At 29.3% G+C, this 67906-nt stretch overlaps 10 protein-coding genes, 22 non-coding genes and 1 pseudogene across 37 annotated transcripts in view; 5 read left to right on the top strand and 28 right to left on the bottom strand.

Annotated features, from left to right (window-relative positions):
- Positions 1-16932: 16932 nt before the first annotated feature.
- On the bottom strand, positions 16933-17005 carry TRNAR-ACG. Its single transcript has one exon. It is a non-coding gene; the product is annotated as a tRNA-Arg (tRNA).
- A 748-nt stretch (positions 17006-17753) lies between these two features.
- LOC124932568 (transcription factor bHLH144) lies at positions 17754-19922 on the top strand. Of its 2 annotated transcripts, none has more exons than XM_047473218.1 (5): positions 17754-17911; positions 18029-18179; positions 18357-18505; positions 18626-19618; positions 19737-19922. In XM_047473218.1, the coding sequence occupies exon 4, from the start codon at positions 18908-18910 to the stop codon at positions 19601-19603; it is 696 nt and encodes a 231-aa protein (XP_047329174.1). In that variant the 5' UTR covers positions 17754-17911; positions 18029-18179; positions 18357-18505; positions 18626-18907; the 3' UTR covers positions 19604-19618; positions 19737-19922. The 2 variants fall into 2 exon arrangements, with proteins under 2 accessions (XP_047329174.1, XP_047329175.1); XM_047473219.1 differs by having other exon boundaries at positions 18626-19631.
- Positions 19923-21975: 2053 nt separating this feature from the next.
- LOC124930646 (LRR receptor-like serine/threonine-protein kinase FLS2) lies at positions 21976-25566 on the top strand. The gene is made up of 2 exons (XM_047470977.1): positions 21976-25096; positions 25173-25566. The coding sequence occupies exons 1-2, from the start codon at positions 21976-21978 to the stop codon at positions 25532-25534; spliced, it is 3483 nt and encodes a 1160-aa protein (XP_047326933.1). The 3' UTR covers positions 25535-25566.
- A 69-nt stretch (positions 25567-25635) lies between these two features.
- LOC124929894 (early nodulin-like protein 1) lies at positions 25636-26429 on the bottom strand. Its single transcript, XM_047470276.1, has 2 exons — positions 26375-26429; positions 25636-25937 (listed from the first exon to the last, which is right to left on the bottom strand). The coding sequence occupies exons 1-2, from the start codon at positions 26427-26429 to the stop codon at positions 25636-25638; spliced, it is 357 nt and encodes a 118-aa protein (XP_047326232.1).
- A 451-nt stretch (positions 26430-26880) lies between these two features.
- On the bottom strand, positions 26881-26953 carry TRNAR-ACG. Its single transcript has one exon. It is a non-coding gene; the product is annotated as a tRNA-Arg (tRNA).
- Positions 26954-29054: 2101 nt separating this feature from the next.
- On the top strand, positions 29055-30820 carry LOC124931301 (UDP-N-acetylglucosamine transferase subunit ALG14). 2 transcript variants are annotated; one of them, XM_047471735.1, is made up of 6 exons: positions 29055-29173; positions 29536-29724; positions 29801-29940; positions 30038-30172; positions 30259-30318; positions 30385-30820. In XM_047471735.1, exons 2-6 carry the CDS (start codon positions 29562-29564, stop codon positions 30559-30561), a joined length of 675 nt encoding a protein of 224 aa, XP_047327691.1. In that variant the 5' UTR covers positions 29055-29173; positions 29536-29561; the 3' UTR covers positions 30562-30820. The 2 variants fall into 2 exon arrangements, with proteins under 2 accessions (XP_047327691.1, XP_047327693.1); XM_047471737.1 differs by having other exon boundaries at positions 29089-29173; positions 29540-29724.
- A 308-nt stretch (positions 30821-31128) lies between these two features.
- On the bottom strand, positions 31129-32842 carry LOC124932740 (WRKY transcription factor 71-like). The gene is made up of 3 exons (XM_047473418.1): positions 32422-32842; positions 31590-31748; positions 31129-31484 (listed from the first exon to the last, which is right to left on the bottom strand). The coding sequence occupies exons 1-3, from the start codon at positions 32814-32816 to the stop codon at positions 31154-31156; spliced, it is 885 nt and encodes a 294-aa protein (XP_047329374.1). The 5' UTR covers positions 32817-32842; the 3' UTR covers positions 31129-31153.
- Positions 32843-36064: 3222 nt separating this feature from the next.
- On the bottom strand, positions 36065-36140 carry LOC124933145. Its single transcript, XR_007098856.1, has one exon. It is a non-coding gene; the product is annotated as a small nucleolar RNA Z195/SNORD33/SNORD32 family (small nucleolar RNA).
- Positions 36141-36229: 89 nt separating this feature from the next.
- On the bottom strand, positions 36230-36312 carry LOC124933155. The gene has a single exon (XR_007098866.1). It is a non-coding gene; the product is annotated as a small nucleolar RNA Z196/R39/R59 family (small nucleolar RNA).
- A 154-nt stretch (positions 36313-36466) lies between these two features.
- LOC124933224 lies at positions 36467-36553 on the bottom strand. Its single transcript, XR_007098927.1, has one exon. It is a non-coding gene; the product is annotated as a small nucleolar RNA U31b (small nucleolar RNA).
- A 1072-nt stretch (positions 36554-37625) lies between these two features.
- LOC124933215 lies at positions 37626-37712 on the bottom strand. The gene has a single exon (XR_007098921.1). It is a non-coding gene; the product is annotated as a small nucleolar RNA U31b (small nucleolar RNA).
- A 221-nt stretch (positions 37713-37933) lies between these two features.
- On the bottom strand, positions 37934-38009 carry LOC124933149. Its single transcript, XR_007098860.1, has one exon. It is a non-coding gene; the product is annotated as a small nucleolar RNA Z195/SNORD33/SNORD32 family (small nucleolar RNA).
- A 95-nt stretch (positions 38010-38104) lies between these two features.
- On the bottom strand, positions 38105-38188 carry LOC124933152. Its single transcript, XR_007098863.1, has one exon. It is a non-coding gene; the product is annotated as a small nucleolar RNA Z196/R39/R59 family (small nucleolar RNA).
- A 135-nt stretch (positions 38189-38323) lies between these two features.
- Positions 38324-38408, bottom strand: LOC124933219. Its single transcript, XR_007098924.1, has one exon. It is a non-coding gene; the product is annotated as a small nucleolar RNA U31b (small nucleolar RNA).
- A 202-nt stretch (positions 38409-38610) lies between these two features.
- Positions 38611-38693, bottom strand: LOC124933156. The gene has a single exon (XR_007098867.1). It is a non-coding gene; the product is annotated as a small nucleolar RNA Z196/R39/R59 family (small nucleolar RNA).
- A 284-nt stretch (positions 38694-38977) lies between these two features.
- On the bottom strand, positions 38978-39063 carry LOC124933220. The gene has a single exon (XR_007098925.1). It is a non-coding gene; the product is annotated as a small nucleolar RNA U31b (small nucleolar RNA).
- A 98-nt stretch (positions 39064-39161) lies between these two features.
- Positions 39162-39246, bottom strand: LOC124933225. The gene has a single exon (XR_007098928.1). It is a non-coding gene; the product is annotated as a small nucleolar RNA U31b (small nucleolar RNA).
- A 913-nt stretch (positions 39247-40159) lies between these two features.
- LOC124933222 lies at positions 40160-40240 on the bottom strand (annotated as a pseudogene).
- A 274-nt stretch (positions 40241-40514) lies between these two features.
- LOC124933141 lies at positions 40515-40590 on the bottom strand. Its single transcript, XR_007098853.1, has one exon. It is a non-coding gene; the product is annotated as a small nucleolar RNA Z195/SNORD33/SNORD32 family (small nucleolar RNA).
- An 80-nt stretch (positions 40591-40670) lies between these two features.
- LOC124933151 lies at positions 40671-40753 on the bottom strand. The gene has a single exon (XR_007098862.1). It is a non-coding gene; the product is annotated as a small nucleolar RNA Z196/R39/R59 family (small nucleolar RNA).
- Positions 40754-40974: 221 nt separating this feature from the next.
- Positions 40975-41050, bottom strand: LOC124933146. The gene has a single exon (XR_007098857.1). It is a non-coding gene; the product is annotated as a small nucleolar RNA Z195/SNORD33/SNORD32 family (small nucleolar RNA).
- A 93-nt stretch (positions 41051-41143) lies between these two features.
- Positions 41144-41230, bottom strand: LOC124933214. Its single transcript, XR_007098920.1, has one exon. It is a non-coding gene; the product is annotated as a small nucleolar RNA U31b (small nucleolar RNA).
- A 275-nt stretch (positions 41231-41505) lies between these two features.
- Positions 41506-41581, bottom strand: LOC124933148. The gene has a single exon (XR_007098859.1). It is a non-coding gene; the product is annotated as a small nucleolar RNA Z195/SNORD33/SNORD32 family (small nucleolar RNA).
- An 84-nt stretch (positions 41582-41665) lies between these two features.
- LOC124933153 lies at positions 41666-41748 on the bottom strand. Its single transcript, XR_007098864.1, has one exon. It is a non-coding gene; the product is annotated as a small nucleolar RNA Z196/R39/R59 family (small nucleolar RNA).
- A 134-nt stretch (positions 41749-41882) lies between these two features.
- Positions 41883-41967, bottom strand: LOC124933221. The gene has a single exon (XR_007098926.1). It is a non-coding gene; the product is annotated as a small nucleolar RNA U31b (small nucleolar RNA).
- Positions 41968-42297: 330 nt separating this feature from the next.
- Positions 42298-42380, bottom strand: LOC124933157. Its single transcript, XR_007098868.1, has one exon. It is a non-coding gene; the product is annotated as a small nucleolar RNA Z196/R39/R59 family (small nucleolar RNA).
- A 70-nt stretch (positions 42381-42450) lies between these two features.
- On the bottom strand, positions 42451-42525 carry LOC124933143. Its single transcript, XR_007098855.1, has one exon. It is a non-coding gene; the product is annotated as a small nucleolar RNA Z195/SNORD33/SNORD32 family (small nucleolar RNA).
- A 46-nt stretch (positions 42526-42571) lies between these two features.
- LOC124933213 lies at positions 42572-42658 on the bottom strand. The gene has a single exon (XR_007098919.1). It is a non-coding gene; the product is annotated as a small nucleolar RNA U31b (small nucleolar RNA).
- A 2465-nt stretch (positions 42659-45123) lies between these two features.
- Positions 45124-46126, top strand: LOC124932586 (transcription and mRNA export factor ENY2-like). The gene is made up of 5 exons (XM_047473240.1): positions 45124-45265; positions 45366-45453; positions 45520-45614; positions 45698-45774; positions 45915-46126. Coding segments are annotated over exons 1-5 (333 nt in total). The 5' UTR covers positions 45124-45263; the 3' UTR covers positions 45986-46126.
- A 6412-nt stretch (positions 46127-52538) lies between these two features.
- Positions 52539-53582, top strand: LOC124930673. Its single transcript, XM_047471008.1, has 2 exons — positions 52539-53104; positions 53179-53582. The coding sequence occupies exons 1-2, from the start codon at positions 52607-52609 to the stop codon at positions 53341-53343; spliced, it is 663 nt and encodes a 220-aa protein (XP_047326964.1). The 5' UTR covers positions 52539-52606; the 3' UTR covers positions 53344-53582.
- A 697-nt stretch (positions 53583-54279) lies between these two features.
- On the bottom strand, positions 54280-56801 carry LOC124930674 (floral homeotic protein AGAMOUS-like). Its single transcript, XM_047471009.1, is given in 4 exon segments — positions 54280-54547; positions 54795-54856; positions 54975-55056; positions 56538-56801. Coding segments are annotated over 4 exon segments (642 nt in total). The 5' UTR covers positions 56783-56801; the 3' UTR covers positions 54280-54294.
- A 5729-nt stretch (positions 56802-62530) lies between these two features.
- On the bottom strand, positions 62531-63574 carry LOC124929893 (oil body-associated protein 2B-like). The gene is made up of 4 exons (XM_047470274.1): positions 63292-63574; positions 63114-63196; positions 62922-63030; positions 62531-62772 (listed from the first exon to the last, which is right to left on the bottom strand). The coding sequence occupies exons 1-4, from the start codon at positions 63572-63574 to the stop codon at positions 62531-62533; spliced, it is 717 nt and encodes a 238-aa protein (XP_047326230.1).
- Positions 63575-63988: 414 nt separating this feature from the next.
- LOC124929341 (probable LRR receptor-like serine/threonine-protein kinase RFK1) overlaps positions 63989-67906 on the bottom strand; it is an 8487-nt gene continuing 4569 nt past the window's right edge. For 3 of the 4 annotated variants that reach the window (XM_047469676.1, XM_047469678.1, XM_047469679.1), the window contains 12 exons: positions 67677-67742; positions 67097-67159; positions 66967-67014; positions 66839-66882; positions 66354-66742; positions 66077-66272; positions 65682-65822; positions 65483-65601; positions 65184-65394; positions 64876-65104; positions 64464-64617; positions 63989-64375 (listed from right to left, as the gene is read on the bottom strand). In XM_047469676.1, coding sequence (XP_047325632.1) covers positions 64010-64375; positions 64464-64617; positions 64876-65104; positions 65184-65394; positions 65483-65601; positions 65682-65822; positions 66077-66272; positions 66354-66742; positions 66839-66882; positions 66967-67014; positions 67097-67159; positions 67677-67742 — 2026 coding nt within the window. In that variant the 3' untranslated portion in view covers positions 63989-64009. The remainder of the gene's footprint in view (positions 64376-64463; positions 64618-64875; positions 65105-65183; positions 65395-65482; positions 65602-65681; positions 65823-66076; positions 66273-66353; positions 66743-66838; positions 66883-66966; positions 67015-67096; positions 67160-67676; positions 67743-67906) is intronic. The other variant, XM_047469677.1, reaches the window with a different exon arrangement.

Raw genomic sequence — 67906 nt, 5'->3', positions numbered from 1 at the left:
ACACTCGACAAACCACCCACTATCCGACTTCCATCTCGTGACACCACACTTTCAGATGTCTCGTATCATTTGTTTAAAAATTGTGTCACTATATATTATAGTCAATAAAGCATTTATGAAAATCTAAATTTACATGTTTTGTGATTCAAACAATGGTCTTAAGCATAAAATGTGAACAATTTAACCGCTAGACCACTTGAAATTGTTGAAATAATTTTATTATTTTTTGTATTTATTGTATTTAATATTTATTACCAATTAGTTAATTTTTAAATTAATCAAAAAATTATTTATGCTAATAAAAAAATAATTTTTTTTTTATGAGTGACATAATTAGCAACAATTATGCACGGGTGAAGAGACTTCTATTCATGATGTACAAAATCTGGTTTGAAAAAGAATCTAATAAGTTTTTTTTTTATCTAGAAAAAAATATTACATTTTTTCATTCAGAAAAATCTTCATATAATTTTAAAACTAGTATGAATTTTTAAGATTTTAGTGGTTATTTTCATGCATGTGAAGTTTAGAGTTAAATTATATATTTTAAGAATTATGAACAGTTACTCTTCAGTTTTTAATATTAAATCTCTTTCAACTTTAATAAAATAATATATTATATAACAAATTTAAATATATGTATTTATCTCATATATATATATATATATATATATATATATATATATATATATATATATATATATATATATAATTTAAAATAAAAAAATGATTAATTTACTCAACATATGTACAAGTTATCATCTAATTTATTCTATGCACAATGATAGAGTTTCACCACTCATATTATATATATATGAATTATAGGATTTTATTTTGAATGGTTATAAATCTTATTAATATGAATTTCATTAAACATATGTGAAATAATTTTATTTATACTTTGAAAATAGCTCTTAAATATTCATATAGAGTGAATTAAAAGTGTTTTTAGTATTTTTATAAATAAATTTTGTGGATTTAAATTGAAAATTTTAAATAGACACTTCAATATGTATATATTTTTTAAAGAAATGTGTATTTATATTAAAAATTATAAAAATTTCTTAAAAACAACAACAAAGTTTGATATGAGAAGAAAAAAAATTTATTCAATAAATTTATCGAGCTCGTAAGTTTTCAAAAAAATAATTAACTCCTTGGCGGATTTTATTGATTTTCGGAACGAATTTTAAAAAACGTTGTAATAATATCATTATGAATGATACCCGTCGGATGACTACAATCACTGAAAACTGAAAGTTCGATGATTTTTTTAAAACTAGATAACCCATAAAAAATTGGAACGTTAGTACACATATGTAGGTATATTATATCAGCCGCATTAATCCAAACTTTCTAACAACCAACCAAATATTCTAACAACCAACCAAATATTCTAATATTAATATTATTGTATATTTCATTATGTTATACTACAAACTAAGAATTTTTTAAATTTTTTATAACAAAATTGTTCATAACTTATGTTCATAACTATTAATTAGATAGTAAGATCAATATATATTTTTAAATATGTTTATATAGATAGGTTAATATATATATATATATTATAAAATAATTAAGAAATATAAAAATATTGATATCTAGTTTTTTAATTAATTTTGTTTAACTAAATAAAAATATATAATTTAATTGAGAATAAAATTAATAAATATAAAAAATAATTTTAGAATATTTTTATTTCAAATATATTAAAATGAACTTATTCATAATTAAGAAAAGTATAAAACATAAATACTTTTTAAAATAAATGATTTGACTGAAGTTTATATAATTAATATAAATGATAGAACGATTTGTGATTTGTGATTTGTAAAATTAAATTGAAAACAAAAAAAAAATATTTGAGAGCTTTTTCTTATTTTAGATTATTTAAAAAAAATAAAAATATCTATTATAAAATTGTTTGATGTAAAAGTTTTTATTTGAATAAAATGTTAAAATATTCATAATATTATTATTTTAATGTATTATAAAAATACAATGAAAATATTTTTCATGATTTGAATATAAATTAATAAAGTGAAATTTGATGGGGACATTAAATTATTTGAATGTAATATAAAATATTTCAAATAACACAAAAGACTAAATTGATAAAAAAAAAAAAAAAACATTTATATGATTATATCTTTATACATTATTGAAAAAAAAAACATTTCTTTATATTTTAATTTATTAACATATTACATTTTCATTAATATTATTTTAAAAGAAAAACATTTATATTATATTATATTATATTATATTATATTATCATAATCTTCTTTATTTAATTTTATATTTTTCAATTTATAATCTTCTTTATAATTTAATTCATAATTATCTATTTGATAATTTTTATTTTATATGATATATATATATATGACAGGTACATAGAAACTAAACTTTATTATATTTTAATCTTACTTGATTTCTTCTTAGATTGTAAAAAAATTATGGATAAGAATAGTCTTAACATTGTATTTCTTATGATTCTTCTAGGTAATATTTTTTTATCGAAATAATACTTATTTTTCTCTTATCTTGACCTTATTCATTTATAATTTTGTTATGTATATATTTACAGGTTTTTTATTCTCAGAAACATTAGGATGTGAGACACAAAAAGAGTGTCCTAGATGTCACATTGGTTTTCCAGTGTGCAGAAATGGAAGGTGTGAATGTGTATTTGAAGAAAAAATTATATGTAATATGGAGAAGTGTATATGTAACCATGGTATTCCCAGGTGTATTAAAGAAAAATGTGTATGTATTGATGATATGTAATTCCAAATATTATCTCCCATATGAAAAATGTAATCACATTAATTGAATAAAAGTAACTCAATACAATTGTTATACAATTGTTTTTATGAAGATGTTTCATTTTTTTTCTAAATGGGTAATCTTTCATGAATTCCAGTTAATTATCAAACAATAGACAAATTGCAAGCATTGAAACATCATTTGTTATAAAAAATCCTCTAATAAATCATTTGAAACGAAAGCCTACAAATCTGACGTCTTCTCACTTATGCAAGAGAGAAATAAAAAATTTCTGAACATTTTTATTTTTTCTCTCTCCTCTCTCCTGCACATGATTATGTTCAGGACAAAAATCTCCCAAACATATCCATTTTACCGGAAAAAAATTGTTTTTTTTTCTCACATAACAATGTTCGGGACAAAAATCTTCCAAACATGACCATTTTCCAAAAAAAAATTAATTCAAAAAATAATATATTTTTCTCTTTCTCCTGCACATGTCAATGTTTAGAAACAAAATGTTTCGAACATATTAATTTTCCCGAAATAAAAAAATTCCCTCCCTTACCAATGTGGTAAGACACGACTTTCATTATAACTTCGTTAACCAAATCATTTATATATAAATATATTGTTTATTAATATTTTTATAATTTTTTTTTGAATATTAAAGTTGGGGGTTATAAGATGAATTATTTGAGATAAGCTTAAGAAATTAAACAAAAAATTATGAATAAATTCAGTAAATGAATATGAGTTTTATCTATTTTTTAAAAATTAAATAAATGAATAGTGAATTAAATAAAGGTAAAATTTTAAAATTATAAATTACAATTTCATATAATTATATATATATATATATATAATAAAAATCAGAAAAGGGATAAGAAACAATTTTTGTATGAGTGACATAATTAACAACATCAATTATGCATTTTGAATAAACTTGTATTCATGAGGTACAAAATTTAATTTGAAACAAGAACACAATAAAGTTGAGGTTTTTTATCTAGAAAAAATATTACCTTTTTTCATTAAAAAAATCTTCATATTATTTGAAAATCAGTATGGGTATGGATTTGGAAGAACTTTAATGGTCATTTTCTTCGCAATATATATATATATATATATAATAATGTTTAAAATTGAATTTTATCGTGAGAGTAAATGGGTATGACCCGAATAAGTCAAATTGTGGATCGGATTGAATAAGAAAACGAATAAGACTTTTTATATCTCTTCTTTCATTATTCTCTCTAATTATTAAATGAAGTTTAATCAACATTAACAATTTAATAAACTTTAAAAATAATAATAATAATATATATATATATATATAATAATGCTTAAAATTGGATTGCCGGGTCAAGATACGTGGTTAATTTGAATCTTAGCGTGAGAGTAAATTGGTACCACCGGTATGGGTCAAACCGACCACGGTTTGAATAAGAAACGGAAAAGATTTTTATATTCCTTCTTTCATTCATCTCTAATTAATAAATAAAATTATAATCAACATTAATAATTTAATAAATTTTAAGAATAAAAATCTATATATATCATAATGTTTAAACGAGTCGAGACATGTGGTTAATTTGTAACGACCATATCGTGGATCGGTTTGAATAAGAAACGGATACAACTTTTTATATTTCTTCTTTCATTCACCTCTCTAATTAATAAATAAAATTATAATAAAAATTAATAATTCAATAATTTTTAAGAATAAAAATCTATATATATCATAATGTTTAAACGGGTCGAGACATGTGGTTAATTTGAAACGACCCATATAGGTCATACCGTGGATCGGTTTAAATAAGAAACGGTAAAACTTTTTATATTTCTTCTAAATATAATCAACATTAACAATTTAATAAATTCTAAAAATAAAAATTTAATTTAATTATATTAAAATAACTAGTATAAATTTATTTAAAATATTATTTATCTATAATATTTTAAATAAAACTTAGTTGGTAAAAATTAAGTTTAATCTTAAACTTAATGTTAACATATATTTTATCCCATCGGCACCCCACTTAACCCGGGAACTACTTACCAATCTTAGTCGATCGACCTCAATTAATGACACATTTCTTGTTTCTCCTCAAACTCAACCACCAACCTCCATTTTGTGTCCTCACACTTTCAAATGCTCACAAAACTAACCATTAATTCCGACCTTACACTCGACAAACCACCCACTATCCGACTTCCATCTCGTGACACCACACTTTCAGATGTCTCGTATCATTTGTTTAAAAATTGTGTCACTATATATTATAGTCAATAAAGCATTTATGAAAATCTAAATTTACATGTTTTGTGATTCAAACAATGGTCTTAAGCATAAAATGTGAACAATTTAACCGTTAGACCACTTGAAATTGTTGAAATAATTTTATTATTTTTTGTATTTATTGTATTTAATATTTATTACCAATTAGTTAATTTTTAAATTAATCAAAAAATTATTTATGTTAATAAAAAATAATTTTTTTTTTATGAGTGACATAATTAGCAAGAATTATGCACGGGTGAAGAGACTTCTATTCATGATGTACAAAATCTGGTTTGAAAAAGAATCTAATAAGTTTTTTTTTATCTAGAAAAAAATATTACATTTTTTCATTCAGAAAAATCTTCATATAATTTTAAAACTAGTATGAATTTTTAAGATTTTAGTGTTTATTTTCATGCATGTGAAGTTTAGAGTTAAATTATATATTTTAAGAACTATGAACAGTTACTCTTCAGTTTTTAATATTAAATCTCTTTCAACTTTAATAAAATAATATATTATATAACAAATTTAAATATATGTATTTATCTCATATATATATATATATATATAATTTAAAATAAAAAAATGATTAATTGACTCAACATATGTACAAGTTATCATCTAATTTATTCTATGCACAATGATAGAGTTTCACCACTCATATTATATATATATGAATTATAGGATTTTATTTTGAATGGTTATAAATCTTATTAATATATTAAACATATGTGAAATAATTTTATTTATACTTTGAAAATAGCTCTTAAATATTCATATAGAGTGAATTAAAAGTTTTTTTTAGTATTTTTATAAATAAATTTTGTGGATTTAAATTGAAAATTTTAAATAGACACTTCAATATGTATATATTTTTTAAAGAAATGTGTATTTATATTAAAAATTATAAAAATTTCTTAAAAACAACAACAAAGTTTGATATGAGAAGAAAAAAAAATTATTCAATAAATTTATCGAGCTCGTAAGTTTTCAAAAAAATAATTAACTCCCTGGCGGATTTTATTGATTTTCGGAACGAATTTTAAAAAACGTTGTAATAATATCATTATGAATGATACCCGTCGGATGACTACAATCACTGAAAACTGAAAGTTCGATGATTTTTTTAAAACTAGATAACCCATAAAAAATTGGAACGTTAGTACACATATGTAGGTATATTATATCAGCCGCATTAATCCAAACTTTCTAACAACCAACCAAATATTCTAATATTAATATTATTGTATATTTCATTATGTTATACTACAAACTAAGAATTTTTTAAATTTTTTATAACAAAATTGTTCATAACTTATGTTCATAACTATTAATTAGATAGTAAGATCAATATATATTTTTAAATATGTTTATATAGATAGGTTAATATATATATATATTATAAAATAATTAAGAAATATAAAAATATTGATATCTAGTTTTTTAATTAATTTTGTTTAACTAAATAAAAATATATAATTTAATTGAGAATAAAATTAATAAATATAAAAAATAATTTTAGAATATTTTTATTTCAAATATATTAAAATGAACTTATTCATAATTAAGAAAAGTATAAAACATAAATACTTTTTAAAATAAATGATTTGACTGAAGTTTATATAATTAATATAAATGATAGAACGATTTGTGATTTGTGATTTGTAAAATTAAATTGAAAACAAAAAAAAAATATTTGAGAGCTTTTTCTTATTTTAGATTATTTAAAAAAAATAAAATATCTATTATAAAATTGTTTGATGTAAAAGTTTTTATTTGAATAAAATGTTAAAATATTCATAATATTATTATTTTAATGTATTATAAAAATACAATGAAAATATTTTTCATGATTTGAATATAAATTAATAAAGTGAAATTTGATGGGGACATTAAATTATTTGAATGTAATATAAAATATTTCAAATAACACAAAAGACTAAATTGATAAAAAAAAAAAAATTATATGATTATATCTTTATACTTTATTGAAAAAAAAAAAACATTTCTTTATATTTTAATTTATTAACATATTACATTTTCATTAATATTATTTTAAAAGAAAAACATTTATATTATATTATATTATATTATATTATATTATATTTTATTATCATAATCTTCTTTATTTAATTTTATATTTTTCAATTTATAATCTTCTTTATAATTTAATTCATAATTATCTACTTGATAATTTTTATTTTATATGATATATATATATATGACAGGTACATAGAAACTAAACTTTATTATATTTTAATCTTACTTGATTTCTTCTTAGATTGTAAAAAAATTATGGATAAGAATAGTCTTAACATTGTATTTCTTATGATTCTTCTAGGTAATTTTTTTTTTATCGAAATAATACTTATTTTTCTCTTATCTTGACCTTATTCATTTATAATTTTGTTATGTATATATTTACAGGTTTTTTATTCTCAGAAACATTAGGATGTGAGACACAAAAAGAGTGTCCTAGATGTCACATTGGTTTTCCAGTGTGCAGAAATGGAAGGTGTGAATGTGTATTTGAAGAAAAAATTATATGTAATATGGAGAAGTGTATATGTAACCATGGTATTCCCATGTGTATTAAAGAAAAATGTGTATGTATTGATGATATGTAATTCCAAATATTATCTCCCATATGAAAAATGTAATCACATTAATTGAATAAAAGTAACTCAATACAATTGTTATACAATTGTTTTTATGAAGATGTTTCATTTTTTTTTCTAAATGGGTAATCTTTCATGAATTCCAGTTAATTATCAAACAATAGACAAATTGCAAGCATTGAAACATCATTTGTTATAAAAAATCCTCTAATAAATCATTTGAAACGAAAGCCTACAAATCTGACGTCTTCTCACTTATGCAAGAGAGAAATAAAAAATTTCTGAACATTTTTATTTTTTCTCTCTCCTGCACATGATTATGTTTAGGACAAAAATCTCCCAAACATATCCATTTTACCGGAAAAAATTGTTTTTTTTCTCACATAACCATGTTCGGGACAAAAATCTTCCAAACATGACCATTTTCCAAAAAAAAATAATTCAAAAAATAATATATTTTTCTCTTTCTCCTGCACATGTCAATGTTTAGAAACAAAATGTTCCGAACATATTAATTTTCCCGAAATAAAAAAATTCCCTCCCTTACCAATGTGGTAAGACACGACTTTCATTATAACTTCGTTAACCAAATCATTTATATATAAATATATTGTTTATTAATATTTTTATAATTTTTTTTGAATATTAAAGTTGGGGGGTTATAAGATGAATTATTTGAGATAAGCTTAAGAAATTAAACAAAAAATTATGAATAAATTCAGTAAATGAATATGAGTTTTATCTATTTTTTAAAAATTAAATAAATGAATAGTGAATTAAATAAAGGTAAAATTTTAAAATTATAAATTACAGTTTCATATAATTATATATATATATATATATAATAAAAATCAGAAAAGGGATAAGAAACAATTTCTGTATGAGTGACATAATTAACAACATCAATTATGCACTTTTGAATAAACTTGTATTCATGAGGTACAAAATTTAATTTGAAACAAGAACACAATAAAGTTGAGGTTTTTTATCTAGAAAAAATATTACCTTTTTTCATTGAAAAAATCTTCATATTATTTTAAAATCAGTATGGGTATGGATTTGGAAGAACTTTAATGGTCATTTTCTTCGCAAAATATATATATATATATATATAATAATGTTTAAAATTGAATTTTATTGTGAGAGTAAATGGGTATGACCCGAATAAGTCAAATTGTGGATCGGATTGAATAAGAAGAAAACGAATAAGACTTTTTATATCTCTTCTTTCATTATTCTCTCTAATTATTAAATGAAGTTTAATCAACATTAACAATTTAATAAACTTTAAAAATAATAATATATATATATATATAATAATGCTTAAAATTGGATTGCCGGGTCAGATACGTGGTTAATTTGAATCTTAGCGTGAGAGTAAATTGGTACCACCGGTATGGGTCAAACCGACCACGGTTTGAATAAGAAACGGAAAAAAATTTTATATTCCTTCTTTCATTCATCTCTAATTAATAAATAAAATTATAATCAACATTAATAATTTAATAAATTTTAAGAATAAAAATCTATATATATCATAATGTTTAAACGAGTCGAGACATGTGGTTAATTTGTAACGACCATATCGTGGATCGGTTTGAATAAGAAACGGATACAACTTTTTATATTTCTTCTTTCATTCACCTCTCTAATTAATAAATAAAATTATAATCAAAATTAATAATTCAATAATTTTTAAGAATAAAAATCTATATATATCATAATGTTTAAACGGGTCGAGACATGTGGTTAATTTGAAACGACCCATATAGGTCATACCGTGGATCGGTTTAAATAAGAAACGGTAAAACTTTTTATATTTCTTCTAAATATAATCAACATTAACAATTTAATAAATTCTAAAAATAAAAATTTAATTTAATTATATTAGAATAACTAGTATAAATTTATTTAAAATATTATTTATCTATAATATTTTAAATAAAACTTAGTTGGTAAAAATTAAGTTTAATCTTAAACTTAATGTTAACATATATTTTATCTCATCGGCACCCCACTTAACCCGGGAACTACTTACCAATCTTAGTCGATCGACCTCAATTAATGACACATTTCTTATTTCTCCTCAAACTCAACCACCAACCTCCATTTCGTGTCCTCACACTTTCAAATGCTCACAAAACCAACCATTAATTCCGACCTTACACTCGACAAACCACCCACTATCCGACTTCAATCTCGTGACACCACACTTTCAGATGTCTCGTATCATTTGTTTAAAAATTGTGTCACTATATATTATAGTCAATAATGCATTTATGAAAATCTAAATTTACATGTTTTGAGATTCAAACCATGTTCTTAAGTATAAAATGTGAACAATTTAACCGCTAGACCATTTGAAATTATTGAAATAATTTTATTATTTTGTGTATCTATTGTATTTAATATTTATTACCAATTAGTTAATTTTTAAATTAATCAAAAATTATTTATGCTAATAAAAAATATTATATATATATTATATTTTCATATAATTATATATATAATAAAAATCAGAAAAATAATAAGAAATAATCTTTTTTATGAGTGACATATAATTAGCAACAACAATTATGCACTTGTGAAGTCTCATGAGGTACAAAATCTGATTTGAAACAAGAATCCAATAATTTTTTTTTATCTAGAAAAAAATATTACATTTTTTCATTCAGAAAAATCTTCATATAATTTCAAAACTAGTATGAATTTTTAAGATTTTAGTGGTTATTTTCATGCGTGTGAAATTTAGAGTTAAATTATATATTTTAAGAAATATGAACAATTACTCTTCAGTTTTTAATATTAATCTCTTTCAACTCTAATAAAATAATATATTATATAATAAATTTAAATATATGTATTTATCTCATATATATATATATATATATATATATATATAATTTAAAATAAAAAAATGATTAATTAACTCCACATAGGTACAAGTTATCATTTAATTTATTCTATGCACAATGATAGAGTTTCACCACTCATATTATATATATATGAATTATAGGATTTTATTTTGAAGGGTTATAAATCTTATTAATATGAATTTCACAGAACATATGTGAAATAATTTTATTTATACTTTGAAAATAGCTCTTAAATATTCATATAGAGTGAATTAAAAGTTTTTTTAGTATTTTTATAAATAAATTTTGTGGATTTAAATTGAAAATTTTAAATAGACACTTCAATATGTATATATTTTTTAAAGAAATGTGTATTTATATTAAAAATTATAAAAATTTCTTGAAAACAACAACAAAGTTTGATATGAGAAGAAAAAAAATTATTCAATAGATTTATCGAGCTCGTAAGTTTTCAAAAAAACAATTAACTCCCTGACGGATTTTACTGATTTTCGGAACGAATTTTAAAAAACGTTGTAATAATATCATTATGAATGATACCCATCGGATGACTACAATCACTGAAAACTGAAAGTTTGATGATTTTTTTAAAACTAAATAACCCATAAAAAATTGGAATGTTATGTAGGTATATATTATATCAGCCGCATTAATCCAAACTTTCTAACAACGAACCAAATATTCTAATATTAATATTATTGTATATTTCATTATCTTATACTACAAAGTAAGAATTTTTTAAATTTTTTATAACAAAATTGTTCCTAACTTATGTTCATAACTATTAATTAGATAGTAAGATCAATATATTTTTTAAATATGTTTATATAGATAGGTTAATATATATATATATTATAAAATAATTAAGAAATATAAAAATATTGATATCTATTTTTTTAATTAATTTTGTTTAACTAAATAAAAATATATGATTTAATTTAGAATAAAATTAACAAATATAAAAAATAATTTTAGAATTTTTTATTTCAAATATATTAAAATGAACTTATTCATAATTAATAAAAGTATAAAATATAAATACTTTTTAAAATAAATGATTTGACTGAAGTTTATATAATTAATATAAATGATAGAACGATTTGTGATTTATAAAATTAAATTGAAAACAAAAAAAAAATATTTGAGAGCTTTTTCTTATTTTAGATTATTTAAAAAAATAAAAATATTTATCATAAAATTGTTTGATGTAAAAGTTTTTATTTGAATAAAATCTTAAAATATTCATAATATTAATATTTTAATGTATTATAAAAATACAATGAAAATATTTTTAATGATTTGAATATAAATTAATAAAGTGAAATTTGATGGGGGCATTAAATTATTTGAATGTAATATAAAATATTTCAAATAACACAAAAGACTAAATTGATAAAAAAAAAACTAAATTGATAAAAAAAAAATATTTATATGATTATATCTTTATACTTTATTGAAAAAAAAAAGAAAAAAACATTTCTTTATATTTTAATTTATTACTATATTACATTTTCATTAATATTATTTTAAAAGAAAAACATTTATATTATATTATATTATATTATATTATATTATCATAATCTTCTTTATTTAATTTTATATTTTTCAATTTATAATTTTCTTTATAATTTAATTCATAATTATCTACTTGATAATTTTTATTTTATATATATATATATGACAGGTACATAGAAACTAAACTTTATTATATTTTAATCTTACTTGATTTCTTCTTAGACCTCTTCTTAGACCGTAAAAAAATTATGGAAAAGAATAGTCTTAACATTGTATTTCTTATGATTTTTCTAGGTAATTTTTTTTTATTGAGATAATACTTATTTTTCTTTTATCTTGACCTAATTCATTTATAATTTTATTATGTATATATTTACAGGTTTTTTATTCTCAGAAACATTAGGATGTGAAACACACAAAGAGTGTCCTAGGTGTCACATTGGTTTTCCAGTGTGCAGAAATGGAAGGTGTGAATGTGTATTTGAAGAAAAAATTATATGTAATATGGAGAAGTGTATATGTAACCATGGTATTCCCGGGTGTGTTAAAGGAAAATGTGTATGCATTGATGATATGTAATTCCAAATATTATCTCCCATATGAAAAATGTAATCACATTAATAGAATAAAAGTAACTCAATACAATTGTTATACAATTGTTTTTATGAAGATGTTTCATTTTTTTCATAATGGGTAATCTTTCATGAATTCCAGTTAATTATCAAACAATAGACAAATTGTAAGCATTGAAACATCATTTGTTATAAAAAAATCCTCTAATAAATCATTTGAAACGAAAGCCTACAAATCTGACTTCTTCTGTCACTTATGCAAGAGAGAAATAAAAATTTTCTGAACATTTTTATTTTCTCTCTCCTGCACATGATTATGTTCGGGACAAAAATCATTTATATATAAATATATTGTTTATTAATATTTTTATAAAAAATTTTTGAATATTAAAGTTTGGAGTTTTAAGATGAATTATTTGAGATAGGCTTAAGAAATTAAATAAAAAATTATAAATAAATTGAGTAAATGAATATGAGTTTTATTTATTTTTTAAAAATTAAATAAATGAATAGTGAATTAAATAAAGGTAAAATTTTAAAATTATAAATTACAATTTCATATAATTATATATATATATAATAAAAATCAGAAAAGGGATAAGAAACAATTTTTGTATGAGTGACATAATTAACAACATCAATTATGCACTTTTGAATAAACTTGTATTCATGAGGTACAAAATTTAATTTGAAACAAGAACACAATAAAGTTGAGGTTTTTTATCTAGAAAAAATATTACCTTTTTCATTAAAAAAATCTTCATATTTATGGATTTGGAAGAACTTTAATGGTCATTTTCTTCGCAATATATATATATATAATAATGTTTAAAATTGAATTTTATTTTTATTGTAAGAGTAGATGAGTATGACTCGTATAAGTTTAAACTGTGGATTAGATTGAATAAGAAAACGAATAAGATTTTTTATATCTTTTCTTTCATTTCTATCTCTAATTATTAAATGAAGTATAATTAATATTAACAATTTAATAAATTTTAAAAATAATAAAATATATATATATATAATAATACTTAAAATTGGATTGTCGGGTCAAGATACGTGGTTAATTTGAATAAGAAAACGAATAAGACTTTTTATATCTCTTCTTTCATTATTCTCTCTAATTATTAAATGAAATTTAATCAACATTAACAATTTAATAAACTTTAAAAATAATAATATATATATATATAATAATGCTTAAAATTGGATTGCCGGGTCAAGATACGTGGTTAATTTGAATCTTAGCGTGAGAGTAAATTGGTACCACCGGTATGGGTCAAACCGTGGGTCGGTTTGAATAAGAAACGGATAAGATTTTTATATTCCTTCTTTCATTCATCTCTCTAATTAATAAATAACATTATAATCAACATTAATAAATGAATAAATTTTAAGAATAAAAATCTATATATCATAATGCTTAAACGAGTCGAGACTAAGGATGGCAATGGGGCGATTCGGGGCGGGGAATGCATTTACCATCCCCGCACCATTTTTATTTCGGGGATTTTTTTAATACCATCCCCGCCCCGTTCAGTTTTTTTCGGTTTCGGGGAATCCCCGCGGGGCACCGTTAATAAAATATATATTTTTTAAATAATAAAATTATTCAATAAAATTATATAAATAGATTTTTTAATATAATATATATTGTAATATATTGAAATTTTAAATTATTATAAAGAAGTAAACTTACTATTCTTATAAAATATAGTGAATAAATAAATATATTGATGATTTAACTATATTTATAGTGTTCGGGGCATAATTGGGGGTGAAATCTGGGCGGATCGGGGAAGATCGGGGCGGGGGACACAAATACCATCCCCGCCCCATTCTCGTTCGGTTTCGGGGAAAAACCATCCTAAATGGGGCAATTCGGTTCGGTTTTCACGGGGCGGTTTTAAATTGCCATCCTTAGTCGAGACATGTGGTTAATTTGTAACGACCATATCGTTGGTCGGTTTGAATAAGAAACGGATACAACTTTTTATATTTCTTCTTTCATTTACCTCTCTAATTAATAAATAAAATTATAATCAAAATTAATAATTCAATAATTTTTAAGAATAAAAATCTATATATATCATAATGTTTAAACGGGTCGAGACATATGGTTAATTTGAAACGACCCATATAGGTCATACCGTGGATCGATTTAAATAAGAAACGGTAAAACTTTTTACATTTCTTCTTTCATTGTTCTCTCTAATTAATAAATGAAATTATAATCAACATTAACAATTTAATAAATTCTAAAAATAAAAATTTAATTTAATTATATTAGAATAACTAGTATAAATTTATTTAAAATATTATTTATCTATAAATATTTTAAATAAAACTTAGTTGATAAAAAATAAGTTTAATCTTAAACTTAATGTTAACATATATTTTATCCCATCGGCACCCCACTTAACCCGGGAACTACCCACCGATCTTAGTCAATCGACCTCAATTAATGACACATCTCTTATTTCTCCTCAAACTCAACCAACAACCTCAATTTCGTGACCTCACACTTTCAAATGCTCACAAAACCAACCATTAATTACGACCTTACACTCGACAAACCACCCACTATCCGACTTCCATCTCGTGACACCACACTTTTAGATGTCTCTTATCATTTGTTTAAAAGTTGTGTCACTATATATTATAGTCAATAATGCATTTATGAAAATCTAAATTTGCATGTTTTGAGATTCAAACCATAGTCTTAAGCATAAAATGTGAACAATTTAACCGCTAGACCACTTGAAATTGTTGAAATAATTTTATTATTTTGTGTATCTATATATATATTGTATTTAATATTTATTACCAATTAGTTAATTTTTAAATTAATCAACAAATTATTTATACTAATAAAAAATATTATATATATATATATATATATACTAGTTTCTTTAATAACAAAATATTTTATTTCTCTACTCACTCTTTACTTTTTATCTTTAAGTTCAATATTGTTTTAATTTTCTTCAACGTTCTCTAGTTTTTGTTGAACTAAAAGTATGTAATAACAACAAAATTGTTATATTTTCTAATTTCTACCATAACTATGTAAGTAAATAATATTTTTATTTGTTTTTTAATATTTAGTATATTTAGAAAATAATAAATATAAATTCTTATTTTAATCGGGTAATGGAGTACTCATCGGAGATCGGGTACCCGTCGGGTTCAGTATCGGGGTCTGGGTAGTAAAATGAAAATTGGGTTCGGGGATTCATTACCCGACGGGTAGGGTATCCATTGTCATCCTTATTCACGACTGGACATCGACTTCCCAATTAGTGTAATTAATTAATTCATTAATAGTCCTACTCAAGTCTACATGGATGTCGTTTATAAATGTTGAGGTAATTGAAGGGAATTTTAGGGTAGCGATTAATGTTCCTGAAAAATGACAACCGGATAGTATCGGTCTACACAGATGCATATTGAATTGAAAATATCACAAAATAAACTATATACTTCAACATATTGCATATATGTGTAAATAAATTTTCTGAATAAGAAACAATTTGTTGTGTGAAGAAGCGGTGATGAAGCTGAATTGTGTGAAAAAACATGGGCCAAAAATCTAATACATCATTACAGAATTAATCACGTTAAGATAGATATTTCGTATCAGAAAAAGTAACAACGGGAGAGTTGTACTTTCTCACAATTTTCAGGACTTCAAATTAATTATATACTCGCTAAAATTAATAGAAACCACATTTGAAGACTTATCTAACAAGTTATGAATGCACAACTTGTACTCCCAATTTGAGGATATTATGATATTTTTTAGATAGATTAATATAAATGGTATAATAAGTGTTAGTGGAGACATTTATTGTACATTACTTTGTTTAATTCATTTCTTGTATATACATGTAGACTATAATAAAAAAAAATATAGACTTTTCTCTATATTGCAGTTTTTTTTGAAATTTTGGCTTATATATTTTATAGCAATGAGGAAAATGATTATCTGTCTAAGCTGAAAGGAAGTTTTGAAAACATAAGTTAGTAATGACTGCTGAGTTAGATTGTTTTGTTATTATTGTTATGAAATGTAAGAACCATCATTATAAATTGGTAAAGAAATCAAAGATTGAGTTTTGATTATATTACCAATAAGATCATTGACATAACAAGAACTTTGGTACAGATTGGTGAAGAATTCATATATAGATAATGCATGGGTTATAGGGTTTCTTTGTCTATGTTCTAACTTCTAAGGAAGGTTTCAAAACATGAGTTGTGGGTAAAAATGGAAAAAAAATATATATATACGACTCTGCTGGGGATCGAACCCAGAATCTCTGGTTTCGTAGACCAGCGCCTTATCCATTGGGCCACAGAGTCGATTTGTTTGTTATTTCATTATTAATCTATATATTAATTTACAAAAACTGCCTTCATCTTTTTATTTGTAATTATGTATTTTAAAATATTAAAAGTAATCCTCTTATATTTACAAATAACCAAATATTCAGAAATTAATCTTAAACTGTAAATCAAAATAAATATTATTTAATGAAGTTGTCAAAGTTTATTAACTGTTGTTCGTTCAAAATAAATTTATTTCCAAATATACCTCTTCTAATAAGTTTGTTTATCAAAATATTAGGTTGTTTTCAAGAGAGTATATGAAAATTTTGAAAAAATTTATAACTGTGGTTCAAAAATTATGTTTACAAATTAGTTGCATTTCTTTGTCATGTTTCAAATGTAAAGACTATTTTAATTAATTAATAATACAAGGATATTTAAACAAAAAATTATTCACTTAATTTAGAATTATTTAATATTAAAATATAATAGAATATAATATTTAATTTAAGTGTTTCTCCACTCTATATATTAGTATTATTAATTTATTATCCTCTTGGATTTGACGAGTTGGCCTTTAGTGATTTGTCAAACCTTTTGGGCCCCACTAAAGTCACGCGTGCAGGAACAAAATCCAACCGTCCAATTCCCATCCGCAATACACGGAAAACATAAGCATACCTCTCTTCATCCAACGGCTAAGACTTTCCCGGTTTGACTATCTGTTCCCATCGCATTCACACATTCCGATAACTCAAAAAGAAAGCAAACAAAGCCTAAACTACTCTATTAACTAACCACCAGCCACCATACACGATGGTCCACACTCAAACCTCGATTTCAATCTCTCTCTCTCTACTTCTCTCCGGCGACGTCTCCGTTTCATCCCGGCGATTCGGCCAAACATTCTCCGGCCGTCAGATCAGATCCTCATTTTTGGTACTAGCATGTTCTTTGTTTTTCCTTTACTAACAAGGATTTCTAGATCTTATAGCTGTGCAAGTTGATTATCATCGTTGAACTTGAATATATTAGCGATTTATCTTCTCGTTTCAGGCTTAGAGGATTGATTCTATTTTCTATGTAAAAATTTGCTGCTGGAAGAATATATCAACATGATGTGGATGTCTTCTCATGTCAATTATGGCATGAAGTGTGTTCTCTTGGTGGTATTCTATCGCGTTATACTCTAATCTCACTTTTCTCTGTAAGTTCTCTCTCTCTCGCTCGCTATTTGCATTTCTCTATCTATGTAAACAGATCCAGACATGTGACTGTGAATTTAGGTTCATGAATGGAATCTCATAGTGTATGTTCGCATTTACATTTTGTAAAATTAATATCTCGAAATGCTGATGAGTTTGTGTTTGCATTTGATATTCAGAAGTGTTTGCTCTGATCCTTTTCTACAATCTCTTCTCCAAATTGGCTAGTGGAGTGATAATGTATGTTGCAGTTACGCTAAAGAGATATTGCACAGTAGAAATGAGTGTTGGAAACATTGCTTATTATGAACTGATGCAACTTTGCCAGGTATAATATACTGATAGATAGATAGATATTATCATCAGTTTCTTTCATACATTGTTAATGGATTCATTCTGAAATTCAGAATCATGATGATAACTTGACTATTTCTCATTCGATTTTCAGGCTGAATATTTCCGCCAGTTACTTAAACCTGTGACGTAGTTTACTCCAATCTAAAACCAGGAATATTGCTAACTTGACCTCTGGCTGTGATCATAGTCACGAGGACATCATCCAACTGTGAGATTTCTTAACCTCCTAACAAAAACAAGCTCCTGCACTTTCATGAGTATTCATTCAGGAAGCATTTTTCCGTCTCTTTAGATAGATTGATTCCCTTTAGTTGAGAATAGGATTTTGAGCAAGAATCTGATTCTCCCTTTGAACAACAAGAGTATTTGATTCATGGCTATAGAACAACAGCAAACCGTTACTCCAAATCCTAAGCATCTTATGGACAATCAAATGGCTTGTAGCTTCATCCATAATAATAATGCTTCAAATGATGCCAACCTTATGCCCACATATATAAACCTCGCAATGCCCACTCACCCTGTTGAATTTCAAACCTCCGAGGCTTGTCCAAAGAATTTCATTATATTCGACCAGAATTTTAATGGAAGCCAGGTTACTTTCCACCCAACAATTGCACCTAAATTCTGCTATCCTGGTTTAGATGAGAAGTGTCAGATAAGAGAAGCAGTTTGTATTCAAAGTGAAAGTGAAAGTGAAAGAGAAAGAAAAAGAAAAAGAGAGGTTTCTTGTATAAAAGAAGACTCTGACGATATCGATGCGCTGTTGATGAGCTCAGAAGAGATAGTAGGATCTGACGAAGACGAGGTCAGCACAGGTAGAACAGTTGGGAATTACGGAGGTGAATCTCCTGATTCTGATTCTCGATCAACTTGCAGCAGCTCGAGACGAAGAAATGGCAACTCTTCCAGGCGTAAAAAGACTAGGAATATGGTGAAGATGCTTAAGAGAATTGTACCCGGTGGAGATCGAATGAGTACGGCTGATGTTCTTGATGGAGCTGTTAAGTATCTTAAATCTCTGAAGGGGGAAGCAATGAAGCTTGGAAATGGAAACAAGGCAGTATAATTATAATTACATGTGGTTAGAAAATGAAGTAAATTTTGTTATTTTTTTTTTGGTTCTTTCTACATTAACAAATTTACTTACCCTTGGTTTTGATTTTGTTTATGATATTTTTTCCATCTTCTGATAATGGCAGGTTTTGGTTGCAGCAGAGAGATGGTCTTGTGGATGTGGTAAATGGAAATGACATAGGTATTGAAATATTATGGCATTATTTTGGTTATTGTTGAATGTGTTTAATAGTATATGGCTTTTAATTATTGCCAAGCAATGGGTTGTTATTATGATGCTTTATTAAATAATAAGAATTTCTAGACCTCTATTTTTGCCTTGTTAGGCATATTGCAACCTAAATTAACAAGAAATAGTGTTACACAAATTTCTATATGATGATGGGTAGTGTGTTTATTATTAGCATTTCAAGAGGAAAAAAAAAGTTGTTGAAGACATTTTGTTACCTCCTTAAAATAATTTTTAATACAAATAGTTTAATAAAGAGTTAATGAATACTTTTTTTTAGTTTTTCTAGTATATGTTTTTTAATGTTTTATTTTTATTAATTGTTCTTTTTTCAGTTTTTATATTTAATATTAAATTCAATACATTTTTTAAAATAATATAAAATGCTTCTTATGTTGAACAATATAAATTTAAATAATAAATATTTATCATTTATTTTCAATATATTAAATTATTATGAATTAATTTTTATAATAAAAATACATAATTTTTTTTTTATTTTTTATTGATATTTTAAAATGATTAATTATTCTAACAAATATATGTATAAATAAATATATATATATATATATATATATATATATTTAATTTTATATTTTAAATATTTAATCAAAATATTATTAAATAAAAATAATTAACTCAGAAAAGTTTCCAAGTGTCAAGAATAATTGTAAAGTAAGATTATTATTATTTTAGCAAATTATACAATTTATATAAGAAACCTAAATATATATATATATATATAAATTAAAACTTTTCTCTCAACAAATATGTAATACACAAATTTATGAATAAGACGAAAGAATTCTACATTTAATTATTCTCGCACCAAATATGTTAGAAAACAAATATATTTATTGCATAAACAGTTTAAATTTTTTTTTTTTAAATTAAATGAATGTTTATCATATTAATAATTAAAATTATGATAGTCTGAATTTTATAAAAATAACTAAAATTCTAATCTTAAATAACAATTGGTTATAATTCATAATATATATTTTTAAATATAAATATAAAATATTATTATTACCCTCTACTATTACATATAAATATCAACATCATCTTTGCCTAATCAATAAAACTATGGTGCATTAATCTTGTACCAACCCAGGACATCCATAAACACATGAGTGGTAGAAAACATGTAATCTAAAAAAAAGAATGCGAGAGCGAATAGAGCATTCATATTAGCAAAAATAAGGCGCAATTTTATGTCAAATTTTGGTCCGCAATTAAGTTTGTGGCCTTGTAGTTATCTACTTCATGATGGACCCCTCAACTGTCGGGTGGGAATGCACAAAAAGTCTTCCTCAATGGTTCATTTAACCACTTCTCCTTGTCACGGATCTTCGTTTAATGTATTGCAACTAAAATTTATAACATAGTATATAATAAATAGTTACAAACAAGTTTCCTATATTTGCACGTTGCAAAATAAGTCACCTAAAATTTTAGTTTTTCATTAACCTCAAAATTTATGCAACACATTTAGTACCTCATTTTTCCTATGTATGTACATGATGAGATAGCTAACCCATTCTCTTTCACCTGCATACTCATACTCCATATGGGCGAGCATTTAACCCAAATTAATCGAATAATCCGTCAAAATACTACTAAACTGCCCCCAAGATTGGTTTAAAACAAAGTTAAATTGGTTATTTTAACTGTCAAACCAAGCCTTGATGGTTCAAAATCGGTCCTCACAGACTAGTCGATTACTTACTGCCTGTCCACAAACTAATTATCACTGCATTTATTTTATCATTATATATTAATACCTTTTATGTCTAATTAAAAAAAAAACTCAATTATAGTAAAATCTAAGTAGCCTGCACATGTGAAAGACATTCAGGAAGCAATTATCACTTCTTTCCAAATAACAATCAAATCTTGTTACGAATTTGGATGAATGTTTGTCCTTTTCTATCCAATAGTTAATCTAGATAGATACACAGGGAATGAATATGGACAATTTGGGTGTCCTTTCTTCTAGTAGTAGCCTCCACTCAAGTCATTCCAGTTGACTCCAAATTCCATTTCCACTTCAAGTCTTGATGATGAATTGATAATATATAACTCATCATTCAAACTCCCATTTGTTTCATATTAGAAACATAAACATCATCATCATGGTTCCTAACACCACCATTCTTCTTTTTCTTCTAGTGATCATCTCATTTTGGTCTGCAAAAGCAACCCATTACTATGAAATCGAACTAGAGGCATTAAAAGCCTTCAAGAACTCAATCACAAAAGACCCAACTGGAATCCTTCTTGATTGGAACGACTCCAACAGCCACTACTGCAACTGGACAGGAGTCGCCTGTGATTCATCCAACCGCGCTATCTCCCTTTCCTTCCTCGACAAAAACCTCCAAGGCCGAATCACTCCTTTCCTCGGAAACCTCTCAGCCCTCCAACTACTCGATCTCTCCATCAATGCTTTCAACGGCTACATTCCTCCACAACTATCCCATTGTTCCCAGCTTCAAGTCATGAATCTGTACTCGAATCTCCTATCGGGTTCAATCCCGCCTGAATTTGGGAAAATGAACAATCTCCAGGGGTTGGGTCTGGGAGGAAACTTCTTGAACGGAACCATCCCGGAGAGTTTTTGTAACTTGACGGAATTGGTGGAGCTCAGCCTCATCTCCAGTAATCTCAGTGGCCCGATTCCTGACTGCATTGGTAATTTAATCAATCTTGAGCTCTTTCTAGCTTATGAAAATAGTTTGGAAGGTCCTATTCCTTCTTCCTTTGGGATGTTCAAGGCTTTGAAGACAATTGACTTTACCATGAATCATCTATCTGGAGAATTACCTCCACAGATAGGGAACATGTCGAGCTTGGAAGTTCTTCAACTGTTTTTCAACTCGTTTTCGGGACAAATCCCACCCGAGTTAGGTAAGTGTACAAATCTCGTTTTGTTAAACTTATACTCAAATGAGTTTACTGGAGGAATTCCTCCTGAACTTGGAAACTTGACCAAATTGGAGACTCTCTTGTTGTATGACAACAAATTGAATTCCACAATTCCGGTTACTTTGTTCCGGGCTAAGTCGATTACCCACTTAGAACTCTCTAAGAATGAGCTAATTGGTGGAATACCATCAGAGGTTGGCTTTCTAACTTCGTTGCAAGTTTTGACACTCCAATTGAATAGACTCACTGGGGAAATACCTATTTCGATATCAAACTTGACCAATCTGACTTACTTTTCGATAGGAGACAATTCCATCACGGGTTCAATACCCTCCAATATAGGTTTACTTTATAACTTGAGGAACCTTTCCATTAACAATAACCTAATCGATGGACCTATTCCATCAAGCATCACGAATTGCACGTCTCTTTTTGAAATTGGAGTGGCGTACAATAAGCTGACTAGCAGGATCCCAAATGGGCTAGGAAAGATGTCAAATCTTATTTTCTTATCTTTAGGCGTAAACAACATGTTCGGGGAAATTCCAGATGATCTCTTCAACTGCTCTAATCTAAAGAGCCTAGATTTGAGCAATAACAATTTTAGTGGAACATTGAAACCTGGTATTGGCAATCTCTTCAACCTGAAAAGACTGCAACTTCATTTCAATTCATTTAGTGGGCCAATTCCATACTCGATTGGCAACTTGAGCCGATTGTTTTCTTTAGTTTTCCACCATAATAGATTATCGGGTACACTTCCTCCTCAACTATCAAAGCTTTCTGTTCTCCAGGGGATGCAATTGAATGATAACTTGTTTAATGGTGGAATACCAAAGGAGATTTTTCAGATGAAAAATCTGACTGAAATTAGAATTCAGAATAACAAGTTGACGGGTCCCATTCTACACGAAATCTCCGAGCTTGAATGGCTTGCCTACTTGGATCTCAGTGGCAACATGTTTAATGGGACGATACCAGAACCATTAGCACGGCTTAGTCGACTACTCGCTTTAGATCTTTCACACAACAATCTCGTTGGTTCTATTCCTGAATCAATTATATTGGGTATGACAAACATGCAGTTATGCTTGAATTTGTCGCACAATTTCTTGGTGGGGATCATTCCAGGCAATCTCGGGCAGCTAGAAATGGTCAATTCAATCGACTTCTCAAATAACAGACTTTCAGGAAGCATTCCCAGCACGCTTAAGAGCTGCAAAGGCTTGAATTCACTCGATCTATCTGGGAATAATCTGTCTGGCTCAATTCCTAGTGATGCCTTTGGCCAGATCTCATTGCTCACAAGCTTGAATCTTTCTAATAATCAACTTGACGGACCACTTCCTGAAGATCTGTCATATTTGAATCAACTCACATCTGTCGATCTTTCTAAAAACAAGCTAAATGGCGTGATCCCCCAGAGCTATGCCAATATTTCCACACTGAATCATCTCAACCTTTCATATAATCAACTTGGGGGACGAGTTCCAGAAGGTGGTATCTTCAGAAATATGACCACAACTGCTATAATCGGAAATTCAGCACTCTGTGGGACTGCATTTCTCAAACCATGCAGCATAAAGAACAACTCAAGTTCTTCCCACAACTTTTCAAAGAAAACAATAGTGATCGTCGCGACAGTTGGTTCTCTAATCACACTCCTCCTCGTTATAGTATTGTCAGTTCTCTATCGGAATAGTAATAAGAAAAAACGAGAAGAGGTAGAAAATGTAATGCCAGAATACACTTCTGGATTGAACCTTACAAGGTTCAAACCATATGAGCTAGAGAAAGCCACCAACTCTTTCAGTGAAGATAATATTATTGGAGCTAGTAGTTTGAGCACTGTCTACAAAGGCACATTGGATGATGGGAAAATTGTAGCTGTGAAGAAATTGAATCTACTTCGGTTCTCCAAAGAATCTGATAAGATCTTCTACAGAGAAACCAAAACACTAAGCCAGTTGAGGCATAGAAATTTGGTGAAGGTGCTAGGTTATGCTTGGGAAAGTGGGAAGCTAAAGGCCCTGGTTCTAGAATACATGGAAAATGGAAATCTAGACAGAATCATACATGATCCTCAAGTAAATGAATCAAAATTGACACTGGCTGAGAGAACTGACATCCTAGTTGCTATTGCTAATGGAGTGGTTTATCTTCATTCCAGTTACGATTATCCCATAGTTCACTGTGATCTAAAACCATCCAACATTCTATTAGATAAAAGTGGGGAAGCCCATGTAAGCGATTTTGGGACATCTCGAATATTAGGTGTTTCTTCTGCATCATCAGCATTTGAAGGCACTATTGGTTACATGGCTCCAGGTATAATCTATCTAATTTTTCAAACCTATATTCTTAATCATATTATTGACTTCCATTTATGATTACGTTTTACAAGAGTTGGCATATATGAAGAGTGTGACAACTAAAGTGGATGTGTTCAGCTTTGGGATAATAATGATGGAGTTGTTAACAAGAAAGAGACCGACAGAGATAGAAGAAGAGAATGGCTTACCGATCACATTGACTCAGCTGGTGGAGAGAGCGGTTGAGAGTGGAATTCAGAGTGTCATTGGAGTTGCTGATCCTCGGCTAGCTCTTAGCAATTCCATGGAGATCGAGATCATGGAGGAGATTCTGAAATTGGCATTGTATTGCACACGACAAGATCCGGAAGATCGACCTGATATGGATCAAGTGTTATTGTCCATTTTGAAGATGAGCAAGAAAATAAAATCATTTGTATCATCAATCAAATGAAGGTTAATTAGGGTTCGCAAAGTAGCTAGAAACAATTTGTTTATACCATAAATACGAAATAATTAAAAACATAAATTAACCTTAATCAAACCACTAAAAATTTAATTAAAGTAACAAAACAGAGCAAGATGAATCATAGCCATCATTCCTCCATAAGCACCGGACAACATAGAAGAAGAAGACCGGTTATTTCCATCTTCGTCCGGTGACATAACTTTCACTACCATCTTTTGTCCAAGTTGGCAATGACCAGAAGCGCCACTAATGAAATAAAACAACCCAGAACGTTCAAACTCAATTTTTGTATGACCATTGTTAGAAAACGAAATGGGTCTTGTTGAATTGCAGTTATTGAACTCTTTTTCAGTCACCTCCATTACAGAGTCCTTCTTGTACCGAAAACCTGAAAAACAGACCACCCATTAACTCAGCACAAGTATTTTAACTCATAGTAGTCATCCAACCCAAGACCTTCAATATCAACATACTACATAAAGGGTCATTCCCACTTGTGCTGAGTTATCTGATAAGTAAATCACAATGTCAGAAAGCAAACTAACATTGTTTGTACAAACAACCAAGTAAACAAAAGGTCGCAGGCGAAAAATGCATCTGGCGAAAAATGCATCTGTCGTCTGCGAATGCGCATCTGTCGCAGGCGACAGATGCGCATTCGTCTGCGACAGATGCGCATTCGTCTGCGACAGATGCGCATCTGTCGCAGGCGACAGATGCGCATTCGCAGGCGACAGATGCGCATTCGCAGGCGACAGATGCGCATCTGTCGCAGGCGACAGATGCGCATTCGCAGGCGACAGATGCACATTCGCCTTCGACAACCTGCAACAGCCAATAAATCTAAACCTAAACCTAAACCATTCTTCCATTTCAGCATGCATGGAATATAAGATAAAACCCTAAACTTACCTTCAATGGATAGTCGTTCTGCTTTTCGTCAAGGGCTCGTCGGAGGTCGGGGGAGAGGAAGGGTTACATGGATTTGGATCGCCGTTGATGTTTCGGGAGCTTTTCGTCGTCGGGGAGAGGGAGGCTGGATCGGTCGAAGACGGAGGAGGGGGAGAGTTGAAAAGAGAGAGAGTTGAAAAGAGTGAGAGGGAAGGAGAACGAAAGAAGGGAAGAAGAAAGGGGAAAACCAATTTTTTTTTTTTTTTTTTTAATAAAGGGTAAAACTGACCTTTTGCCTTGGCAAAAGGTCAAAAATGATAAAATTATTAATGACATGTTAAAAGTGGAAATAACCCTCTTATGAGGGTTATTCAATCAAATTTCCCAAGAAGAAGACGATGGAAGTTGGGATTTCAATACAAAAACAGTAAAACGAAGAACGACTCTGCTGGGGATCGAACACAGAATCTCTGGTTTCGTAGACCAGCGCCTTATCCATTGGGCCACAGAGTCAACTTTGATTTGAAAATATACCATTTATATAATTAATTAGTTCTTAACATATGTTCAATTTCAAATGTATGTTGTATATTAATTTTAAAATATTTTAAAGAACAATATAACTTTAATGAAATTTGAAAATATATTATGAATCAGTAGGAAGATTACAGAGAAAACATTTCACCCATATCTAATGTTGATTTTTATGCATATAAATTAGTTAGACAAAATGATAGATAAACAAAATAAAAAATATATATATTTACTAAATTGATGTACAACTTACTTAAATTCAATTATTGACAGTTTGGTAACATATGTGATATGTCAATGATTATTTGTAAATTGGACATGAAGTTTATGGTTAAATAGATTTTCAACTTGTATTTTATATCGCTATGACTTAATATAAATCGGAATATTAAAAACATAGTTAGTATTCTACTCTTTAACTTATTTACCTGTAACTCATCAAAACGCATCTAAATTATCAGCCCTAAGGGGTGTAGTTAACCTCTTCTAGGGTTCGCCAGCAATGTTGTATCCTTCAGCAACTCCCATTTAAAAAAACTTGGTTTGATCACAAAGACATTTTGGGCATGGATCAAAATCGAATAATCCAACTCACCCTTAATGAAGATCTAAGAGTCAACCTTAAAACGAAACAACTTCTCCAAATTTAACTCTATTGCTGGCTAAGATATCAGAGCACCCACATAGACATAGCCCATATGCTTTGAAGCTAATGTGCACTAATATGTTTGACGGTTAGTTAATAAAGACATCCATTATATATAACGTTAATGTATAAGCAAACATCTAAATAGTTTAGAATAACTATCTCTTTATTGACGTTAATTGCATCAACATTGTGCACTCATCTTCTGCACCATTGAGAAGTGTCGCATGATCTAAAAGAATTAAAAATATTGATTATTTAATGATAAAAACATGTATTTCTAACTATATTTTTAATCATTTTTAACATCCTCACTAAGGAGGACAATGGGTCTCATTCCTGTTTTTATTTTGAAATTTTTTTTAATATCATTCCCGTCTCGTTCGGTTTTGGAAAATTTCCGCGAGATATCGCTTATAAAATATTTTTAAAAATAATAAAAAAATTATACAATAAAATTATATAAACGGAATTTTTAATATATTAAAATTTTATATAATTATATAAGAAATAAAATATATCGGTGATTTTATATATTTAATTGTGTTTATAGTGTTCGGGTGAGATCGGGACGGAGCAAGTGACACAAATATCATCCATACCTCATCCCCGTTCAGTTTTAAAGAAAACCACCCAAACGAAACAATTTGGTTCAGTTACCGGGGCTAATTTCAAATTACGATTCTTAATAGTCACTTTTCATTATTAATGAGAGTATATAACAACTCATACAAAGATTCTCTTTGTTTGAATGTATTTTTTTCCCTAATTCGAATATTAAGATTCTAATGAAACTGTAATTTCTACTCATAAATTATCTAAGATAAATCGGAAAATTTGACGAAATGACCCTTAGGCCAATAATTGCGCTGGTCCGTAAATGATCACTTCAAAATATTCTGATAGAATCGTCTTGCGAAGGAAAACTTGTGAAAAATCCATAATGATTGTGCCTTTCGCATTACGCGGCGGAATAATTTTACAGAGTTTCCTTTTGCGTGACGATATTATCTTTCGCGTTACGCAACGAAAATAGTTTCGTCTTAATATTTTGAAGTGATCATTTCCACAATTGACAAACGCATTTAAAATGCTTTTTACGGTCATTTCGTCAAATTTTCCGATAAACCTCATATTTATTTTATGAGGAGTGATAGAGTAAGGGAATTTAATAAGGGAATTTGGTGAGGGAATGACGTGGCATCACCTTCATTGGTTGGAAAAGGTAAAAGTAAGAGGAAAGAGAGAAAAGAAAGAAATTATTTGATTTTTTCAGCGAATAAAATTATGCCACGTCATTCCCTCACCAAATTCCCTCACCAAATTCCCTCACCTAATCATTTCTCTTATTTTATATATATATTAATTGTTAGAATTGTTAACTTCTTATTCTTTTAATAAGTAAATTAATAATTTAATTAGTTTTACAGTAACTATCTCTTTAATTACTGCTCCAATCCCCTCCTTCTCCGACTAGATGGATTTGGAATTCTTCATCAAGCATTCCCTTCTCCCCCACTGAAGAACGAAGACCTCACGACCAGAGATCAAAGGTTTGTTCTTTTATCGATTTCTGATGCGATTTCGAGTTGGGTTCATTCGGGTTGTCAATTTATATGCATTTCTTGATCTTTAATAGACTTACGATGATCTTCGATTGAGTTGAGTGATGTTCCCGTCTCCAGTTGAAACCCTAATTACTGCAATTTTATAAGGATGTTCAGAAGATATTTAATTTATGCATTTCGCATCATCAGGAAGTTTGTCTAGATTCCATTTTCATTGTGAATTCTGATCATCAAGATGAGCAGACTGTAGTTTTGCAGACTAATTCATTAACTTGTTCCACTTTCTGTTAATGGAGTTTTAATTCTCAATTTACATCTTCAATGAAACTAATCGTTCTTGTTTGCAGTTAGGTCTTCCAGTGAAGCTCTGTCCATGATTGATTACTTCTCCACTATGTTGCTGCATCAATGGCTTTTACTGATCTCAAGTTTTCTAGCCTTAATCCTCGCTCGAATTTGCTATGTAATGTACAAGACTGGCAAACCGCTCTGTAAAACTCTTCAACCTCTTAGCACCCTCATTATTATGGGCTCAGGTTTGATTGCCTTGATTCAGTTGGGAAAACTATCAGCTATCTTTTGTTTACTCAAAGTCTTTAGTTTCTCATTTAGGAGGTCATACTGCTGAGATGCTGAATCTGTTGGCTGTTCTAAACATAGATAGATTTGAACCGAGATTCTATATTGCAGCAGCTACTGACAATATGAGTCTTCAAAAGGCTCGATCTTTTGAGGATTCTTTAACAAATAAGGTAAAAATAGGTCTACTGCGTGGTTGTTGGCTACCTTTAACTGTGACTTTGAATTGGGTTACTTCTTAAACATGATTTTAAAGTCTTCCTTCAATAGGAAGGTAGAAATTGCCAGTATGTGCAAATATACAGGAGCCGAGAAGTAGGTCAATCGTACATAACCTCAATAGGTACAACGTTGATTGCAACTGCTCACGCTTTGTGGCTAATGATAAAGTTCCGCCCCCAAGTGGTACTATTATTATTATTATACACGAAAACATATATGATGTTTTTCTTGTTCATTGCATATGTTTATAGGCTTAATTACATGTGCAGATTCTTTGTAATGGTCCTGGAACTTGCATACCATTGTGTGTGATTGCATTCTTCTTCAAGGTTAGAGGATAATCTTGACTAGTAATTTTCAGAAGTTTGCATCATTTTGATCAATGTTTTGGACAGGTTGCTGGAATTAGATGGTCGTCTATTTTTTATATGGAGAGTATAGCGAGAGTAAGGAGGCTTTCTTTAAGTGGTTTGCTTCTTTACAAGTTAAGGATGGCAGATCAGTTCTTTGTACAATGGCCTCAACTAAAGAAGGAATATCCGCGATCTCATTATGTGGGTTGTCTTATGTGATGATTACAACAAATACAGGAACTTTAAGGTTTCACTTTGCTTCTTTTTCATCAGTGTTTCAGAATTGAGAAAAGATACGTAATTTTGTATACGATGAGAATTGTTCGAGCCAGACTCCAGTCGAGTTGGCCTCATCATTAAATTGCCTTAGTTTCTGATGTTTTACAGTGAACTCTGAGAAAAAATATAGTTGTATTGTAAATTTGACAAATGAATTGTGGTTGAATTATTTATAATTTTCTGTTAGAATTTTTGGTTGGATCACAACCTGGGTGTAAAACTAGATTTTGTGTAAATAACTTATCATTAATTTGGTTGGTTTGGTTAATCAATTGTGATTGACATCTATAGATTTATTGTTACGTATTAGGGTTCTTTATTCGTTACTACAAATAAACTTTATGCTACAAAATGCACGAATCAAACTAATTCTAAATGTTGCATGTGTAAGGAAGAATGAGTGCACCATCTAATATAAAAAATGGAAGAAAACAAAGTAAAATTGAAAATGCTATAAACTTAAACTAATTAGAGCTTATTTCATATCATTTTAATAACAATAGTTAGATCTGTATACATGGTGAGACTGTCTTCATGGATATTGATGTTGCTCATGTTTCAAAAAAAACATGGAAGGAAGCATGTCTTGTAGAAGTCCATAATCAGGAAACTGTTGGTGAATCTCATAAGTGGGAGAGCATAATTTTGATGTTTCCATGTCTTTCGAGGAGAAGCTCATTGGATTAATATTGGATTGTGATAACAAGTGATTATTCGAAACCGGACCTGCCCCTCTCATTGTCGAGGGTATGGAATGGTTATGTTGACCCTCGTACGTGGTGACCACGGTTGATGGATCTTCGTAGCATCTCTCAACACGTTTCTTCACCGTGCATTTTTGTGTCGTGCATCTGTAATAGCTTCTGAAAAATAATATTTGAATTCAAGAATTAGTAACATTATCATGATGTATTTTTTTTCTTAATTAGATAAATTCTAAGGTAATTTATGGTAATTTATATATATACCTTGGGAAAGGGCTATTCTTGACAGCTTTTTGTCCATACTTTCTCCAACGGTAACCATCTTCTAGATGGTCAACTTCGCTCTTTGTCATGAAAGCAAACCGAGCCTGTCTTTCTTTCTTTTCTGCTTTCTTCTTTAATATTCCTTTCTCTTTAGGCATCCTGCATGAACCCATTCAATTCAATTCTTTGACTATTTCTTAATGAATCAAATTAGGTTAAAAGAATCTTACTTTAGAACAACAAGCTAGTAGTTGTACTCTATGTGCTGAAGAACTAGATACCCACAAGTTTTTAAGGATGTACTATTCATATGACATGTTTAATCGTTGAAAATGTTCTATACAAGTAAAATTTGTAGCGACGTGAACTATAATCGAAAGAGAGATGTCATAGTACTAAGTGAGGATGCTCAATCAAAAGAGTACAAAGATTTGTGTAGATCTCTATTCACTTGACTCGTGTATGTTTTGATGTAATTTTTTAATAAAGCGTTAGTACGTTAATATTAAGATTCGTGACAATTGATGTCATAACTAATTATAAGACATCAGAGAATGCAAAAATGAAAGATCAAAATGGGAATTAGTGAGACTAGGTTTATTATCTTATGAATAAGGCTACTATGACCAAATGTTTTAATGGCTAATTGAAGGGAGACATAATCTTTTAAATTTAAACTATTTTCACTTAAGCTAACTAAATATTGATACTCATGTTGTATTGAACATATTTTTGTTACGATTTTTATCACATTTATGCAATCTTCTATAGAATAATGAAATGGCTCATCAACTAAGAAAAAAAAAAGAAAAAAAAGGGTAATACTACTCACAGTTTCTTTGAGCTCTCTCCACCATCAATACCATCTGAGCCTCTTTGCAGACTATTCTTCTTATCTTCCTCGCCAACAGCTTCTGTAGACGAGGAAGATATCGAAGAATTTGTCACGCCGGGACAATATTCATGATGATTATGCTCGTTTTGTACCGAATTAGAAAACACTTGAGAAGATTCCGGGGCGGTTGAGAAACCAAAGTCTCTTTGCATGGCTTGGTATTGATCGTAGTTTGTGAAGCTCGTGTATTGAGGATCAAACCCTAATTGATGATCATGGCCATGACCATGGCCAAGTGAAGTGGTAATATTGTTGGAGAATGAGAAAGAATAATTATTGGTTGAGGAGATGAATGGGTCATGGTAAAAGAAGTTTCTTGTTTCATCAGACATGGTACAAGTAGAAGAATTAATTAAGATATTGGATCTTATGATAGAGGTTCCTTAATTTGTTCAAATATTTCACGAGACAATATTTGGTTTATTAATCTATGGTCATGTTTATATATATATATATAGATGGAGTAGGAGGGAGTTGTTCATATGTCAATTGTTAATTAGTCCCACCTCATCAAGTAATAAAGTGACAATTTTCTATTGTTTCATTATTTATAATAATGGCTAACATATATATATATATATATATTAAAATTAAAAAATTATTATTTTTCATTATTCATGCAAGAAAGGAAAAAGAAATAAATAAATAAAAAGTGTACAATTTTCGACCGGTTTAATATATATGTGATTTGAGTTTAAGTGATGAATCATAACTATGGAAGGTTAATTATGTTAGTTCTCTTTTATTAAAAAAAATACATATTTAATATAAAAAAAAAAGATTTAATTTTTACTTAAAAACGTTATAAAATAACATCCATGTAGAAGCTAGGTTAATTTTTTAATATAATATATATATATATATATATATATATATATAATATATATATAATATATATATATATATATAATAACATAATATTATAAGATGAGTTTTAATTGATTTCATAATATGTGAAGAAAAATTCTCTCTCTATATATAAGTATTGTTATTATTAGAGATATTATATAAATTTTTTATTTATTTTTATAGTTATAATAATTTTACTTATATATATAACTATGTTTTGAATTTATTCTATTGACCAATGTGAACAATCAGTCAAGTGTTCTACTCCACATGTGGAGAGAATAAAAACTCATTTAATTTCCAGTTGAAGAATAATGACAACAATGCCGGCAATAAACTTTATCTCTTCTTTACCTATTTTTGTACTTAAACTAAATATATATTTTACCGACAATTATAAATATATATATATATATATAAAATGAAGAATACAAAATCAAACATATATTGCATTAAGTTTAAATTGAGAGATTGATTTTCAGTTTGAATTATCTTTCAATCATTATAAAAGCTAATTAAGTATTTGTTTTAAAATAAGCTTTATTCTAAAAGCTAGTTTGATTATGGGGTTTTAAGATATTTCTTGTTTGGGTTTTATAAAAAAAAAAAATAGTTTGATTATGGGGTTTTAAGATATTTCATTTTTGGGTTTTATGATAAAAAATTAATACATAATATCAAACCACTTAATTCATAACTAAAATATAATTATTTTACTTTAATTAAATTTAAATTTAAAATATAAAATAACAATTAAGTATTTTATTTTTAAAGATTAATAAAGTCCCATCTAATAGTTCATAACAAACACAAAGAATAAAATTGCATGGGTTATAATGTGAAAAGAAACAAATGGTTTAAGTTAATAAATTTGACTCTTAATTTTAAAAATAATTAATTCAAATTGAATTTTAAAATTGATTTGTATTAAAAAAAATAATTAAAAAGAGGAAAAGAATGGTCGGCTACAAGTAGCACGTGACTCTGTTAGAGACGCCGGCTTTGACCATTATATAACACATATGCTTAATTATTTGGGCCTATTATGGGCCCACGCAACCAGTCTATTCAACCAAAAAATAATAATCTTCTGGTCACAAAATTTATAAGTTAATTATATCCAAACAATTTTTTCTTTTATTTTTCTTTGATACAAATATCATTCTACCGACGTTATAGGATTGACAATGAAACGAGAAATGCATTTATCAAGGAATTACGGGTGAAATCGAGAATCAAATATCATCCTTGTTTGAGAAAAAACGTTTTTAACAAGACAATTCAGATCGAAAACCGCGTGGATGAATTAATGTCATCTATAATATTTTGGTCTAATGTTAATTAAAAAAAACACTTAATAAGAGTTTTAGGATCGAAATGAATTGGTTTGAGTTCCCATTATCAAAATATATTTTTGGTCATTAATTTAAAAATAAATAATTATGGTCAAATTGTTGGTTGATTACCAGCAGCAAATTTAGGTGATTGGTTCCCAGTCAAAACTTAGCTGAAATTGCAAATTGATTTTTTATTCAATGTGACAGTCAGCCAGTACACTATAATAATTAAATCAATCTCACCTAAATAATTTTTTTGGGTTGTGTTTGGTAGCAAAAATTCTACAATTTGAGTGGTGAAATGACATTGAGTAAATCATTGTCTCACCCTTAATATATTTGGAATAGAATCATAGAAATCATGAATACATTAGGCCATTCATTTCATTTGAAAGCAACATCAGCTGACTCACACTGAAGTATATTAATTAATTTAGATATATATATATATATATATATATAAAAATCTAGAATAATCATTCATCAAAACAAGATGGGTTGAGAATCAATTATTTGTTTTGGATAAGGTGCAAATAAATCAATTAAATCGTTTAAATTGAACTAAAATTCTCAAACTAAACCGAATATTAAATTGAACTGATTACGACCAATAACTTAAAAGTTAATAAACTAACTATAGTATAACAATTTGGATGTGCATTTCAACGAAGCATTTACGCCCTTAGTTTTGGGCTAGTAAAATAGTTTATTTATTGTCTATTTAATTTTATATGTTAAAATTATTCACTTATGATTAAATAAAATTTTAATAACAATATATCTTAAAAACATCTCAGATAATATTTATGTATCCAAATAAACGAATAAAAATTATAAGCTAATCAAGCTAGAGGTTAGGTTTTTTGGGTTCAGTTTTATCTTTTATGGTAGAAAATTTTTCTTATTTATAATAATTAGATTTTAAATGAATCTCAACTTGATTACCAAAGTCAATTCAGAACAAAGTAAATTTTTGAGAAACAAATTTCCATGGTTAAATTGGATGGTATGGGTTAAATTTCATATAATTAAATTACAATCTTTTGTGTTTTGACTAAATCAATACCCTTAACAAACAACCAAACCAGAATTGAACTGCAATATCAAACAATCATGATAACTAAACATCTCTCTTAAATAAAGTAATGAATTTTAATGTTTTAGCAATCAAATTTGCCAGATTCAAGGCACAATTATGGAGTTGGAGGCTGATCTTCTCAAATATCTGATGAATAATCAAGAAAAGATCAAGAAGATATAATTAGCCTTAAGAAATCAAGTAAACAAATGTCTGGGCATCAGATACCATGGGAAAGAACAGTATTATTTATAGACAATGAACAGAGAGTCAAAAACATAGTTGTAAACTGAAATAATATATGGAAAATCAACAAAATGGGTCAGATGGTAGTGCATGTTTTGTTAATCATTCAACATCAGAAAATGTGGAATTGTATCCTCATACCCATTGAAGATCTCAAATAGCAAGGGATTATGAAAATACATGACCAGAAACAATAATATCAAAACAGAACATAAAAATGGGAAAATTGTGTATCTACAATCTCAGTCGAAAGATGGTGATAAATTGTATAACACTCACTTGATATCAGTATATGTAATTTCTTCATCATTGATTGCAGCATTTTAAGTACAAAATAAAGTCTCATAATGTAACCAATAAAATAAGATGGAATTGTATTCTAATACCCATTTTGAAAACAGTTTTTAAACAGATCAATTGACAAATGAAATCAGGTGAAAATTGAGATCAGTGATTGTATGTATTCTCAAGAAAATCAGTTATGAATGTCAACCACCACTTTGCATAAAAAAAAAGATGCATGTATGACTGCGGAGACAAAATAAAGATAATTATGTTGTCATTGTATACATTCTTATGGTTAAGGTTTAGGTTTTTTAGGTTCAAATTTATCTCTATTATTTTTTGTAGATAAATTTTATTAGTTCGGATAATTAAAATTTTAAAGAACGACAGCTTGATAACCAAAGCCCAATTCAGAACAACTTATGGGTTATGCCTTCTTGTGTTAAGTTTTGTCTCAGCTATCAAGAGAAGTTCTAACTAGATTAATGCTTTTGAAAGATGTTAGGCACAATTGTGTATGACATTCCCAATTATCTGACAAATAATCGAGAAAAAATAAAGATATAATGAACCTTAAGAAATCAAGTGAACAAATGTTTGCAGAGAACAAAGTAACAGTAAGCTTATAAAGAGAAAGCAAACTGTGTCGCAAAAACCTGAAAATTCAATTTGTTCCCAATAAACGGGATGACCAGACACATAATAAAGTCTGGGCATCAGATACCATGGGAAAGAGCTGTATTATCAATACCGAACAAAGAATCAAAAACAAAGCTGACAAATGAAATCATAGGAAAAATGAACAAATGGGTTGTAAGGTATTTCATCTGGAATTTTGATTTGGTTGTTTGTTAAAAGAATTGAAGAGAAATGTTTAGTAAATCAATTCTTTTAACAAACAACCAAATCAAAATTGAAAACAGTCATGATAACTAAACAATTCTCTTCAAATTTCCAACTAAAACTTTTGGCGTACTGTATTATTCAACATTTATAATATTTACATGTATCGAGTGAAGTTCTAAATAAATTAATGATTTTAATTGTCTTGGCAATCAAATTTGAAAGATACTAAGAACAATTATGTAGTTGAGGCTATGATCTTCAAAAATATCTGATAAATAATACAGAAAAAAATCCTTGATATAATGAACCTTAAGAAATCAAGTAAAAAAATGTTTGCAGTGAACAAAGTAACAGAGAGCTTATAAGGAGAAAGCAAGATGTATCCTCATACCCATTACAAATCTCAATTAGCAAACCATTTTAAAAACTGTTTTAAGAAAAGATGTAAACAGGTTAATAGATAGTTCAAGAAATATTTAATAAATAATAATTTTTAAAGGGAATCAGTTATGAATGTCAATCACCATCATGCATCTACTTATAGATGCTTGTAAGACTGGGGCGACAAAATTACTATCATCATATTCCAAATACTCATCCAGTGGGCTATTGAAAAAGTAACAGCAAGCTTATAAAGAAGAAGCTAACTGTGTCGCAAAAATCTGAAAAAATCAATTTGTTCCAAAAAAAGGGATAAACAAACACATTTATAAGTCTGGGCATCAGATACCATTGGAAGATTTAAGATGAATTAAACATAATATATAAATGATCAGTAAAAACAACTTTAATTAATTGGAGATCAACAATTGGGTCAGATGGTAGTGCATGTTTTGTTAATCATTCAACATCAGAAAATGTGGAATTGTATCCTCATTCCCATTGAAGATCTCAAATAACAAGGAATTATGAAAATACAGGACGAGAAACATTAATGTCAAATCTGAACATTGTAAAAAAAATTGAAAAATTGTGTTTGCGCAATCTCAGTCGAAAGATGGTGATAAATTGTACAACACTCACATGATATCAGTATAATGTAATTTCTTCATCATTGATTGCAGCATTTTAAGTACAAAATCCAGATATCAGAATGTAATCAATCTTAATACCCATTTTGAAAACTAGTTTTAAACAGATCAATTGAGAAAGGAAATCAGGTTACAACTGAGATCAGTAATTGTGTGTATTATCAAGGAAATCAGTTATGAATGTCAATCACCACCATGCATCTCGAAAGATGTATGTAAGACTGGGGCGACAAAATATATATCATCACATTCCTCATATACAATCAACAAACCACTGAATACAGCTAAAGGTGTCACAAAGCCATTACACAAATTTGAATTATTCGAAAGATCAAAATATTTCAAATCCCATACCCATTGAAGATCTCAAACAGACAGGAATTATGAAAATACTTGACCAGAAACATTAATATCAAATCTGGACATTGTAAAACAAATGGAAAATTTGTGTTCCTGCAATCTCAGTCGAAAGATGGTGATAAATTGTATAACACTCACATGGTATCAGTATATGTAATTTCTTCATCATTGAATGCAGCATTTGATGTAAAAAAATCAAGTAATCAATAAAATAAGATGGAATACCCATAATGAAAACTGTTTTTAAACAGAACAATTGAGAAAGGAAATCAGGTTAAATTTGAGAACAAATTCAGAGTTATCCTTCTTTTGTTAAGTCAAAATGCAATGTAGCAAAATGTAAACAATAAAATACAAAGGAGTTGTATCCTCTTAGCCATTAAGAAAACTGTTTATAAAGTGATCAATTGAGAAATGAAACCATGTTAAAATTGAGATTGGTGATTGTTGTATTATCAAGGAAATCAGTTATGAATGTCAATCACCACCTTGCATCTCGAAAGATGCATGTAAGACTGGGGCGACAAAAAAATCTATCATCACATTCCTCATATACAATAAACAAACCACTGAATAAAGAGACTAAGTTATTGTATCACAAATCAATTAAAATTTAGATCAGTTATTGTATGCATTCTCAAGAGACAAAGTTATGAATGTAAATCACCAACTTGCATCTGAAGAAAGATGCATGTAAGACTGGGGCGAAAAAATAAAGATAATTAGGTTGTGATTGTATTATTAAGGTTAAGGTATTCTGTATGCAGTTTTTTCTCTATTATTTTCGGTGTTAATTAATTTTTTAAAAGGACAGTTTAATAACCAAAGCCAGTTCAGAACAACGTAAATTTTATAGTGTAATCCAAATTTTATGGTAAACTCTGATATTATGGGTTATGCTTCTTTTGATCAGTTTTGTCTTAGAAGATAAATTAAGGTCTCAGCAGATGAAATACCTTACCTAAATTATCTGTAATAATTGAATTCCAAACTATTGTTTTTTTTACTAAATCAACCTTTTTAAATAACAATCAAACCAAAATTGAACTGCAATAACAATGAATCATGATAACTAACATTTCTCTTTAAAATTGAAGTTTTAAATTTTTAGTGTACTGTATTAATCAACAAAAATAAAATTTACATATATCAAGAATAGTTCTAAATAAATCAATGATTTTTAATGTCTTAGCACAAAAATTCGAAAGATGTTAGGCACAATTATGTAGTTGAGGCTATGAACTTCACAAATATTTGATAAATAATCCAGAAAATAATCAAGAAATCAATTGAACAAATGTTTGAAGAGAACAAAGTAACAGAAAAATAATAAGAGTAACCAAACTGTAACCTGAAAATTCAATTTGTTCCCAATAAACGGGAAGACAAGATAGATAATAAAGTCTAGGCAGCAGATACAATACATTGTAAATTGAAAAAAGAATACAATACATTGTAAATTGAAATCATATGGAAAATGAACAAATGGGTCAGATGGTAGTGCATGTTTAATTCTGCATTCAACATCAGACAATGTGGTATTGTAGACAAATATTTTGAAAACTGTTTTAAGATATGTAAACAGATTAAAAAATAGTTCATGAAATATTTTAAAAATAATTTATCACTGATTTTTTCAAAGAGAATCAGCCATGAATGTCAATCACCATCATGTATCTACTTGTTGTTACTTGTAAGACTGGGGCGACAAAATAACTATTTCCAAATATACACTAAGGAGGCTATTTGAGATGATTTTATAGTTGAACAGATTTATATATTTGGAAATGTTAGCAGGGAAAAAGTAACAGCAAGCTTATAAAGAAGAAGCTATCTGTGTCGCAAAAATCTGCAAAAATGGATTTGTTCCCAAAAAACGGGATAACCAGACACATTTATAAGTCTGGGCATCAGATACCATGGGAAGATTTAACATGAATTAAACATTGGTATTCAAATGATTAATAAAAAGACACTCAAAATAATTGGAGATCAACAAATGGGTCAGATGGTAGTGCATGTTTTGTTCATCATTCAACATCAGAAAATGTGGAATTGTATCCTCATTCCCATTACAAATCTCAAATAACAAGGACTTTTGAAAATATGAAACCAAAGCACTAATATTAAACCAGAATGGAAAAATTGCGTTTCTGCAATCTCAGTCGAAAGATGGTGATAAATTGTATAACACTCACATGAAATCAGTATATGTAATTTCTTCATCATTGATTGCAGCATTACAAGTCCAAAATCCATGTATCAGAATATAATCAATAAATTAAGAGGGAATTGTATACCCATACCCATTTTGAAAACAGTTTTTCAACATATCAATTGAGAAAGAAAATCTGGTCAAAATTGAGATCAGTGATTGTATGTATTCTCAAAAAAATCAGTTATGAATGACAATCACAACAAAGCATCAAGATAATGTGGAATCATATGAAAATCAACAAATGGGTCAGATGGTAGTGCATGTTTTGTTCATCATTCAACATCAGATGATGTGGAATTTTATCCTCATTCCCATTACAGATCTCAATTAGCAAAACCATTTTGAAAACTGATTTAAGAGAAGCTTGTAAACAGACTAATAGAGTTGAAAAAAAACTAAAAACATAAGGGAATCAGTTATGAATGTCAATCACCACCATACATCCAGAAATAGATGCATGTAAGACTGGGGCGACAAAATTACTATCATCATATTCCAAATGTAAACTAAATTGGATATTTGAAATAATTTTAGTGTTCAACAGATTTATATATTTGAAAATGTTAGCAGGGAAAAAGTAACAGCAAGCTTATAGAGAAGAAGCTAACTGTGTCGCAAAAATCTACAAAAATCGATTTGTTCCCAAAAAACGGGATAACCAGACACATTTATTAGTCTGGGCATCAGATACCATGGGAAGAATTAAGATGAATTAAACAGGGTACTCAAATGAGCAATAAAAATATAACTTCATTTAATTGGAGATCAACAATTGGGTCAGATGGTAGTGCATGTTTTGTTAATCATTCAACATCAGAAAATGTGGAATTGTATCCTCATTCCCATTGAAGATCTCAAATAGAAACGAATTATGAAAATACAATAATGTCAAATCTGAACATTGTAAAAAATAAAATAATAAATGTGTTTCTGCAATCTCAGTCGAAAGATGGTGATAAATTGTATAACACTCACATGATATCAGTATATGTAATTTCTTCATCATTGATTGCAGCATTTGAAGTCCAAAAATCAATTATCAGAATGTAATCAATTCTCATACCCATTTTGAAAAATATGTTTAACAGATCAACTGAGAAAGGAAATCAATTTAAAAATAAGACAAGTAATTGTGTGTATTCAAAAGGAAATCAGTTATGAATGTCAATCACCACCATGCATCTCGGAAGATGCATATAAGACTGGGGCGACAAAATATCTATCATCACATTCCTCATATACAATCAACTTAATATAGATAAAGATAACACAAAACAATTTCCCAAATTTGTATTGTTCTACAGATCAAATAGTTCAAATGAATTAGCCAAATTTGTGAGTTGATGGAACAGATAATGACATAGAATAATGTGAGCAGGCACAAAGTAACAGAAAACTTATAGAAGAAGCTAACTGTGTCGCAAAAAGCTGCATAAATCATTTTGTTCCCAATAAACGGGATGACCAAACACAATTAAATCAAGTCTGGGCATCAGATACCATGGGAAAAGTTAGGTTATCAACCAATGAATAAACATTAAAAAGAACAAATGAGAAAATTACTGAAATCTCAGTCGAAAGATGGTGATAAATTGTATAACACTCATATACTATCAGTATCGATAATTTCTTCATCAAAGATTTCATCTTTTATAATTTCAAAAACATAATATCAGAATGTAATAACAAAAATTCACAAATTAATAGAGATCTGCAAATGGGTCAGATGGTAGTGCATGTTTGTTCATCATTCAACATCAGAAAAAATGGAAATTTATCCTCATACCCAATACAGATCTCAAGTAACAAAAATGAACAATATATTGTATTTCAAAAGGAATCAGTTATGAATGTCAATCACCACCTTGCATCTAAAGAAAGATGCAAATAAGACTGGGGCGACAAAATATCTATCATCATATTCCTCATACATGTAACAATTGAAAACATATAAGAGAAAGAACCGGATATCTTACATTAAAGTTAGAAGCAGCATCGCAATTGATAATAACTAGTGGAAACAGAGATTAGGGTTCAAGTGACCGCCGCCAAAAGACGATGAATGATGGTGTTTGAACTTGGTAGTGTTTCAAGATCCTTCATGTATTTAAAGGAAAATTTAGGTTTTCTTCTGAAACCCTAAACATATTTTTTGCCGTGACGGCCCATAACGAATGTGGATAATCATCCTAGAAACACAATTCATTAAATCAATCCAAGGAAAATGATATTAAAAAGACTAATATATATATATATATATATATATATATATATATATATATATATATGACCATGAACAAATTGAATTTTCAAAAGAAGTACAATAAAAGAATATTAGACAATCATATCAAATTGAGATTTTGAAAGTTAAAATTAATAATAAATATTTTGTCCGTGGTATTTAAAATTTTATAAATGAAACTCTAAATCTTTATTGTACACTTAGGCCCGACCTGACCTGTGTAATAAGTGAGACAATTGCCTCAGGCCCAAATATTTTTAGGGCACTAAAATTTTCAAAAATAAATAAATTATAATGATATGTTCATGGGCTTATTTTTAAAAAGTCCATAAATAATAATTGATAACCTATCAATAATAAGCTCTAACTTAATTTGTATCTAAAAAAATAAAAATAAAAAATACTATCTTACTTGGAGAAAAGAATATGATTCTCATTTATCAACAAAATCAAGAAAAAAAAAACAAGCATTCTCGAAAAAGAAAATGAAACATTTCCCCCAAACCTCATCCCGTCGTCGATCCTCCAGGCTCCAGCTTGCCGGAATCGGAACAGAAAACTCGGTCGTCTCCCGAGCTCTTGGGCCTTTTTCGCTCGTTCCAGCCTTATTTCTCGGCACTACGCCACTGCCCACTAGAGTTCTTCCTCCGATTTCGGTGAGATTTTGGTTCGATTTACTTGATTATTTTGGGTTGTTGAGGACTTGTCTGGTGAAATGGTGGATTCACAGTATGTATCTTACATTATTGCATAGCAGATCAGATTTATTTTTAGAACTAAAGTTGTTAAGTTACCCGGAGAAGCAAAAAGAGCGATTGATGTGCTGAATTATTTGAAAATAATGGATGGTTGTTATCCAAATTCTTATATCGCATATCAAGTTTTGCTGACTATACCAGTTACGGTTGCATCCGCGGAAATGAGTTTTTCCAAAATAAAGTTGATTAAAACTTATCTTCGATCAACTATGTCGCAAAAAGACTAAATGTGTTAGCTATGTTATCTATCGAGAAAAAAAATTATTAAGAAAGTTGATTATGCAAACTTGATCAATACTTTCATTTCAAAAAATGCGAGACGAGTAATATTCAAGTGACTATGTACTAGTTCTTAACATTAATTTTATATTTTGTTTGGATCTTCTTTGTTTTTTTAGTATTTACTTATGACATATTGTTTTGATGATATTTTATTTATAGAATAATGTTACAAATACTATTATATTTAAATCGATAAAAAATATATGTATGAATATTAAGCTTTGAGGGCACCAAATTTTGTGTTTGTCTTAGTCCTCGAAGTCTTAGGTCGTGTATACTATTAATTGACTAACATGAAAAAAATTATATTAAAATAAGAAAATAACATAAAGCTAAAATGAAAGAAGTACAATAAAAAAATATTAGATAGATATCAATTTCTAACCAATTGAGTTTTAGATAGTTAAAATAAATAGTAAATAAATTTTTGCAACATTTAAAATTTTAAAATAATTTTGTGATAATTTAGATGTATGCATAATTTAAGCATTCTCTTCTTTCAAAATGAATATACTTAATTTTTTTTATCATTCATCTAAATCTAAATATTTAGATTGTCCACCTCTATTTTATTTGGTTTATTTACCAAATCAATCTATTCATTCATTAAATTCAATAATTAAAATATTATTTATTTTAATTATTATTTTTTATTTTATTTATATATATATATATCAATATATTTTAAGTCATTTAAAAAAAAAAAAAACTTTTCATTTCCTCAAAATTACCACCGATCATCATTTTTTCACTAAGTAATTTCAATAACATAAATAGAACAAGGCATATGTATAAAAGTTAGATTGATATTAATAGTATTGAAAAAGTTATAATATATTATTTTATTCAAATAAAATTTGTTGGGTTCTTTATTATATACTTATTGATAGTTATTTAAATTTATCTATTTATTTATTCTTAGAAAATGTTTATTACTCTCAAAAGAGTTGGGTATCCATTGCCATCAAGTTGGTATATAACATTGTTTGGATAATGTATATAATTCAAAAGTTGAGTACCCAGAATGTATATTTTCTACAGAACCCTTTCTACTTTAGTATAAAAGAGTCCCTAAACTATTTTATTCTATACAAATTGATAGACTAACAATTTTTGTGTTACAATCTGTATAAAATTGTTTTTCTTCTTCTTAAATGGTATACTCTGTATTTGGTTCACTGTGATCAGGAAGATCGGAGATAGTTCAAAGTCGGCCTCGTCGTCTGCAATTTCAAAACCCTAACTAAATGTGAGATTTCTCTCTGGATTGTTCCTTTTTTGTGTGTGTTTCTGTTCTACCTTGTTTGGATTTCTGTTCAATTCATGAAAGGAATTTGTTGAAACCCTAGGAGGCATTCTGTGAATCGTCCTCCGACGCCAGATGATAGGGATAATCGACGAAAAGACCTCACACTTGAAGAAATAATCAACATTAAGGTTCGTTTTTAACCTAAAATCAACAACTTTCTTGATGCAATCATTTGATATTTCGTTTGTCCATAGTTGATTGAGACTGGAGAAAAAGAGCGTCTAATGGAACTTCTGAGAGAAAGGCTCATAGATTGTGGATGGAAGTATGAGATGAGAACACTTTGCAGGTTTAGGGTTTATAGTTATCTGTATGTTCATTCATAAACTCAAAATGTTATTTGATTTCTTGAACTGTTTTATATGTTTTTAGGGGTTTGATTAAGAAGAAAGGTAGAAAAAATGTTACTGTTGATGATCTTATACATGTCATTACTCCTAAAGGAAGAGGTAAGTGTTGATGATCTTTCAAAAGGGTTTCATGTTCTTTATATCTGTTCTTGTTCCTCCAAAAGGAAAATTGGTCATAGATGTTTGAATTTAGTCATTTTTAAGACGAGCTAAACTAGGGTTCTTATTAATCTGTGCAGCTTCTATACCTGATTCATTGAAGGCAGAGCTTTTGCAAAGAATCAGAGCCTTTCTGGTTCCCAACAGCTAGTGGGGATGAAATAAAAAGTGCAAGATTATATATGCTAGATTGCAAGGTTCTTCCATTGTTGTTGTTTTCTTTGTTTTGATGATGATGATGATATGTAGACATTACATTTGATTCTCATGTGAAATTAATGCAAAATGATGATGAAGGAAGGAGCTTGATAATAAAAGATCATATTATTTTGGTTGATGTATTCAAATATTATTTGTATTTCATATTTAAAATAGTTTTAGAAATTGGCAAATTATTATTTGGGGCTCAAATTGTAGCGTTTTTACCTTTCGAACTAAACTTTTTAAATGTGCTCTATAAGGAACTAAATGAGTATTCGGTTTGGTCGGTTTATGTTATATAAGGAACTAAATAAGTATTGCGTTTGATCGGTTTATTGACTAAGATGCACATTCAAATCGTTGACATCGTTTTACTAAATTTAAAATTGCAAAGAGGGGGTTAATCGGTTTTTTACGCTCAAAGTAAGGAAGCAAATTAAAGGTCCTAAAAAAGATGGTCAATGATCTCCTCATTTCCCATGCAAAAAGGTAGTTGAGATCCGGGATATTCATATAATTCTTAATTCGATCGCGCATGTTAAGTCTTTCACGGAACACCAACCACAAAATGATTTGGTGTCTAGGAATAACTTTTGTGGACCACACTAAATGTGACCATGGAACCACCTCCTCTCTATCGCGAATAATATTCCATGCCAATCTCGAGTCAAATATGTCTTCATTTTCAACACTCTAAACTAAAAAATTCTCACAATTATTAAAGTGATAGGAAGATAAAGTATTAAAGATCCTCGTACCTTCTAGATTCCCCTTAGAAGGTTATTATATTCCCCATTTTGACTTGTTGGATAGTAGTCAATTGACATTTCCGTCTTATTCGAATAAGAGAGAAGACATTATTATGAATAATATGGAGATCATCGAACCAGGGGTCATGCCAAAATAGAGTTTCGATCTCATTCTCAATCTGATGTTTGATCATCTTACCAGCACTGTAAGCACTAACAACACTCCAATTTATAAAATTAAAATAATTATTTTGATTTATTTTTAAATAAATAAAATTAAAATAATTAACTCCATGGCTAAAAAACCATTTAAAACAATTGATTATGATTAATTATTGTATTAATTAATCAAATTAATTAAGGGTTAAGGCCAAAATAAAAAAATAAAATTATTTGGGATAAATGTGGTACCCATTTTAACTTAAAATAAAATTAAAGGGATAAAATAAATAATTTAGAATGAATTGTTGTATCATTTCTTTAAAAGAATTATTTATTTAAACCCTAAAAATATACAAAAATAAAATAAATTAGTAAAATATTTGTCATATTTATTTTAATATTTTGTGTATTTAAAAATATCAAAATTAAAGCCAAAAGGGTGAAAGAAAAATCAATTTCAAACAAACTCTTAAGAATTTAATAAATATATATTTGTAATCCAGTACAGTCGAAACCCGAAGGATTTGTTACAACATGATTTACAACCCTCAGATGAACGTTGAATTTTCATCCAACACCCAAGAAGCATCTGCGTAGCTGATTGTAACTGAGGAGAAGCGCGTGCGCATCACACCGGATCGACTAACATCCGTTAGCCAGATTGCTAACGGACTGCCCAAACTCCAACGACGTTGGACGGACCGCTAACGGAGCGCGTCCCAACATCAAAATGACACAGTTTTAGACTTCGGTCTTCTTCATCGCGGCGCCACGAGGATAAGGATGAAGATCCGTGATGATCTTGTCTTTTTGTAACTCAGTCGTTAGTCCACCAAAACGGCTGATTCAAAAGATGAAATGATCACCCTACCACGGTGATCATTTCCCCTATAAAAGTATGCCTCGTCACTACCTACTCCGACCACTTGAGCTAAGAACAACCAAAAATACCATTAATAACTTTTGGCTAATTTAACACACTTAGAACCTCCAACGACATAGGGTTAGTATAAATACACCCTCTAAGACATCTTGAATCGAAGGAACCAACTCATAACCTTCAAATCAAAGAAAATCAAAAATCCGCCATTAAAGCTTGAAACTTTCATATTTTTTGAATTTCCTGTTTGAGTCCTTAAAGGTTGGATCTGAGCATACAGAAAGTTTCCTTGAGGATCAAGGAGTGTTCTCCAATCCTTTGTAATATTCCAATCACCCTCTAATTCATATTTACAATTTGAATTTGAAATTTCCAATCACCCTCTAATCCTTGGTAAACTTGTATGCATTCTATTTATGGGATTTTATGGTTGAAAATTCATCTAGATGAATTAGAAACCATCTGAATAAGATAGAACCGATCAATCAATCTAAATAACAAAAACCCAAATTTAAAATTTCAAAATAAAAAAATGGGTTTGATGTTCTAGGGTTAATTCTGTTGAATCACAAACCATAAAGTTTCCCAACATGATTATAATGATGTTGACAACTATTTGGATCATGTTTGATCCATCCTGATGAATTAGAAACCATCTGAATAAGATAGAACCGATCAATCAATCTAAATAACAAAAACCCAAATTTAAAATTTCAAAATAAAAAAATGGGTTTGATGTTCTAGGGTTAATTCTGTTGAATCACAAACCATAAAGTTTCCCAACATGATTATAATGATGTTGACAACTATTTGGATCATGTTTGATCCATCCTGATCATGTTTGATCAAAATCAAAATTTTCAAAAGAATTGATTTTTTTTTGTGTTCTTGATTTGGTTCAAACAAGCATCTAGCTAGTGTTCTTGTTTTGGTATATGTAATATAAGAAAGTTATTGGATAGCTCCTTACACTTCAAAACAACTTTAAAAATTAAGACTTAATTATTTTTTTATCACAAATTGTTTTGAACAAATTAATCATCATTCAGGTCGATTAATACCTTGAGATGATGATCAACATATTACTGAGAGCTTTGTGAAGCTACCCAAACTCTTAGATAAAAAAAATCAGAGCTAAAAAATGAATTTTAAACATGCACTTTGTTCTTCTTGAGGACCGAGACTTGTTAGTATAGGACCGAGAGATTCGACTGAGTATCCTCGATTCGGACCGAGAAATTTGAACGTAAGACCTAGAATTCAACAAGACCGAGAGGTCCGACCGATATTCTTGAGCTAGGACCGAGAGATCCGACCGAGGATTCTCATTTAGGACCGAGAATTACTAGTTTGGGATCAAGAATCTCAAACATTGGGACCGAGAATCCCAAGATTAGGACTGAGAATCCCAAACTCTAGGATCAAGAATCTCAAACTTAAGACTGAGAGGTACGAGTCCAGGACCGAGAATCCCGAATCTCAGGACCAAGAGGTCTAACCTTGGGACCGAGAATCCCAAACCCGGGACTGAGATCTCTCGAACCTAGGGACTTAGCCCAGAGCTAGACCAGGACCAAGAGGTTTATACCCCTCGATCGAGAAACTTAGCCCAGGGCTAACCCAGGACCGATATGTTTATACACATAGACCGATAAATCCCAGCCAAGGACCAAGAGTTCTTAACACTTAGACCAATGGTCTCCAGACCCTAACTAATAAAAACAAATCTGAGGCTTAAGACTTCGGTCCTAAGGCCTGTTTGGTTCCACTTTTCAAAACTCGAAATTATTTTTGTAATTTTGGGACCTTAAACCATTTTTTAAAAATCCTGAAAAATTAGAAAATGATTTCAAAGCATTTTTATAATATATTCCACAAAAAATATTTTGACTAATGCATGTTTGATGTTTATTTCTAAACTCTAACATCCTTAAAAATAAGTAATGTTCTTTAGGTATTTTTTCCCTAATCAACGTCATCAATTACATATATCAACATTTAAATATTGATGTTTCAATATTTTAAATAACGCTAAACCTAGAAGCATGATTGGAGTAGATAATAATTAGTTAAAACTAAAACGTTATACAACCCATTTTCAAAAACCAATTTTATAAGTAGAGACTGTTTTTTAAATGAGTATAGAGGATGAAACACGAAAACTATTTCTTGAGTATCACAAAACTATTAACTAAAAGAAAACTCTAGTCAATACGTTTGTACACGTATGCCAACTTTTTATTAATTTTCAAAAATTAATTGCCAACTTTGTTTCAAAATAAATAATCTTTTAAATTAATTATGTTTAATTAATTTAAACTAAAAGATTTCTAAACAAATCAAATTGTGATTTTATTATTGAAATCCTGAGATTATTTAAAATTTAACCTTGAAATTAATTTTAATTAATTTAAAAAACAGTCAGGAACAGTGACATCTTTTAAAACAAATATTTTATTTTAAAAGAAAATTCATGACTCACAAGCCGAGGTTAAATTTTTTGAACATCGAGCTTTAAACGAAAACCAATGCAAAGGGTTTTTCTAAGGGATTACAAGCACTATCTTTGAGCTTCAAATTTTTTTAAGGGACCATGTCATTTCTATCTTGATTTTTCACGTCTAGATGCTGATTCTTTTCTAATGAACCCATGTGACCCATAGCGAGTCTTGTTTTTTTCCAAAGCCCAAAAATGCCGATAGGTGAGAGTTTTATTCCAAGTAACGCAGTCTTTAATTTCAATTCCACCTTCTTCCTTCAGCTTACAAACATCAAACCACTTCACCTTTTTGCCTCCCTGCCATTGAGTCCCATAGATGAAGTTCCTCATCAATTGATAAACTCTTTCATAACTTTCTTTGGGAGAACCATCTGTTGCGCCCAATATTCGATGATGCCCATAGCAACTCTCATGACTAATTCAATCTTTCCCGTATAAGATAATCTCTTTGTAGCCCATCCCATGATATAGTTCTTCACCTTTTCAATCAATGACTTGCAATGAAAGATTTTGAGTTGTTTTGACGATAGCGGGATACCAAGATAATGAGCTGGTAATGACCCTTCATTGATTCCCATGATGTCGAAGATTCTTACCTTTGTTTCCTTATTCACATCGCCATATAAGGCCAGACTTTTATTCTGATAAATGCTAAAACATGTAACACTAGATAAAATTGTTAATGCCTCTTTGATAGTTTTGACGGATTCAACATCAGTATGCGCCAAGATGAATAAATCGTCTACGAAATAGATATGAATGATGTTTTCATCCCTGTAATATTAATGGTGAGTAAATGGTGTTACTCAAGAAGTATTTTAACAATGCACTTAAAGACCTTCATGATGAGGATAAAAAGTTAAGAAGAGAAAGGATCCACATGTCTAACCCGTTTTCCCTTTTGAAAAATCCATCATGGATACCATTCACGCTAACAATAATTGAGAAGTTGAAACACACTGCATAATCTACTCAATAAAAATATAAGGAAAATCAAAACAATTAAGAACTCTTGAATAACACTTCATTTAATGAAATCAAAAGCTTTTTGGATATCCACCTTAAAAACCACTCGAGGTGAAGTTGACTTTCTGATATAGTCTTTTAATAATCTCTGCATAAGTAAGATGTTAGGGAAAATAGATCTATCAGGGATGCATGTGGATTGCCTATGACTAATCAGGATTGAAATAACAGTTTTAAAGCGTTTGACTATGATTTTAAAAATAATTTTGTATATTACATTACAACATAATATGAGATGGAAGTCTTCAATCCTTTCAGGTATGAAATTCTTTGGAGTAAGCTTGAGAACAATAAATTCTTTTGGATATCAAATATTGAATTGATCTATCTTGTTTTAAACCTTACTTGTTTGAATTGTTTTTATCGTTATTATTGAGTGAACATTTTCAGCAATAAATAACAAAATTTTACTATAAAATGAAAAATGTTTTTTTTTATCGATTATTTGGCATTCTATATTAAACTTCTTTTAGTTAAGAACATATGTATGCATTTTTTTGTATGGATGAGATTTATATTTTAAAATCTTCTAAAATTCAACTTATTTTAATATTATTCAATAAATACCACATAATTACCTCCACTTTTCTTGTAAAGATTTTTTCAAATTCACTATTATTTGCCTTTCAAATATGTCTATATTTAGCTTATTACATTAATAAAAATAAAAAAATGTTTTTCTTTATCCAATTCCTGAAAACACATATAGAGAAATTTGACAAGATGGATTTTAAAATGGTTATTTGATTTTTGACCGGCGCATAAAATAAAACTAAAATTAAAATTGCTGGTGACACTTTTATATATTTTTTTTTTGATAAAATTGTCTCTGTCGCGAGACGCAACCGGATGCCATGTGAAAAGTCGACAATGCCTTGTAAAACGTCTACAATCGCGAGACGCAACCCCGATTGCGTCTCGCAACCGGCATTCGCAAGATGCATTTAACAATCGCGATACGTAATTTTTATTTTTATTTTGAAAAAATTAAAAAAAAAAAAATTTGCGTCTTGCGATTGCCTGTTGCGTCTCGCAAATGCCGGTTGCACGCGATTTTAGACTTTTCACAACGGGACATTTTCGTCAAAAAAAAAAAAATAATAAAAAAAATAAAATAAAATAAATGTTACGTGCTCTATTTAATGTGAATAAAAAAGTTTAAAAAATATATATTTGATTTAACATGAAATTCATTTACACGGCCAAATCATCACCGGCGGCGAGGGTTCCAGATTTCACCCCCGCAGTGCATCTATGATCTCGACGGCGGTGAGGGCTATGGCGGCGGCTTCAAGATTTATCTTTTTTATAGTTCTTCTTCTAATCTCATCTTGTTCTTCGCTCGCGCAATCCATATCTTATTCTCAACTGAAAAATCTGTATTCCCTCTCCCACACGTTGCTGATCCGCGTGGCCAACCTCCGCGCTTCCCGCGGCGATATCGACGGCGCAAACCGAGTCAAATCAGTAGCCAATAAGTTCGGTGGAACCGGCGTCTTCGGAATCGGATTATGGAGATCCGCCTTGTCCTTGGGATGGGATTATTTGAGGAATTACTCTTGGCGAGACATGCCCTTGTCTGAATTGCTTGGATCTGTTTCCGAAATGAACGAGTTACTGAGATCGCTCAGCGAGTTGACCCGTCTAGAATCGGAAATGGAGAAGGCAGCTTGGATTGGCCGAAATTATGCAAGCCTTCTTAGGTTATCTAAGTCATTCTTCAGGAGAATCCTCAAGGTTTTCAGTCGATCGGTAAGTAATTCAGTGCTAAGTTTCAGTATTCAATTAATCAGATTGTAATGGAATTTGAATATTGGAATGAACAGGGGCCATTGAAGGAAACTTTGGAGATGTTACAGAGAGAAGTGATGGAGGGTGAATTGCTAAGAGACTGCCTTGAGTTGGGTAGTAAAGACTTGAAGGGTGTGATTCAAATCCTGAAAGATATCATCTTTCAGTACTATTCATCTTCCCAAAACAGTGAGCTTTAGTTTGACTGTGAAGAAATACATCCTATAATCTTAAGCAGGTTTCAATCCTGATCCACTTGTTTGTAGATTATCTTTCAATTGTGGACTTGTAGTCTGTTTTAGTGATCATAAATGAAGCTGGCTGATCATGTTGTAAGTGTTGGTAATGGGCATTGATTCATGCCCCCTCATATAGTTGTCTGCTAAGATTTCATGGGTATGAATGATTGAATGATCAAACTGAAAACCTTAATATTTGTCTTCTAGATGTTTCAACAAATTTTCAAACAAGAAGATATATTTTCAGACATAAAGGAAGGAGGCACAAATTATTATGGTATTATTATAATAATAACATTGTCACCAACATATATATAGAGAAATCAGAATACAACCAGAAATGCTAATTAAGCAGCTCTATATATCTGATAAATAAGTTTAATTAGAGATCATAAAACTATTGCAGGCTAGGTGGGTAATAATCAGAAACAAACATATAAATATATATTATATATGATATAAGCTTAAGAGAAACTGATCAGCTTTTGGTTGGGTTATTGAAGAAGAAAACCAACTGAACAAACATCATTTGATCTTCAAATTTGTTCAAACCAACTGAAGGGTTGTCTGGTCTGCTCGCGAATAATGATGATGATGATCCGATGGCTGCAGAGTATTGAGCTGGAAGAAGTTACGGCTGTCAAACATCGCTTGATGATGATGATGAAGTGGCACCATATCGTATTCAGATCCTCCTCCACCGCCTAGCTCCAAGCTCATTTGTTGTTGTTGTTCTTGTGCTCTTTCGCTCTCAACTATCTGATTCATTCTCGCCGAATTTAATTAAACCATCAATAATTTTAAAAAAACAGCCATATAATACACACCTTGGCTCGCAAGAACTGATTATTGTTATGCAAGTCAACCTCCTGGTAACGCAACAACATAATAATTAATAAATTAAAAACCGGGCTAGATGTTTGAATTGGAATCAGGAGAATCTGTTAAATTAATTACCCGTTTTCGCATGAACTCGATTTCAGCAAGAAGAAGTTCATTCTGTAACGAGAAATGCAAGTTAGTTAATTAGCTAGCTTGTTAATTAGTTGATATTATAATTAATACCTTCTTAGATCTGATCCTGCTAATTCCCTTCTCCAAACGATTTTCAAGATTCTTTAAATCCCTAAGTGGCATTGTTGTAATTCCCTCACCCAACATGTGTCTGCACAAACACAAACAAACACCATGCCAGAAACCTTTTAACTTTACAAGACAAGATTCGACAGATTAATATATATATATATAAATATATAAACCCTAAAATAACCCAAGATCAAACATGCCCCATATTAATTAATTAAATACCAAAATAATTTATTTTTTCATAAAAAAGAATACTTTTTAACTATAACCCTAAAATTTATGAGAAAAACCCAGATCAAACAAGACATATGGAGTTAAGATAATACCTGTTTGAATTCTGCAAGTTGCTAATCTGGGCACGCAGTTTTGAAGATTCTTGTTGATAATACTGCAGATCATGTCAATCAAATAGCAGAATTTAAATTATTTATATAATAAGAAGGAGAAAATCAATAATTTTTTTTCATTATTTCACTAAAAAATGTAAAATAAATATAATTAATTACCTGTGCATTAGCTTCAGCAACTGAGCCAGTATGGGTTGAGTCTGAGTTTGCCTTCTTGTACCTATCAATTGTTGCTCTCACACTGCATGCATCAACAAAAATAAAAATAAAAAACTTTTTATATTTCAAATTATTCTCCCATTTTGAATATGTTAATAAAATGTTACATTTTACTTAGATTCAATGGAGTTTTAGCATTGCTTTTTTTATTTTATGAATATAATAGAAAAAATGAAAAGAAAGAAAATCTCAGTGACAATTATGAGTCAGTGACCTTAAAAGAAGAACATGTGACAAATGAATGATTTGATTTATCATAATACAAAGCCTTTCTCCCTAGCTACCCTCGGTTATTGCTACCTTAATTTCGTCGAAATTCTGATTGGCTGTCTCTGCCAACCTGGCATCTTCTTCCTCATACATGATTGGTTAACTTATTTCAACGGTTAGATTTGTAGCCACGTGTCATTAACCCATTTCACGACGGTTAATAACCAATAAGTTAACCTGTTTTACCCACCTTGGTAAAAGCCCAAACAAACACCCATCAAACATTTAATGGTGTCAGTCTTTTTTTTTCAATTTTTTTAAGTACATGAGAACCGTCCGATTGAACTGCCTGCCAAAAACATGCAGCAACTCCCCATTGGTTCACAGTCATGTACGAACTCTTTTTAATTTTTTTTTTATTGAATAGGGTTTGCACAAATATATCTATACAAGATCTGAAGAAAAGGCAGATAAAATGCTTAACCAAGAGCAAGAGGAAAAAGTTGTTCAGCAATCCAATTTCCATTTCAGTTTCAAAGACTTAAGGTAGAGAGAAAAGAAAACAGACAGACAGACAGATGATGAGTATCATGGGTTTGGTGTTTGCACCATTGAAGATGGAAGGATAAGATTGATGTTGGAAAAAGAAGACATCAATCTACAAAAATATGTAAAAAAATCTATAGAAAATCGATTGTTTTTTTTTGTCAGAAGTCAATAACACCAAAACAAACCCTTTTTCTTTGTTCATGACGTGATCAATGAAGAAAGATTCCTTCTTTTGTGATCAAACTCTCCAAACCAAAATAAAGATAAAGCATACGTAATGAACAGCTTACAGTTTTTGTTCAATTCCAACCAGATCTCAGACTCATCATATCATATCTATATCTATGATATGCCCTTCAATTTTTTTTTTTTCAAAAAAAGCATTTTATTTATGATCACTATTATGGGTCTAAGTTAAAAGTAGATTAATATTGTAACAAAATTTTGAAGTCAAAGATTATTTATTCCTCTTCCTTTCATGATATTGTCTTGGCTTAATATGTGCAAAAATAAAAATACAATACATTTCCTTATAAAGCAGAAAACCCTAGATCTGGATGTTTATACTTGTAAACCCTAATTTAGTGAAAAACCCTTTTTTTTCTATATTTTATAAAGAGATTTAGGGTTAATTATTAGTTCATCCAGTTAATAATGATGAAAATGTTTAATTTTTGCTTATTTAATACAGATCTATGAATATCTTCACAAGAAGATCAATAAGAAGAAGAATAGAAGAAGGACCTGTTATTTGCATACTCGTAGAGACGGCCGCGGGTTGAAAAGACGATTAGGGCAACTTCAGCATCACAAAGAACAGACAATTCATAGGCTTTCTTGAGCAATCCATTACGACGTTTGCAGAATGTTACTTGTCGATTAGTCGTGTTTTCGATCCGTTTGATTTCAATCTTTCCTCTACCATTCTTTCTTTGACAAGAAGACATCTCAAGTCTCATGGATTCATCATTATCATTTTCAAACTCCATTTATGATCTTCTTCTTCTTCTAACCTTAAATTAATTCAACATAATTTTTTTGAGTACAAAAAGCAAATATGGGTATATATCATCAATCCAACTTAATCAAGAACTGGGTATAACAAATTTAAACCAAAGATCGGACCTTTACATATTTTTATTTATTAGAGTTGATATATGATGAAAAAGAGGAGAGAGAGAGAGGAGAGAGAGAGAGGAGAGAGAGTATGTGTTCTAACCACTGCTTGCTTCTTCTTCGTCTTGTTCCTTAGAACCTCAAAACACGAGAGAGATGCAGAAAATGGTAAAAGAGCTGCAGTGGGATGTTGATATTTATAAAGCAGGAGATAATCATAGACATTTTTCTTTTAATATTTTCAATCTATTTCTGAATAAATAAACAATAATTTTTTGAAAAGGTTTTATGATAATTAATAGATATTTCCATCATTCTAGATGTTTTCAAGTGGGATGTACCAAAAAAAGTATCTTGATCTATCTAGATCTCGGTACAATGGAGTTTTAAGAGATAAATGTTGAGTTTTTTAGTTTTTTTTAGGATTCTCTATTGTTTATTTTGAGTTTTATTGGTATTTTTTTGTAATTAATAATTATGAATGACTAGCTTGCTTTGAAGGGTTTTTTTTTTGTTGAATTATTAGACTACAAAAGAAATGATTTTATACCTTCAAAAGATTTGTTTTGAGCATAGATCTTTTATTTTATTTTATTTGTTTTGACGTTGTTTTGATGTGATCTTTTCGTTATTATGTTTTTTGATTCATTAATTTTTGAAAATTTATGTTGATTTGGGACTAATTTGTACGGATAAATCGCAATTGCGTAATAACTCATTATTGTAATTTTAACGAATAAGTTATTGCGTAAAAGATAAAATCAAACATATTTGAACGTTTAATAAATAAGAAGGAAAAGTTACAGCGATTAAACATATCAATTAAATTCATCGTTATCAACTTGAATAAAGTGAAACAAGCCTAGGCCTTGATTTGTAATTGTTTGATTAAATGAAAAAAAAATCTCAACATATTTCCAATAATCATTTTAACATAGATTCATATCAGATGTTTTTTGAAGTGTTTATTTACTTCACCATTGTTCTAGTATTATTATTTTAATCTTTAATTAAATGATTTTTTTTTTTGCTCAGAATCTTTAGTTTGATCTCTTTTTATTAGCAAAGTTGGAAAGACTTGTTACACATCATGCATTCAATTATCTTCTTTATTTTGCATCTTTTGAAAGTGATTTTTTTTGACATGTGAAAATTGAACAATTTTTAACTATTCAAAAGGGCTTTACCATATCTGTTTATAATTTTATAAAGTTAACACCGACTAAATTATATTTTACTTTAATTTAAGCCGTTTTGAATTAGAATAAATTGGAGACTTTTATTTTCTTAATCAATATTCTTCTTAGGGGAGACCTCTGTTTTCTTGTCAAACTGGACTTCTTTATGTTCTATTCAAGTTGAAATATCAAATTAGTGTCTATAAATCACTAATAACCAAGTTAAACCTTGCATGTTATCGTTTAATTTAATCTTGTAAATATTACCCATTGATTATGTTTAAGCTGTCATAACCAAAGAGCCTTTTAGAATTTTTTTGGGATTAAAAAGTAAGTTATTTGGATTTTAATTGGTTGAACTTTATATATTTAAAATTAAAATTTTATAAATATATTAACATTTTAGTTAATAAATTGAGTGATTGAAAAGAAAAACGTGATAATATGAATTTTTTAGTAAAATCTAAAAATATTTCTAATCAAAAGTAGTCGAGCACCCATATTAGGTATTTTCATCTCGGCCTTCAAGGGGAATTGTTAACTTATAATTAATATAGGTTCTCAAATAATTTCTACTTTTATATAACATATATTTTATGGTACATTTTGTGATGTAGATCTTTTTATATGAATAGAACAAGCTTTAAACTAGCAATATTTTATCTAATAATGCTAGAAATTAGGAAAGGTGAATCACATATAGCCCCCTCCCTGCATGTTTCCAAAGTGGAAGTGTAAATGTCTATTTTCATACTTCATTTTTCTGATTTAAGATTAAATAGCTTGTTGTGATCATAATCAGTTATTAACACGAACTATATGTTTATTTTTTTCATACATTTTTATTAGTCGTGTAAAACACTTAAAATATATATTAAAAAAGTAGGTGGACCAAGTCATTGTATACTTGTGTCGTAAACTACAATCTTAAACAACCAGACAACTAAAATAAACACAAAAATCAAAAGAAATAAAGCGACTCATAAATGTCCAAATTAAAATCAACACAAAATCAATGTCATGCTCTTCATGGAAATTTGAGGATCATTTTCGGTTGTAATATTGAAATTTCCTCACACAATTACTTCCCCATTGGTTATTTGTATCCATGAGGTCTCTTGTGGTGTTATCACAATATGGATTATGCCTAATTTAATCAAGATTTCACTCGCAATATGAGGCCTTACTTAAATAGAGTATTATAAATTGACGCTGATTAATAATAGTTTATTTTTCTAAGTTAATTTTGTATGTGTATTTGACTTTAGAGTAGTAAGTGAAATTCAATAATAAATGTCTTCATTTTGAGTTTTAATTTTGTGATCTAACAATTCAAAAGTGAAATTGTGAATTTCATTTTTAATTCATTTGGTATATTATGGATTTCCTCAAAGATTTTGGGTATTTTGTGTTCTCGTAAAATCCCTATTGTGTCATCGGAGTTCTATAACTCCTTGTATGTTTTTTTTTTGTTTGCTCGAGCACAATATAATAGTTAAAAAATAAGTAGAGCATAAAGAGTCAAAACACATTTATCAAACACAGTGTACCTTTATAACATATATAATCATTATGAAAAATTGAAGGCTTATAAATTTCAATTTCAATATCAATAGGAATCATAATATTATTAGATATGTATTTTCTTCCACTTCTATTCATTTGACATAGACCGGATACATCCCGGTTCAAACCCCATATATGTTAATAAGTGAATTGTAATCCCTTTAGTGAAAAAATACAAATTAACCGTCCAAGAGTTAATTTAAAAACAAAGAAGAGAATATGGTCAACTGTCACATCATTCATCACATATTTCTTCAAACTAGAATTGCATTTTAGTTTAAAAATATAAAAATACCCAATTTGTCAAATTACCATTACCACTTTTAAACGTAAAAACTCAAAAACCCCATTTTATAATATATTTTCGCATATGAAGAAACCCCTATCATTAAGATACTTCGCCTTTTAATGTACTGAAAGTTGTCATGTTATCATCATTTACCCGTTTTAGCATACTAGTTTATAAGTCGAAATGATTTGTTGTATATATTTATCAAATATAAGTAATTTAATAATAAAAGTTATAGTTTCCACAATATATATTATATATATGCTAAACTATTTTTTGTAGAAAACATAGCAAATTTAAGTATTTGAACAAACAAATTCTTTTCATTTCAAAATTTTACAGCAGATTTTAAGTAACAGTACAGTACGTTCTTTCTAAGTAAACATTTGTCACGTTTCTAAACATCGTTTGGATATGTTTGAAAATACTTTCTTGTCAAAATGATGGGCATACGTCAAGAATTTCCAAGGGAGATGCATTCTTAATAGATAACACATCCAGCATTTGGCATAAAAAAAGTAGTTTTAAAATAGAATCTCTAGCTCAGAAAGATCGATCCAAACCCTATATATAGGTCGAGCCTTAAAGTGGAAGAAAACTCAAATGTGAAATACGGTTAATAAAGTATATGGATATTTCACCTAATTTTGTCATGAGCATCAAAGTAATAATAACCCAAATTGGAGATGAATATTAATTAGCGTGTTTAATTGTACCTAATTATGGTCCCCCCATGTATTGTTTGATTCTATTGTGGTAATGTTTCACACAAATTACACTTATCATAAGAATCCACTAAACATGTACACACCATGCCTTGTTCAAAAAAGGCAAACAGTATGAGAAAAGAAAATCAGCAAAATCTTATCAAAATATGCACTGAATTTGGGCAATTTCAGGTAAAGAAGCAAAAAGAAAGTCATGTATTTTTCTTAGCACAACTTACTTTGTTTAGGTTAAGAGAAATAATTGAGATATAACCAAGTTTTGAACTAAGAGGACTCATATGATGTTGATTTAATTGAAAATTATACCAGGATTAAAGTTGTAATAAAGTAATGCAAGTGAAAAGTAACTAATTGATCTAGTTTGAAACCCTAGATTTTTGATTGTTTTTTGGAGGGGACCACAGTGAAAGAAATAATTCTGAAATTGGAGTATTGGGCTTTCAAAGAAATGGGGTTGGGGAGTTGAGGTTGAACAGAAGAACATGAATACAAAGAAGACCTAATTTCATAAATGTAGTTGGAAACTGTCAAATTGCTGTCACCAATCAAATTAATAACTCTTCCCATCACTTTCAACCCTTTCCTCAATTACCTATTTCTACTTTTCAATTATCATGTCTTATTTTAGTGAAATAGATTAACTATATATATATATATAATAATAATATATATATTATTTAGTTAGCTAGCTAGTGCTAGCTAATTAACCACTCATTAGAAATAAACACAATCAACTGAGAAAAATATATTGAGCCTTTCCAAATCCATTTTGCAAACTCAAAAAAGTTTGACCATTTTTGTTATTAGCTGCCAACACACTTGATCTTATCCAAAATTAAGGATTGGAAAGGCCTACATTAAAGTGTTAGTTCTATAGAGTGTTTCACGGTTTTGAAGAGGATATTTTTTAATTAAAAAAAATCTAACATAACACCCCACATTGATGCAATTTTGAAGAGAATTTTACAATATTATTAGATGGAAATATTAGTTATGTAAAATTTTAATTTGTTAAATTATTATAATATTTTTTTTTTATTTAAATTTTATAAAGATAAAGTAGAAGTATTTCAAAATGAGTGAAATTAAAAAAAACAGTCTTTTTGTATCTAAAATAAAAAATCATCTATAAATAGTCTTATATTCATTAATTAAAATATCAAAATAAATATTACAATTGATTAATTTAAAATTCAAAATATTTTATAATAATTCAACCAATTAAAATTTCAAATAACTTATTCTTTTATCCAACAATTTTTTTTTTTAATTTCAACAAAACAATTTTTTTTTAAATTCAATAAAATTCTCAAGGGAAAGGATAGAGAATGAGAGAATAATGACATAAAGTGTAGGAAAATAGTTGTCATATTATTTGTCCGCTTTCTATCCTTTCTTAATTCTCAAATAACCCAATATCAAACAAGCTCTAAAGGATTAAAACTCATTTATAATTATTTTCTTTTACAGAATGCAAAAATTATAAAAAAAAATGGTAAAAATCCATAAAAATCATTACAGATGTTAACACATAACACCTCCACACGGCAAATAAATTTAAGGACTAGAATTAGTTGACATGTAAATTCAAGAAGTTTGTTTAGAAAAGTAAGAAATTCAATAATTTACCATTGATGCGATGATGATTAATTGAGATACATTAACTTACATAACAAATTTATAAATTAAATTGCTATATCAACTTGTTGGAAACACTTGAACATTAGTAAAACAATATGAGTGCTTAAAATATATATTATTAAAACTTGTTAACATAGTGTAGAGTTTGGCATTAAACATATATAGTAGTTGAAATCAAAATCAAACTAAATGGAATTGCAATGTTTTGACCCTAATTGATTAGGGCAAAGGTGCCGTGCGTTTCATTTCAACAGATTGAATATCTATGGCGAATCCTTTCCCTTTGTTCTTCCAAACATCTGCATGCGGATCCACAGGTTTCGCCAATTCGATCTTCTCCCTCGACTCTTTAAGCCCATCAGTCGATATGTTGTATTTACCATCCCTCTCCGTCACCAGTTCCGACTTCACCTTGTCCGGTGACATCATCAGGGCTGGCGCCCCTAATGGTAGCCTATCACCTAATTAATAAAATTCAACCAAAACTTATATTAAAATGCATAATCAAGAACCAACGACTTATAGCGACGGTTTAATAAAAACTTATCGACGAAATTACTTTACCGACACATATCTTCCGTCGGTAAAGTTTTCTTTTTTGAAAACATACCTCGATCAGTTTGCCAAGTGCACCAAAACTTTCCATAACTTTGGGCAATATCTTGAAGCTTAGAAAGCATCTCTGGGACACGTGGATTCACCCACATTCCAGATTTTATCTGTGGAAATTCAGTCATATATATATATATATATATAATAAAAAATTATAAAACGTCGGTAAAAGTAAATAGTAATTACAAACCTCATCAGCATGAGAGTGCCATAGCTTCTGTTCTTCTGGCGAAAGAGTGTCAAACACCTTATCCGACACTATATATTCCACCCCTTTTTCAAAAAAGTTTGTAAAACAAGAACACTTTGATTTTAGATTAATAGATTTGATATGATTGAATAAATGAGGCTCTTTTATATATGTATACCGATAAGGCGAGCATTTTGTTCGTCGGAATCGTAGACGGCGCACTGGAGGAATTCGTCGTTAACACGCGAAAGGTAGTGGTGGGTGACGATTTGGCGGCTCATATCGTGGCTGTATGCGGCGAAGGTGCAGGCGTGTTGGCTAATCTGATTGACCGGTTTTAACGATTGCATCATCGATGCGCTCTTGTCCAGCACACTCTTTCCGGTACCCATCGGCTTGCCCGGCGGTACCGATCCGTCTCCCGGAGGCATTGGTCCCGGCGTTTGGTCACTTGATGCCATTCTTTTCACTTTTATTTTCTTTGGATCTGATCTGATCTAGAGGAGCTTATAGAGGTGGTGAAGGAGACTTGGGAAGGTGACACGTAGGTATGTATTTCCAGCTGACGTGTCTCACTCTCCTCGTACTGTGCCAGATTTATGTGGGAAGGTGACACGTAGGTATGTATTTCCCACTGACGTGTCTCCCTCTCCTTATACTGCTCCAGATTTATGCGCTTTGATCTCAATATATAGATGCCCTATTTTAATAGGCTAATATAAAAACAGTTTCATTTAAGTTTTAGATGATATAATATTATGAAAAATAAGTTAAATAGACATATTATATCTATAATGCTATTTATGATCAAATGTTTATACTTCAATTCAAATTATAATAAACTCAACAAGTAACAGTTTTAACAGGAACTCATGAAACTCGATTCATCAATATGATCAATGGCTGCGGATTGAGATATCTTCTGCGATCTCAGTGATGTTTTCACAGGAATCGCTAACTTCTGATCGCATGATTGTTTTTGAATTCATGTTTTGGCTTTCGCTGAAGCGTCGAATATCTCTTATAGCACTGAATCTTAGATCGTCCGTGTAAGAATGCTGTTCTTGGTTTATGTCTGGAATATCCATCTGACCTTCGAGCATACTCGTCACCTCGGACATTGTAGGCCTCGATGATGGAGATCCATTTGTGCACAATATAGCTACTTTAATCACCCTTTCGACTTCTTCCTTGTTAACTTCAGACCCAAGTTTCTCATCAATAAGATCAACAATGTTCCCATTTTGTATGACATGAATGGCCTGTATATAATAAGATCAATATTTGTCTAATACACTATATATGAACTCTTTGATTGAGGAGTAAATGAAAAGGGAAATGATTTCATACCCATTCTATTAGGCACAAAAAAGTGTTGTCACTAGCCATAAAACTGTTGTTGCTCTTTCCGTGGACGATTTCAAGAAGCACGACTCCATAGCTGTAGACATCTGCCTTGTATGACAAGTGACCCCAAAGGGCGTACTCTGGTGCCATATAACCTCTGTAAATCAATAGCACAAAGAAGTGAAGCAGTAAGATAGAAGATAGAGATAGGTAGAAGATAAAATAGATAAGTAAATAGAAGAAATTCCTTGGAGAATCGAGTGCCTAGGGGTTATAATGTTAAAGTGAGACTCTTTTTCATAAATCCATCATGGAAAAATCAACCCAGTACAAGTAATTTATGACATGTAACAGTGTCTATACCAAAGTAAGACTATTTTAGTTGATAATTTGAATGATGAAGAAGTTGTGTTACCTGGTTCCAGCAACTTGAGTGCTGACATGGGTCTTATCTTCTTCTTCAAGTCTAGCCAATCCAAAGTCTGAGATCTTGGGATTTAAGTTTCTATCAAGCAGGATATTGGTGGCTTTAATGTCTCTATGAACGATCTTCAGTCTCGACTCATCGTGTAAGAATGCTAGACCTTTAGCAATTCCAATACAGATATTAAGCCTCATTGGCCAATCAAGTACAGCACCATCACCTGGATATTAACAAAAGTACAAGTCAGGGTTTCATGATTTTCAAAAACATGCAAAAATATACACAAATTTGTATATTACCAAAGAGAACCCGAGCAAGGCTGTTATTCTCCATGAACTCATAGACTAAAAGCAATTGATCCCCTTCAATACAACATCCATGAAGCTTAACAAGATTTGGATGTTGCAAGCAGGAAATCAAACCAATCTCATTCAAGAATTCACGATTTCCTTGCCTTGAAACAGATGATAATTGCTTCACAGCAACGGCAGTGCCATCAGGCAGTTGACCCTGCATGCATCCTCAATTCATCAGGTGTTCTAACCGAATTTACTTGTGATGTCATAGAAATTAATTTTATTTTATATTGAGTTGGGACCTTGTAAACAGGACCAAAACCACCTTCCCCGATCTTGTTTTCTAATTCAAAGTTATTGGTAGCTGCTCTAATTTGTTTAAGGGTAAATGTACTTATTTGAGCGTGTATACCTTCCATGCCTGTCAAAAGAAGAAAGACGGGATCATTCAGATTTCTAGCTCATTTCAGGCAAAAAGAAATCAGTAGTAAAGCTTCTCACCATTTCTACACCTTTTTCCACCCTTCAAGTAATATTTCCAGAAAAGGATAGAGAGTAAAAACAGAATAAAGAAGATTGTCACACTGCCAATGATAATGTAGATATGAACTCCCTTCTTTCTGTCTGAGCATGTCTTAAAATCTGCTCGACAACCAAATTCCAAGACATGAATATCAGTACGAGAAATAATCCTGTTTGATCTTCCTTTTAAAAAGACTTGGGAAAAAGAAAGTGGTATGATTTGAATCGTTAGATTGAAGAGTTGACAGTTGATGGGGTGGTTTATACATCAAACAAGACCTAAGAGCACAGAATATTATAGGCTACAGTTATCACAATTTTAATCAAGCAATTTTACTCTAGAACATGTATTTCCGGAAAAGTGAGATACTTACTAGGAACCACAGAGATAGCTGATATTAAAGGGCCATAAACTCCTCTATTAGGAATTCTAGTAGTTCCTTTTCCAGCCCAAGAAAAGCGTATCTGCAAAGTGTTATCTTTAACAGTGGCATTGAAATGTATGATCAATGGCTTCAGAGCTCCACCTGCCTCATCTTCGATATTAAAATTCTTTTTAACTTGTGTATCCTGAGAAAAGACACGGTGGAATACTGTTAACATATTGAAAAATCTTAAGTTATTCATTGAGATTCAAACATAACTCATTACCTGAATATAAATATCAAACATCCGCTTCCCAAGGCTGCTGGATGTGTTGTCGTTTGTGAAAAATATTTCTGCAAAGTGCAGACTAACAGTGTATCCCCCATTTTCTAAGCAATAGCCAAAGTAAGTGAGAGCAATGGGGCTTAAGCGTGCTGTAGAATATAATTCAGATAAATTTGTCGATTTTACAGCTTTTACATAACGTGTGTTTTGAACATCATTATCATCCATGAAGTCTCCAGTGCTACTGAGGCCCCAATAACTTCTCGAGCTTGTGAAATATTTTGCTGTACCACCTTCAACAACTGCATCTCCTTCATAGGAAACCTTCCTAGAATTTTCCTTGACAACTAAATCATCTCCACCACAATTAACATGAAATGAACATTCATCTGCAGAAGAAAACAAGTTAAAGCTCTTTTACACACTATCACGACAGTAGAGAATCTCAAAACTACTTGAAATAGATAATGTGATTCAATACTCACATTTCGGGCACTTAAAATTTTTTGTACATGGAAGAGTACTTTGTCTGTCAAAAATACATTAAAGCTGATGAGAACTTCATCAATATACGGAGAAAGAAGAAAATAATTTGCTTTCCAGTTTGACTTACAGAGCATTTTCCATAGAAGAGCTTCTGTACAGATTTATGTTTAAATTCCTAGCAAAACAGAAAAAGGAATAATGCTAAATATTAAATAATTTGATGTTGTTTAGTTAAAAGCCTTGAGAGGTGTTCTAACAAGTTTTTCCGACAAGCAGGGTCTTCAGGGTTTTGCAACGAGAAGTTGTTATAGGATAAATCTCTGCAAGGAATTCCCACATTAGCTGGTTCTTTAATAACAATAGTGTATGTGTGGAACTTAGGAATATAAAGGAAACAGGAAATCTGAAAAACCGGCTTGTGTAATTATTGATAGTTGGAGGGTGACTAGAAACTTAAGCATGACATCTAATTAATGTTCTTGAATCTGTATAGTATTATGGAATTGAAGAGATCCTATTCCTTGGAACACAACATATTATTATTTCAAAAGGGACTCCTCCACAAACCACTCATACTCTGCTTAGAAAAAAGATCCAAAAGAGATATCATATGTTTAATTAGGAATAAAAGGACACACAAGCCTCTGAACTTTGAAAAGGTAACACATGATATTGACAAGATCAATAGGCATTTTAAGTTGTAGTATTTCAATCTCCAGCAGAGAATTATCAGTCTGTCAATCCTACTACTAGACTAATTGGAATGTGTGTAAAAGCTAGATAGCGTACAAGTCAGATATTAGGACGTTCCAGAAATATTGAGTGAGAGGAACATACATACTCATTCCATCCTTCAACATTGAGCCAGATATTTCTCCACTCAGCATGTTGCCAGTTAGGAACCTATGTCACGTAACATCAAACACTTAACATGATGTACGACGGACATTATGATTGTAAATCAATTCACTTTGTCATTTTTTAGAAGCAAATGCGTGGATGGAGGGGAATTCTATATTTGTGAAAGGGCAAGAGATTAAAAGTAATAAAGTTTACTTTCATACTCA

Source organism: Impatiens glandulifera, chromosome 3, assembly GCF_907164915.1.
Source record: "Impatiens glandulifera chromosome 3, dImpGla2.1, whole genome shotgun sequence".
Lineage (NCBI taxonomy): Eukaryota > Viridiplantae > Streptophyta > Magnoliopsida > Ericales > Balsaminaceae > Impatiens > Impatiens glandulifera.
The sequence above is the reverse complement of the archived record's forward strand: the minus strand, read 5'-3'. Positions and strand labels throughout refer to the sequence as shown.

What these genes read in the sequence shown, in the direction of transcription:
- LOC124932568 (XM_047473218.1), top strand. Translation starts at nt 18,908, where the DNA reads ATGGCTATAGAACAACAGCAAACCGTTACTCCAAATCCTAAGCATCTT.
- LOC124930646 (XM_047470977.1), top strand. Translation starts at nt 21,976, where the DNA reads ATGGTTCCTAACACCACCATTCTTCTTTTTCTTCTAGTGATCATCTCA. An exon ending in TATTGGTTACATGGCTCCAG is followed by an intron (nt 25,097 to 25,172) that starts GTATAATCTATC and finishes ACGTTTTACAAG; the next exon opens with AGTTGGCATATATGAAGAGT.
- LOC124929894 (XM_047470276.1), bottom strand. Translation starts at nt 26,429, where the DNA reads ATGCTGAAATGGAAGAATGGTTTAGGTTTAGGTTTAGATTTATTGGCT. An exon ending in AGATTTATTGGCTGTTGCAG is followed by an intron (nt 25,938 to 26,374) that starts GTTGTCGAAGGC and finishes TCTGTTTTTCAG; the next exon opens with GTTTTCGGTACAAGAAGGAC.
- LOC124931301 (XM_047471735.1), top strand. Translation starts at nt 29,562, where the DNA reads ATGATTGATTACTTCTCCACTATGTTGCTGCATCAATGGCTTTTACTG. An exon ending in CCTCATTATTATGGGCTCAG is followed by an intron (nt 29,725 to 29,800) that starts GTTTGATTGCCT and finishes TTTCTCATTTAG; the next exon opens with GAGGTCATACTGCTGAGATG. An exon ending in TAAAGTTCCGCCCCCAAGTG is followed by an intron (nt 30,173 to 30,258) that starts GTACTATTATTA and finishes TTACATGTGCAG; the next exon opens with ATTCTTTGTAATGGTCCTGG.
- LOC124932740 (XM_047473418.1), bottom strand. Translation starts at nt 32,816, where the DNA reads ATGTCTGATGAAACAAGAAACTTCTTTTACCATGACCCATTCATCTCC. An exon ending in GGAGAGAGCTCAAAGAAACT is followed by an intron (nt 31,749 to 32,421) that starts GTGAGTAGTATT and finishes GGGTTCATGCAG; the next exon opens with GATGCCTAAAGAGAAAGGAA. An exon ending in AAGAATAGCCCTTTCCCAAG is followed by an intron (nt 31,485 to 31,589) that starts GTATATATATAA and finishes ATTATTTTTCAG; the next exon opens with AAGCTATTACAGATGCACGA.
- LOC124932586 (XM_047473240.1), top strand. An exon ending in AAGAAATAATCAACATTAAG is followed by an intron (nt 45,454 to 45,519) that starts GTTCGTTTTTAA and finishes GTTTGTCCATAG; the next exon opens with TTGATTGAGACTGGAGAAAA. An exon ending in CATTACTCCTAAAGGAAGAG is followed by an intron (nt 45,775 to 45,914) that starts GTAAGTGTTGAT and finishes TAATCTGTGCAG; the next exon opens with CTTCTATACCTGATTCATTG.
- LOC124930673 (XM_047471008.1), top strand. Translation starts at nt 52,607, where the DNA reads ATGATCTCGACGGCGGTGAGGGCTATGGCGGCGGCTTCAAGATTTATC. An exon ending in TCAAGGTTTTCAGTCGATCG is followed by an intron (nt 53,105 to 53,178) that starts GTAAGTAATTCA and finishes TGGAATGAACAG; the next exon opens with GGGCCATTGAAGGAAACTTT.
- LOC124929893 (XM_047470274.1), bottom strand. Translation starts at nt 63,574, where the DNA reads ATGGCATCAAGTGACCAAACGCCGGGACCAATGCCTCCGGGAGACGGA. An exon ending in ACAAAATGCTCGCCTTATCG is followed by an intron (nt 63,197 to 63,291) that starts GTATACATATAT and finishes TTTTTGAAAAAG; the next exon opens with GGGTGGAATATATAGTGTCG. An exon ending in CACTTGGCAAACTGATCGAG is followed by an intron (nt 62,773 to 62,921) that starts GTATGTTTTCAA and finishes TTTATTAATTAG; the next exon opens with GTGATAGGCTACCATTAGGG.